Genomic DNA, 71,889 nt, shown 5'->3' with positions numbered 1-71,889 from the left:
ACAAACTAAACAGCAGTGTAGACCTGTAATCACTTCAAGGTTATCTCAAGGCTTAAAAAAGGTAGAAATGTTTGTTCACTTAAGTTCCAGACAGTCACCATCCCTTTCTGATGTCAAGTGTACCAGGCCTCTAAGAGCTTCAGTAGTGTACTCTAATTTCTCTTGGTTGGGACTAGCAATAGGAAATTCTTGCTTTAGTCCTCTTTTGAACCTCCAAGTCCTTTCAGTACATACCACTGGCAGAACATATGCAGCTTGTATTAATCTGTGAAAGGACACGCATGCGTGTTGGCGTACAGCTCTATGCCACAGTTTCTTGAAAGAAGTTTACATACCCTGGATTAGGCCCACTCTTAGTAATGCAACCAAGATTACATTTGTCTGTTTCCTGATGATGCTTTCAGTTTGTTGAGTTGGTCCTAAGAGTCGTGAAAGCGTAGTGCTTCCCTTGACTGCTACCCAAACTCTTCTCTAAGACCTCCTGCTTAAATACGTAGAATAGAGCCAAGATAGCCTTAGGATGAAATGAAAAAGGTTGGGGCTTGATCTGAATTTATAGGGGTGCAAGTTCTCATCTATTTTCATCTTTCATGACATACTTGATACCCCATGAACCTTAAAGAAATTAACCTACTTCTGAATCAAAGCATAAGAAAGACTTTAACATATTAAAACAGTATGAATACAGGAAGCTGAAAGTATAAAAATAAGTCCTCTTACTATAAAGAACTCAACTTAGGCACCCTGCCTCTTTTACCTGACTAAGAAAGTATGTGCATTTCTTCAGAGCATTCTTTCCCCTGCCAAGCACAGCTCAGCATGGATTATAACAGGATAAGGTAATAGGCCACATAACATGCCTAACAGTTGCACTCCACATTACGGTCCATAGCACAGCAGCCTGCAGGAGCACATTGTGTAAAGAGGCAGACATACAAGCAAAGCCAGCCAGGTTCCTGGGAGTGTTTTCCTTAACAAGTCATGGAGGGAAGAGACCTGCTGAATGTGAGATGGAAGTGTGCATAGAACAAACCCAGGCTCAGCTGTGCTCAAAACTAGTTGCAAATAACGAACCTGGTTCAGGAAACCTTAGAGGCTAAGAGGCAGACATTCTATCCTAGCCATGGCAAGGCAGCTGATACCAAAATGCCTGTGTGCAAGGTCTGCTTGTGCTGTTTGTCTCTCCCCTCTTGACTGCTACTGCCTGCAGATAGGTTCTGGTAGGCCCAACAGGGCAACGGTTATTCAAGCTCTCCTACTGCAGACTCTGCAGAGCAACAGCAGTAATGAGCAGAGATGCTAGACAATGGCCTCTTCCTCAGCAATGCACTTGGTACAGTGTCTGAGGCGACAGTTCTACAGACAAAGAAATTAACCTGTAAAGCTAAAGATGCATTACTTCTATCTGACCAGAGAAGAGTGATTCAGGATAATGAGGTGGAACAAACATTGGTCTTCCTTGCCACTGGTCACTCGTGTTCCTGGGAGAATAAAAGAACTGAGGAGTGCTGCTGCTTCTTAGTGGTTTGCTTGTATGTTCTCAAAGACAACTTCACCTGGATGGTGTAAGAGACAGCTATAGGACTCCATGTAAGAAAATACACTACCATCTGCAGGCAAGTTTGAAAACAAAAAAATCTTTAAGCATGGCAGACTACCTAATGCCAGAGGAGTTTCTGCGGAGCTATGTTTGTCCAGGGAACATTCAGAAGCCAGCAGTACATACATACTAACACAGGGCTCCTGTAAACCTCCTATTTGGACCAGATTTTAGACGCTAAAAAAAAAATCAATTTTTTTTTCTACTGTGTTTACAGTAACAGTCTGTTCATAAAGCTAGTGACTGCTACCGTGTTACATTGTTGCTCATATTGATCCTGATCAGTACAAATCCTTACAACTCCAAACATAAGAACAGAATTAAAGAGCAGCACATGCCGTCTCCAACCACTTAACTAAATAGTGCCTTTAAACTCTTCTTAGGACAGTTAAGAATCAGTTATTAAGATGTCACTACTGAAAAATAACTATTGCATTTCTTAAAGTTTAAGAGTAAACAACATTGCCAATATATTATTGCACACAATAAAGGTTTTTGGAACTACAAAGATAAGGGACGGGTAATCTAGAAGACCCAGAATAATGATCCCAGAGCCATTCCAGTCGCTGCTCCAGCAAGCATGCCCAGTGCAAGATCTCCATCGCTGTCACGGTAACGCTCTCGAATGATGACATGGTTTGCAGGGGGTTGGCCATAAGGTCCTAGGTAATAAGAGATTGTTAGGAGGAGGGCAAAAGAAACGTATATCCTAATACCATGCATTGTGATTTCAAAACATGCCCATTCTTTCACTCTCTTCCCTCCATGAAACACTAAGATGATGTCAGCTACAAAGGCAGAATACATCTTTGCTTTGGATTCAGCTTCCACATTTATTTAATAAATCCAGAGGCCTAGCAACACTTCTAGCCTTGTAAGAGTTTAGTATCTGGGAGAAAAGCTCATCACAAATGTATAACTGAACATTGTTCTGCATTTGTATTAGCAAAGAACCTATGAATTAGTCGTATCATTCTATCGGACCTTTAGTGGATTTAATGCAAGAAATGGGTCTAAAAATTGTTTCAATCTTGAAGTTAAGGCAAATAGTGTAGTTCCCCATAAAAAACTCTATGGCAGCTGTTAAGCCAGTGGTTTGTCAAAAGCTGTGTATCAGTTATTTAGAGTAACTGCCTACTATTTCAATTCAGCCTTCACATCCTGGACTGATCTGTTGTGTGATGACAGCCACTACATTTCTTTTCCGATGAAGATTGGCCCACTAGTAAGGAATTAACCTAAGACTCAAGAAACAACCAATTGACCCTTGCTCTGCAAGAGACTTGTACAAGCTCTACCTGTCATGTTTTGTGACTTAGCTCCTACCCTGCAAAGCAAACATAATAGTATTGCTTTCCCTTCCAGACATTTCAGGAAGATTAAGTATTCTTGAAGATATTGTAGTGTTTTTTTTGTAACAGACACTGAAGTAATCCAACTAATAGAAGTGGAAAAGGCGCTCTCTGGCTCTCATTGATACGTGACTAGAAACCTCATGAGAAGGATGTCAATTCGGAGAACGAGCAATAAAACCAAATGTACAGGGGTTAAGTTAGTTGCTGGGGTGAACTTGACCCCTAAGATTTAGTTGCAATAACCCTAGTGAAGGAAAACATCGAAGCTTGGTTACTATGTCCAACCTGTAACTAGTATCTTAACACACTGGACTTGCAAGCTGTTTAGGAGAGCTACTGTTTAATGTTGCATTTCTATCATACAGGTTTCTGAGGCTTGATTTCCAAAGCCTGCTAGTAGTTTAAAAATGGTTCTTGCTGCTTTTCAGCTGTTGAGAACCAACAGAACCCACCTTCCTCTGCATTTGTATATATATGATGTATATCTTAGGCCTTCGCTAACTCATCTGAGGAACGTTTTAAAAGCTTTAGGCTGATGCACCTCCCTTGTAACAAAAAAAGGAAAAACAAATGAAATAACCTGACAAACATCAAATGGAAAAAAAAATCTCCCTCGAAACTGAAAAGAATTCTGAATACAGATTCTTGTTTGCAGAGCCAGATCATAAGCAATTATTAAGTTAAATCAGAAGACTTATATTACCCATACTACTCTAAAGCCCTGATTCTTTAGGACTGAGGCTTTCTATGCAAAGCTAATCCTAAATTAAGGTGACTAAGCTTAAAAGCACACCCTAAAATTTTAGTCTCTTTCCTCTCTTACTGGGATGGAAAGGTATACAAATCTGAATGGAGCAATAGAAGACTTTATAAGGCTGAATATACTGCCTTACAGCAATTCCAGCGTGCAGGGAAGAAACCAGTTCCTACCATGCTTTGGGAATGGATTTACCTTTGAAACTCACATTTAATTCTGAGGTCATAGCTAAACATCAGTGTTGAAATAATTAAGCCAGGTATAAGAGATGAATCAAAAGTTCCATCAATGCCCAATACGGAGTAATGAATCAATCTTGTTCTGGCTTTTCTACCTTTCCTTAGAAAACATGCTCTACTTTAGTTAGAGAGTTTATGAATTAATTCAAATATGTTTGGAACACATTGGGAAGGTTAAATCACTTAATACAAATTTCACAGCACTTGCTTTGTTGTGAAAGGGTAAGGGGTCTTGGTTCCAGTTACAAGTCAGGTTTTCTTCTATCACTCTGCTGTGCAGGAGTGGTGGGTGGTAAAGGACGGTGATTAATAGAATTAAAGCCAGAAAGACTGACTCAAATAGCTTCTCCAGGAAGGTGAAGGATATGGCTGATAGTGATTACCTTGGTATGGATACTGATAGGGAACAGCATAAGCTTGTCCGTTGGAGGCATAGAAGACTTGAGGACCAGTAGGGGGATACACACCACTGTACTGATCGTAGCCGTAGCCATAAACCTGGTGAAATTAAAAATGTCCATTACAGAAGTATTCTTTGCTATATATCCAATCATGTGCTTTTTTCAATTGTCCCTCATTTCTAATGCAGTTAAAGTTTCACTAAAATATCCAGTCTGTACTGCTATAGTCTATCTACTCCCTGGAAAAGATTCAGAACAACTGCTTGAAAAAATAAGTGCTCTTAAGCAGCATTCGCTCTCCTCCCTTTCAGGATGGTGAATGGCAGAGGCAGGGCCTGGATCATCAGGCAGAGCCACAGCAGCCTTACCAGCTTCTCCTCTCTGCTCTCATGCCAACAACAGCTCTCTGGAGAGCTCAGAAGTGTCGGGTAGGCAGCAGTTGATCCCAAGAAACTGCAACCAACTTTGCTCTAGCACACTGCAAGTTAATGTCAGATTCAAGACAAATACTCTGTAGCCATACATTTTGGAAGCAATTTTGCTCTCCAAAAAAGGAGGCCTGCTGCTAGCCTTGATATACCTCCCAGTACCACATGCAGTTCTTAACAACTATTTTTAACAGCAAGGGGCTGGAGCAGAGCACCTATAGTGCAACAAGTAATACTACCCCAAACTATCCCTTTGTGTATTACTGCGCATGAGTCAGAACATCCAGAAACCTGCAGTGCTTCGGTCCCAATGCTGCTCTTTCTCCACTGCAGAAGAACTGTGCATCCAGAAGCTAGAGTTATTGTGTTGCTATGATATCTTGGATACAACAATCCTTATGTGTTAAAATGACATCTCCAGTCATTAAATCCTATTTTTAAAACTCCCAATTTTATATCCTTCCAGTGCTTACACAATGTGAAAGTGTAGTCACAACTCCTTAATGTTAAAAGCTGCATGTCCAGTATTTTTCAAGATTAGCCAAGTAACTTCCACTCTGTCTTTAAGAAGCTTTATTTCCCAAGTTCAGCAAGCAACCATTCCTTTATATACCTCCCAACCAAATCTGCCTCATCCCTTTCAAAGGAAATCCATCTCAAATAGGAGTGACAATAGTAGATTGTTAGTGCCTTACTATCACTTTCCTTTTGTACAAACCTTAAAGCTGGATCTAACTGTGAAACACAGCGCTTTAGGTGCTTGAAAGATGGCCGCTTCTGCTCCTTCACTTATTTCAATGCTTCCCAACTGCAACTCTTACCTCAGGTGATGGTGTGGCATAAGCTGTATAGGGAGGAGGGGCTGAGGAAATGGCTGTCTCATCATACATCACATCAGATCCCACGTAGCCCTAAACATCATGGAAAGGCAGCGGTTATGACCTTCTCCTACAGACAGCTAGTTAGAGTAGTGCAAGGATTAAAACTTAATGACCCCAAAGAACGAGTAACCTTTAGACATGCTGCATGTTAAGAAAACAGTGTGTACCTTATACAGTGCTGCAAAATGAAACTACTTGGAGAACAGACCTGGGAGAACACAAATGCATGATCAACCAGAAGAAGGAGCCATAACTTTTCTTACCTGCATGTGTGTGCACACACATGAATGTGTGCATGCAAGCACACTGACTCCTTCCCTCAGCTTTAGAAATTACTCTTTTTCATCCGCTGTTTTCAGATAGAAAAGCCTTCATAACTAAGCTAGTTGCTTCCTGGCACCTTACAGTGGCATCACCATGTTCTGCAAGAGCAGATAAAGGAAACAAATGCAGTAGCCAGAAGCGGTGCCTGAACATTTTAGCAGAACACTGTCGCAGTTCTTAGCCACCTCTCACTTTCTGGCTGTGAGGAAACTTTAAAAAAAAATGCAATAAGAGGGGTTTAAATGTAGGGATTTGAGCAGCTTAGTTGTTTTTATGGAATTACTTTGTAAATGCCACCTATAATTGGTCCTTTTTGAAGGCAGCTATGAGGCAAAGGTGATAACTTACTTGAATCTATCTACAAGGAGCTCTCAAAGATAATTAAGATTTGTTACAGTAATCTCATATTCTTGCCCCTAATATCAGAAATCTACAGTGATGCTCTTAGTGCCCTATCCCAAGAAAAAAAAACAGCTCCCTTTTTTTAATTTACAAGTGAACGCTTTAATAGCTCAGTAGAGAATGTTCCTGTTGTCTCTTGCACCTGGACTGTAGAAAGACTTTTGAGAGCATACTATGGCCGTATCCCAGGTCAAACTTGTGTTGGAGATTCTGATTGCTTGCAACACACTGTTGAAAGCACTGTATGAAGAGGCAGGTATTTCCACCACCTGGGAAAAAGTCCAGCAAATGCTCACATCTTAGCAATAAATGTATTCTGTTCTGCTACAGAGAACTCTGTACAGACATATGACACACCCCTGCAAACATCTGTAAATGACCTAATTCTCAAAGCTAGGGTGATCACCGTGCTATTCCAGTAAAGTTATGAGGCACTGGTGGGTGCTCGGTATTTTTGAAAGCTGTCAGACACCTACAGATGGGCTCAAACCCAGTTACCCGCTTAGTTCAAATCCTTGTTTGGAGATCTTTAATAGGTTTGGAAAGTGCTAATTTATGACATTACTTGTGCAGAGAGCTACCTGCCCTACTTTCAGTAGCAGGGGTCTGCCTTGGCTGACAAAGGTGATGCACTGACAAGTTTTGAATGCTATCTAACAGGGCTGGCAGCTGAGTATGAGACATGAAAAAAGCAGCTGTTAACTCCTGAAACCAGGAGTCACTGTCTCACATATAAGCAAGATAAAGCCCCTAAAGCTGGAGCAGACAGACTGTGAGTGTTGTGTCTTCTGCGTTAGGACAATTCCTTCACTTCTCATTTAACAACATGAAGCAGCACAGCATAGCTACAGTCAGAGGTAATCATGTCCAGGGTAGTTTTGCTATGACAAGTGTTTGCTTTGGGTATCTACAGATCTAAGTTATATCATATGACAGATGCCTCAGTACAGTGGCAATGTTAATGTGACCCATCAAAAATCGAGATAAGCTTCTCCAAAACCCAGCATTTCCCCATGAAACAGAAACATCTCAGGTTGGTTCACTTTAGCCATCTAAGGAAAGCTAGTACTGAAAAGTATTCTGGAAGGCAGTCTGGAGGAAAAACAAATTAACGATACCCACAAATGGATGGATGTGGTTCCCCAAAGACACAGTTCTCTAGAGAACTCCAAGACTTGCACAGAGGCTTTTATGATTCCTGACCTCTTCACTCTCCACAGCTAGCATGCTGATGCAGAGGTGATATAGTCCTTGGCATGCCTGCGCTCCCCTGCAAGCACCTCTTGCTCCTCTCCTAGTCTCTGCCAAGAAGCTTCCCACAACGTAATGGATCTACATTAACGAACAGCTGCTTTGCAGTAAGCTTCCTTTAGCACTGCACCTGGTAGGCAACAAACACTAGGAGTGGAAAGTGCATTTTTACTGGTTGCAGAAGATCTACTTTTTGCCTACAGCCTCAGTGCCCACTTCCCTTACAGACCAGCTTCCCAAACATTCACTTCCACCCAGAGAAATCATTCCCTCAAAATTATTCACTTCTAGCCAGCATGTATTCGCCTGGACTTGGCTGCAAGGATGACATGTGCTTGTGATCCAGAGGATCATTCTTCTCCCCACTCACAAGCCTTACCATCATGTTCATGACCCTGTTTTTCTCTAGCAGAGAAGGACGGAACATGATTTCAGAAGTAAACTGCTGGACCACACATAACATCAATGTGCTGCTTCTCTATCAGTATGAAGGCTAGGTAGAAAACACTTACCGTGTTTGTTCTGGCATCCTGGAGAGCAATTTTCCATGCCCTGCAAAAAAAACCCCATCCTTTAGTGGAACACTGATAAAAATTAATGCCACTTTCTCTTTTTAGGACTATGAAAAAACCAAGGTTAGCAACTAGAATTATTGCAGGAGCAAAGTTTAAGATACTGCATGTGTCAAAGCCTAATGATACACTAAAATGAATGCACAAAGGTGTTACACCAAGACTGAGAAATAATTGCTTTCTTTGCAGAGCTGAGAAGGAATGAGGAGGAACGTGAGAAGAAACAGATGTGGTTTTGAAGATCCTCACTGCAAGGTAAGCAGGTAATATGCAGCCATGCTCAGATTAAAGAAATAGGAAGAGATGCACCAGGGAAGTTGTATCTCCTACCTGAACAGTTGCATCTGTGTTAACTAGAGAGTGTGGGTCTTGACACTAATACAGTTTGAACAGAAGGTGCATATACTTCACACAGATACTCCCATGCCATATGGCTCAGAACATGCTCGATGCACCACGCATACTTGGCAAACACTGGTGCTAGAAGGTATCTAACTATACATAACAAAGCTCAGTTGAGACTTCACAAACATGGAGTGTTATTCCTGTCGCTACTGATTGGGATGTCCTTGGGCTATGTAAGGTCATGTACTACTTGAAGAATGGAAAAAGTGAAAAACAAATCTGTTCAGCAAGTCTTGCATTAACCATATTAATAACATTCTTTTACTCCTCCTACCCTTTGGTGTTTTCAGTGATTTAACTTGCAGTTAGTTTGCATGAGCTAGACAACTTCTTATAGAAGCTGTATTTTTTGTCATTGAATGCCTGCTTTTACTTGTTTGAAAACTTTCTTAAAATGTGTTTCTGAAAGTCTGAAGGAAGGAAAATAAGTAGGGAGAGAGAAAAAGAAAGATAAAAGAGGAAGAGACAGCAAACAATATTCTCTGGCAGACTTACAGGCAGTCGTCTGCACTCTCTGCACAGAGGTTGACTGTCTTCCCATCACGGCAAACGATCTGCAGTAAACAGTCTCTTTGCTTCCCCTCTGGAGGCTGGAAATCTGAGTGAGAAAAAAGAGACAAGTTATGAAATATCTATAACCAGAATTTCATGATCGTATTTACAAGAACGGAGACAGTTTATGCAAAAGTCTGGACAAAATAAACTAGGGCCAGCTGTAGCTGCTTTCCATGGCATCAGGACCAATTACAGAAGGAAATAACCTGTTCTCACTCTCTAGTGTTCTGAAAGTAACTCACTCTGAACACCATTCCTGAGGAGTGCAAGTGTCTTACAGCAGAACCAATCCATACTTAGCAATAAGTACTCTCCAACACTTGTGTCAGCATCAAGTAGAGTACTAACAAATGCTAGAAGTGAACTTAGATTACTTGAAAAAAATCTGCTGAGGTTTTCCATTTCTAGGCCTGCCTCTCACTCCAGACAGCACTATAATTACACCAGTAACACAAGTTACATCAGGCACACAAGTCTACTGTGAGCATTCCATTCTCACGTGCATGCCTGCCACCTGCATACATGGTATGCTGTCCTCACTACGTTTTAAAAGGAAGTATCAAACCCTAACCTAATCTATCACATGGTGATACCATGTCCTGGATATCTATAAGGGAATTTAGTAGTTTGTTGGGTTGGGTTTTTTTTTGGGGGTGAGGGGGATGGGGGCGGTGGGTTTTTTTAACAACAATGAAGTTGCCCGCTGCTTAGACATGTTTACTTCTGTAGTAGTGTTGTAAATAGTATTATGGGCAGGCACTGAAGTTGTAAAGAATCTCCGAATACACAAATCCTGAAGGTTTCGTTATTACCTCGACATTCACTCCCCACTCTGAGGTTGATGCAATGGATTCGCATGTGTATTTTATCTTCTATATCATGGCGATTTTGATCATCATAGAATATTAAGCGGCCATCAGACCACAGGTCAAACCAGTTCTTCTTCCAACGCCGTAAAATAGTACCTTAAAAATCAGACAGTCACTTTTAAGGGTGCATATTGGGAAGTATTTGTGTCCTAGAGTTCATAAAAAACAAACCAAGAAATCCTTCACAGACATTCTGAGGTGCCAAGCAAAATCCTGTACTACAACATCCCCACTTTAGAACATTACAGAATTGGGTTCCATATTTTATCTAGTATTCAAAGTCACAACTGAGTATATTTTAAGTGCATAACCTGGAGCTTTTGTTCTAACTCACTGCAAGAACAAGCAGAGGGCATGACTAATTGACATTAAGTTAAGGTGTCAGGTAAAGTTTCCAAGTCTCTACTTATACAGCACTAATTACAGAGCAGCATCTGAAGCTGAATGCCAGTCAGACACCTCAGATATGGTATATCCTGTTTCCCACTGGTGTACCCAAAAGGTGACACGGAAATGCTGTCATGACAGGTCATTTTGTGAAGTGTCTTACAGGTAAAAAAAAAAAAAAAAACAAAAAAAAAACAACAAAAACCAACAAACAACCTACAGAGCTAGAGGCTTATTTTAAGAAAGACCTAGTGATTACTAAGTTGCTCTGATGTTTTAAGTTAGACACAGTGGGGAGAAAAGGAGGTAAAAGGCCCATGACTTACTTTGCCGGAGCAGCCATCCGCTCTTCACAAATGCCATTGTTGCTTAATCTAGTGGACAAAAGAGGAAGGTGAGGGAGAGAAAAGCAGTCTTCGATATTTCACAATAATATGTTAGAAAGAAGCATCTCAAGGTATAATACTACTAGTATTCTAGGACTTAACACATGGAACAAATCTGCAACTGTAGCAATCCAACATGACTGTCAGAGACCCCTTTAAAGTTTAACTGGAAAACGCACAAGCTTATAGCTACCACTCTTGCAACATGGGGAAGAGACAGACAAGAGTGACTGCTTCCTGACTCACCACTAGTTCCTTTCAAAGTTGTTCTCTTGACATACGTGTGCTTCCTGTATTCTGCAGTCTCAAGTTACTAAGCACTCTCACTTCTTCCATAGCTCCTTTTTCTGTACTTCCTCTTTTGTTTTTTTTCATTCACTGGCTCAAAAGTCCAGCCAAAACAAAAGCTGAAACAGTTTAATCTTAAACAGGAAGGAGAAAGCTGTATTTACAACTTGTATTTCTTTCAAATCATCACTAGCTCCCTCCAAGATGAATCGAAAGTAGTAAAAATTAAGCCCATAAAGTGAGACTTGCGTTTCTCCTCAACTTTTAAATGAAGCTTGAAATGGCATGGGAAGGACGCTGCATTAAATTCAAGTTATCACACATGACATTAAGCACTCGGCCACTGCACTCTGGTTTATGAGAGATCAAGCATAGGATATATTGGAGGATGAGTTTTTATTTTATAGCATAATGATGTTCTGACTATTGTTCTGAAATGGATTCATAAAAACACAGCTATCTGGATGCAACTGAACTAGAAAAGCAAGAACAGAAGCATTTTAAGCCTCCCTTGAGAAGGCTGCCTCTTTTAGAAATTATTTGTGGAGTTTGTAAGCCAATATGAGAGACGGATACTTAAACCTACCAGATAACATTCTACTTGTAGCAGTGTAAGAAGGGGGGGGGGGGGGGGAGTGGCATAGTAGATTTGATAGACAGAGGAACTCCTCCCAGGCAAGGAATGGGTTTAAAGCTGGGAGGGAGGAAGAGAAGATAGTTTTGTTATCTTCCAGTAAAATATAAAGTTAGTACGCATACATTTATTTTCTGATAGATGTATATATGCCATCTGTTGGATATTACTTGTAGCTGTGTCCTCTTCACGGTACCGGGCAAATACTGTAACACACAAGTAAAGACTATAGCCAGCAGGATTTCATACTGAAGGAATGCCACATCCAGCACAGGCTCGGGTGTGATGGTGAGAACCACCAGCAGGTAAAGTTTAATCTCAAAGATACACCTCTTAGTCTCGGCTTTTGTACCAGCTGACTGGGAAAACAAACATTTAGCTAACAGCCCATTGAAAGGGAGTGTCAAACTCCTAGCCTGCTTCAATCCTGGTAATCAGGTCCTGCTCTGAGGACTAAGCATGCTGCTGTCACCTGTCTACAGAGGGAGAGCTTCAGAAGGAGAGGCCAATTTGTTCTTCCAAAGTAACAAAGCTATACGAAGGACTTGAGCCTCATTCTCCCACCACCCCGGTATATGCTACTCTCCCCCTAGATTCTCTTTTATAAGGAAGCAGTCGTCTTACTCTGTTTTCACAGAAATGGTTCTCTCCAATGGTACTTCCATGTCTTCCAGTTTGCCCGCTAAGGTGAAATCACTGTATATTTCCAGGGGCCTTTTAATAGTTTAAGAGCCAATAAAGAACTTGCATGAACTTCAGTTCTGCTGCAAGTGCTAGAGTAGGTCATTGAATGCTGCTGCCTTTAAACCTACTCTGTTATACAACACCATAGTTAGATTTAACTTAGACACATAAAGGGGAAGAAATGAAGAAGAAAACATTTCTCTTGACAAATTAAGCGGCTTCTCTTCTGTCATTACAGAATGTCTCACAATCAAAGTCTCACTTTACAGAATGTCTCACAGCTATCTAGGGCTACATCAGCAGAAGAGGCTTCAGCAGCTGTACAGCACCTTGCATGTAATCTCAGATGCAACAACTACATTTTCCCAACACAGAATTCAAGTGCCCAAAACTTCAGCTCCAGATAGAGAGCAAGGAATCACACAGAACAATCTGTCAGCACTGAAGTAGGAGGTGCAAAAACAATTAGATATTCTTCTCTGGCCCTTTTTAAGGGCAAGCGCTCACTTGAAGTTCTATGCAGTATTCACAATCAACCCACGTTCTGTTTAAGAGTATTTGCAGAGCTAGAAGATCAGAGCTAGCGAGATCAGTTGCAACTATTATTTGCTTGTTAAACTAGCTCAGTGCAAACCAACATAGCAAATGGGATTTAAACAAAGATAAATCAATTTATCACCAACCTCAATACAAGTTCCTTGGTGACTGAAATCTAAGAGTAGTAGCATCTAAACTGAACACAAGTTAAGAGTAAATGCAGCAAAGGGGTGGGGCTGTTCCTCCCTGCTCCCTAGAACAGCAATTTTCCTTTTTTGCACAAAATATAATGTGGAATATCCAACAGTCTATTCCAGTTCACTTCTTGTTCTCAAACCTGGTTGGCTGGTAGGAAAAGAAAACTTCAAAACAAATCGAGTGTTTCTACCTGCAGCTTGTAATTACTACAGCAATTTTGATTAATGCAGTCAAACTAGCAATGGACCAGATGCTGCAACCCATGTGGATGGAAGGGGCGTAGGCACACAGACCTAACTACAGAGCTGAGCCCCAGGCCGCCAGCTGTGCCCACTGACACCTCGCTGTTACTTTATCCCCAAGACTTCAGGTAGAGAACTATACAAAGCTCAGAGGAGTGTTCAAATGTAACTCTATTTGCCCCCCTCCCCCTTCAAACAGGTTTTCTATTTTTGGAACTTCCTGACTCTGCACTACCTGCGCGCAGGCCTTTTTTCCGTGAAGTTGTGTTTGCTTTAGCCAACACCTCTTCGCTAGTGAGCGAGCGGGTGGATGCTCGGGAAGGGGTGGTCTGGAGAGGCACCATCCCACCTCTTCCCTCTCCCACCGGGGACCGCTCCCCTCGACAGGCGTCCTGGGGCGGGCTGGCGGCGGGCCCGGGCTCGCTCCCCCCACTCCCGCCCCGCCGTGGCGGCAGGCGGCTTGTCCGCAGCTCCGTCTGCCCGAGGCACCGCGGCGGCTCCGCGGCCGCCCGCTCGCTCCCTCCCTCCCCGTCAGCTGCCAGCGGGCAGCGAGCGGCTGGCTGCCCCGAAAGCGCCGTCTCTCGCCATCCGCGTACCCGGCGGCGCTCCGACAGGGCAGCCCCTTCCGGGCCGACAGCTCCGGGCCCGCCGGCCACGGCCTGCTCGGCGGCGGCGGCGCCGCTGACCTTCGCGCGGCCGCCGGGACGGACCGAGCGGGACAGCCGCCCCGAGCCGTGCCCCCGCCGCCCCCCGCCGCCGTGCCCAGCCGGTGGCGGGCCGCCGCGCCTACCTGCCGTCGCCGCTGCCGCCGGCTCCGCTCCGCCCGCGGGCAGCGCCAGCCCCGTCCTGACGTCAGCCCTCCGCGCCGCACCGCCCCGGCGGCCGCCGGGCCCGCGCTCCCCCCGTCGCCGCGGCCGGGGCCTGGCGGGACGCGCCCGGCTTGCCGTGGGACCCCGCGGCGTTTGGTGGGAAGGTGCCTGTCCCTGCTCGCATCCCTCCCTGGGGAAGGTGCGATGCAGGACAGTGACCCCCTTAGTGCCCTCCTTCCCCGAGACGCGCCGCTGCTCCGCGTTCTAAATGCACCCCCTTCTGCGCAGGTTACCACTTGGCACGGCGTCAACCCCGTCACACTGAAGCACTTCGACTTTCTTTTCTTCCTATCTTATTTATGATTAGGAAAGCGACGTTCTCTGATCCCATGCTATGGAACTGCAACGGAGAATGACAGAGGCACTTTGTTCAAGCAGTCACACAAGTGTTCAAGACCAGAAAAGGCCATCTGGGCTCTGACCTCTTACATAACCCAGCCAGAAACCATCTCAGGGATTCTTGCATGACAGCTCTAAACGCTATTTGGGTCAGTGATGTCCACACACTACAAAACCTGAACTGATGGAGAATGTGCTGTCACTAGTTAATTATCTTCAAAATTCAAATTGTGTTTTCCATTTCTAACCCAAAATACATGAGGTAGTTAGAGGTTAAAATGAGGAGAACCTCTTAGGGAGATGTAGTATTTCCCCTCGATGATGGAACTTCCTATTAGAACTTTTCACAGGCTTATCCTGGTAATATAGGAGGGAGTATGACTCCTATCATCACAGTTAGTAAAAAGGAAAAAAATAACATTAATTGGTTGGCCAATCTCTTTTTATTTAAGACTGGATAACGCAGAAATAGTATTCATCATAGTTACAATTTCACACAATCTGTCAACAAGCTCCTAGATTTCCTCTTACCCATCTATTCTCTCTTCTTGAACATAACAGCAGTTCTAACTAGACATTACCTAGAAAGCATGTGATAGTGTAGTTCACGGCTGTAGTGTAGTGCATGCTTTGATATCTCTTTGAAGTGCTATAGAAGTGGTGAAGGCAGAACAGGAGATCATCTACCTGTGAATAGAACTGCAGGTTTCAGAAACAACCAGTAAATGAGATTTGTGTAGATCAAATTCTGCAGCAAACTCATTCCTGTTTATGTAAGAGTCCTTTCTCTGAGGCTGAAACTGTTCACCTTTCATTGCTGAAAAAGTATTTTCAGAAACTTGGATGTATTGGGTAAGAGGTGGAAGGTAAGACGATCTTTAGACTGGGGGAGGGAGCAGTTTTCATCTGGAATGAAAAATACTCCTCTTGAGGTTTTGGGAGCCTCAGCAGATTCTGTCCTTGGCGAGTGGTCACTAGGGGACAGCTGCCTTATTGGTATGTGTCCAGTGTTGGCTGTCTAGGTTCATATACAACTAATTTTCAGATTAGGTTTAAAACCATTATAAAATTCATTGACAACCTGTCTTGGTGTTTCCTGAATGAATTACCTCCATGGGCACAGAACACCAAGATTTTGTTTAGTAGCTTTTTGGGACCATGTCCTATACTATGTTGACCTTGGAAACTCAGTTAGGGCCGTTGTCATGGCAGTTCTGTGCCACACAGGTCCTATCTGAGGGTGCAAAACAGAAGCACAGAGCCAGGAAACACCAGATCTTCAGTCTGCCAGAAACTCAAGCACATACTGGAAACCTATGCAAACATATATTAGGCTTATCATCTCATTAAATTCTAAAATGTTTTGAATTAAATATATTAGGCTCTGCACTTTGAATTAAATATATTAGGCTCTGCACTTGCTGCCGCTACAGACTGGGGGCGGAGTGGCTCGAAAGCTGCCTGGCAGAAAAGGACCTGGGGGTGTTGGTGGACAGCCGGCTGAGCATGAGCCAGCAGTGTGCCCAGGCAGCCAAGAAGGCCAACACCACCCTGGCCTGCATCAGGAATAGTGTGGTGAGCCGGACTAGGGAAGTAATCATCCCCCTGTACTCGGCCCTGGTGAGGCCTCACCTCGAGTACTGCGTTCAGTTTTGGGCCCCTCACTACAAGAAGGACATTGAGGTGTTGGAGCGTGTCCAGAGAAGGGCTACAAAGCTGGTGAAGGGTCTGGAGGACAAACCTTATGAGGAATGACTGAGGGATCTGGGGTTGTTTAGCCTGGAGAAGAGGAGGCTGAGGGGAGACCTTATCACCCTCTACAACTACCTGAAAGGAGGTTTTAGAGAGATGGGAGCTGACCTCTTCTCCCTGGTGACAAGTGATAGGACAAGAGGAAACGGGTTCAAGTTATGTCAGGGCAGGTTTAGATTGGATATTAGGAAGCATTTTTTCACTGAAAGGGTTATTAAACATTGGAATAGGCTGCCCAGAGAGGTGGTGGATTCACCATCCCTGGAGGTGTTTAAGAAAAGGGTAGATGAGGTGCTTAGGGACATGGTTTAGAAGTGGTGGTGTTTTTATCAGGGTAGGTTAATGGTTGGACTTGATGATCTTAAAGGTCCCTTCCAACCTCACTAATTCTATGATTCTATGATTCTATGAAACTTCCATCAGGAAGTTTCTGACTAGCTGTGCTGCAGAGCTGAAGGCCTGAGTCTTAGTACCCTGAGCAAAGGAACTAGAATATTTAGATGAATACTGTTACAAATGTGGATTGTTTTCAAATTGTTTGCCAGTGAAGCGTGGAAGTGAAGGCTTTTGTTGAAATGTTAAAGCCTATTCATAATTGCACCTTCAGTCTGGTCACATTTGAAGTATGGTGTAAGATTCATCCCTCACTAATAACTTAAAAAAATATGTTTGGAATGTTCCAGAGTTACCAACCCCCCCCTTTTTTAATCTCATTCTTGTCCTGAATCAAAGAAAACAAGAAGTTCAACTTCCCAGTTGTAGTTAGAACATACCAGTTAAAATTCAATTGGAAAAATAAATTTCTAAGTGCCTAAGAAATTTAGAAAATTTACTATTTAGAAAAATTGAGCCATATGGTGACTTCTAATTCTTCATCATAACGTAGCTGACATAACGTATCTCTTCGATACATGCTAAATTTTGACTGCCACCAACATAAGCATTTGAATATTCAGTCATTTGAGGGTCTTCATAGATTCTTTATACGCTGCTGAAATTTGAGTTTAAAATTTCCTACTTTGGTTTGTAAAATGTAATTTTACTCTAAGCAGAATACACATTTTCATTAAGGATAAACAAATTATTTTAAACAAAATACATGCTATCATTATTATAACTATAATTAATGCTGTTAATACTATTACAACTATTAGAGTGCTCAACCAGGCTAAAAAAATCATATTAAGAATCATTGCTTACAAGTTAATGAAATGAAAAATATTAAAATCAAGAAAAATATTAATAAACTGACCACGCAACTGTGTTTGCAACAGAAAAATCAGGAGAGCTGCTGCTGGAGAACACCTGAATAAGGAATTTAAAGAACTAGAACTCCACATTTGTTATATGGTTGTTACTGTATTTATTAGTTTTTCAAACCTTAAATATGAAGGTTATGGGCAACTTGAAAGCATTTAGGCATCAGGTGAGAATAGCAGAGGATAGGTCCAAAAATAAAGGAAGCTTGATTTATCATTTGTCAGACTAACCAACTCTGCGGTAGTTTGTACATAGCCTATAAAGTTTCACTGATGAGAGGGAGATGGAAAAGAACATATTTCTAGTTTTCCAGAAGGCTGTATTGTCTTAGCCTCATATATAAAATAGTCCTAAATAGAAAGGTAAATCATAGACTTGGACAAAAGTCTTTATCTAGACTGCTTTAACATACTTGCTTCTCTCCAGCGGAAAAGACTCTTAGCTCCTACCATTCTTGTGGGTAATTGACTGGCACCCAGGATTAAAATACCTTGGCACATCTCACCTGCAAAAATGAATCTGTGTAATCAGCTTTTGTCACATTGTCATGTGTGATGAGTGTCTGCTTAGTGACTGGAGGGGGTTTTTGTGGTGTTGTACGATGGTCCTGAACTGGTCTGTAGTACGCCCGTGGCGCAGGACAGCATTCCCTCTGAAGAACAACAATCTGGACAGGTCTCCTAACAGTCTTACATGTGAGGAGCTGAAGTGAAGGGCCCAGATTTTTCAATCACTTTGGGTTTTGTTCCACTCAAATTTGCAAAACATAACATGTAATTGCAAAACACAGCATATCTGTATAACATACCTGGAAAACAAAGTTTGCTTGCAGACTGCAGAAACGTTCTGCTCCAACTGAATATAGCTAGTAATAAGACCCCAGCATTGCAGACTGTAGCATGTGCTAGCAGCCAGGCCCCCAGGGATCGTGAAAGCATATTGTGCCTGCAGACACACAGGAAGGGCTGTGCCACTCATCTTCCCAGCTCTCATCAGCCTTGGGAGCTGGATTTTGCTAAAGGTGATATAGGCAACAATCTACTGTGTTGACAGAACTGATAAGCATTTTTGGAGCAATTCAAGAACTTAGACATCTATGTCTTAGGAAAATCTGTGGGCTAAGGCTTCAGAGCTGAGAAAAGTCTAAATTGCTTTTGAAAATGGGACTTGACCTTAAGCAGAACAATGCCTGATTAGCTCTAACATACTGACAGCAAGACTGAGAGACTTGCCCAAGTACAAGAGAAGGCTGTGACAGAGGTAGAAGATGGCAAATCCTTTTCTGGCTGGTAGTTTCTGGAGTACTCCACACACCTCAGTATGCTTCTGCAATGAAATGATTTCTTCAAACACTCCGGATGAAACAGTATGGAGAATTATATGCAAATAAGGTGCTGTCTGCAGCTTCCTGGTGCAAGGCCAGGATAGCCCTCCAGGCAGCAGGTTGCAGAGTATACCCAGAACAACAGACAAACAAAAAGTCCAACCAGAAGCTGAGGAACTTTCTGGGTGAGACTGGGATTTCATTGTCAGCTTCTATTGTTCGGATCTAATTAAAAACAAACTGGCAGGAGAAAACCCACGTGCTTATCAGACATCCCTGCAGGTCACGCCACTAGGAAGCCATGTGGCCTGTTTGGCAGGAACAGAGTTTTGGATTTCACTTTTATTTGTAGGCAGTTTTGAAAAGCACAGGATTATCAGGGATGGGCTAGGTCCTTTGCAACTTGCAGAAAAGTTTCTGTCTCATCACAGCCATTCTGAAGAGGAAGAGGAGAAAAACTTGTACAACACATCTCTGTTTTCCACTAATAACTGTGTTTAGGCCTGACAGCCTAAACACACATCAGTGGGAGTGTTTTACCTGAATTATCTGGGCTCTGACTCTCACCTTTACTTTACGTTGGCTGTACTATTATATTAGCATTTAAAGACAGTGCTACATGCACAAAGGAGAGGATTTACACTCGTAGCCAAAAGAAAGACCTGGCAATGGAAGAGGGAGAGATCGAAACAGTAGTTACAGTCCATTCTCATTGAAGGGACTAAAGCACAGGGACAGTAAGACTTAGACACAGTCACTTAAAAAATCTGTGCCAATGTGGTGAAATAGATCTACATCTCCTGTAGCTAAGCCATAGCCCAGTGGCCACCACTATAGAAGCTCCTGATCTATATTCTGGTATATCATTATATTTGAACCTAGGTAAGAAAGCTTCAGTTACATGCTGCTCGTTAGTGAAGATATAGACTTAGGGCAGGATTTGACTTTGGAAGAACTGTTGATGAGGGGGTATCTGTTTTAATTCATTTCATTCTTGAAGCTCACTGGAACCGGTAAGTTAAAAGTCAGTTCCCTCATCTTGCTCTGAAGACCCCAGTCTGTGCTGTCTTCAAATGCATATTGAGCCTACCCTCTTAAATCCAGCCTGCCAAACACTGGAATCAGTGGGAATCACTGTGTCTTCAGAAGGTTTTGCATTAGGCCCCATATTTTTTGCCTTCTCTTCCAGCAGTCAGACATTAAAACCCCTTGTCACAAAGTGGAGGGTGAGTGTCTGTTGTTTCCTGGGAGTTATTGTGCTGTGTACTAGCTACACTGAAACGTGTAGGAAGCATTTGTGTTTGACTACTGCTTTTTATAGGGACAGACTCCAATATCTGCATTTCCCAAAAGCCTCTGCATGCCTTTTGATTAAGCAGCAGGAGCTCTGGCTAAGGGTAGAGCTTCTTGACTGACAGTGTTTTATTTCTACAGCTGAGCTCCGCTATACAGTCCTGAGGTGTTCTGGTTTTCTCCGAGTGAAAATAGAAAATCTGACAGCTGCTTTTCAGAAACAGACCTGAAAGAGGGCCAGCGCATTCTACACACCCAAACCCAGGTACTCTGAATTCTTTGCTGCATAATTTCTGCCAAGCTATATATTCCCACTGAGATCCTCTGACCAAGTTGCAGTACTAGGGCCACCACACAGTGTAGTGCCATTTGTTGTTGCTAAGACAAGCAAGAAGCAAATTATCTCCCATCAGAACATGGAAAAGGCCTCAGAAGTGTCTCTCTTCATCTACCTCTTTGTATTTAGGTCTCCTGAATGATTATTCTCACTTAATTCTCCTTTTCAAACCTCCTGAGACTGGATATTTATCTTGCACATACATGGACACTGAAGCAGAAATGTTTTATTCCTGTGGCCCAAAAGAGGAAGAACAGAGAACGCAACACCTAGCATTGGCATTCGGCTTGCAGAGTTATTAGAAAGAGGTGGGCACACGAGGAAATATGCAGGAAAATCTACTCTAAGCAAAACTATAGATTGCATATCAAACTGAAATGTTCCAGATATGAATTTGACTGGCATACAGAGTAGTTCCCTTCCAGACTGTACCTAGGTTTGCCTCTTGTAGAAAGGTTACAAAGGATGGAATATATGCCTAGGTTGAACTAAGAAACATCCCTTCTCCCTTGCCACTAACATGATAGCACAACAGTGCTACAGGGTCTGGTAGCCTAAACTTTGCTAAAATAATCATACTGGATTTGAGTCAAAGCAGAAATGTTATCTCCTTATGTTTCCTTACTATGTCAGGTCTGGAAGTGTTTGCAGGTTGCTATAAAATGCCATCAAAATTAAAATTGTAAAGATTTCTATTTGAAGCACTGAAGGTATTTCCTCTATATTAATGTGTTGGGCCAGAACTGGAAGAGAGAGCTCTTAATTAAAATGTAGTGAAAAATACTACAGACAATGCCTATTTGTGCAATAGTTGATAAATCTAAAGAGCCTAATGCTCTCCATATTGTATATTATTTGCATATAAAAAAGCTTAAGAGACAATTACTTGACAATTTCTATGTACCTTGCAGAAAGCATTCACCAGAAACCGGTGATGGGGAACAATCAAGTTCCAGGCATGGAGCCAATATGCAACTGATTTTTACAGTGTGTGGATCAATTGCTGAAAACCTCATCTATATGAAAAAGGCTTCCGAGCGTACACTAAAAGCTCTTTACATGATTTGACCCATGATCTAACCACAACCAGAAATGGAAAGTTCCGTTCTTGTTTTTATCACAGTAATTACAGAGGCTTGGGCATCTCTGTGCTCTGTATGTATGCAGATCAAGAGGCATCCCTTGCTCCAGTCACTTATCATCTAACAGACATGGTACAAAAATGGTTAATACAACCCATCTCTGAGACTAACTCACCAGATACAGTGCTGTTTACTTATTTTGAACAGGTTGATAAGTTGGCTCCAAAGCAGCAAGCTGTTTTCCAAAACTATTCAATCAAGAAAAGCAGATAGAGTGATTTCAGAGATAGTGGTTTCACTGTAGTTTTATTGCCAGCTGAGTCTGTATTTCAAGATGCACTGCCTGGTTTGCAATTCTGCAGTAACATTTGGCCAACATCCATGTCTTCAAAGAAATTATTTCAGCCAAAGACATAAGAGTTAAGGCAATATTTCAAACATTCCTTGTTCAAGTGTCACTCGACTCTGAAAAAGCTACAAGCCTTCAGAAAAATGTAAGATCTGTGGGACGTGAATTCTTCCTGCTGTGTTTTGTGTGATAACCTACACAATGGGTTTTGGTCTCAGCCAGGCCCTACTGTAATATAAGTAAGAGAAAAAATTATTGCAGGACAGGCACTTACAAAGTTTAAGGCACATCAAGAGAGTTCATGTTCCCTCAGAATTAGCACAGTTTGAGATCTAGTATTCCTAATTCAGTGTATAAAAAGTGTCTACTTCAGGCATTGCCTTCCCTAGAACTGTTCATATTGATAGGCATCTGTGCTGAATCAAAGCGTTATGCCAGTGCAGTAAAATAAAAATATCCCCAGCCCTCATGTTCAGCAAGGATTGGCTCCTGTCAACTGGCATTTGATACCTCAGAGACTTGGAGCCAACAAGGGATCTCCATATAGAAAATCCAAGTATCCATTTATTCATCTCTCTTCCACAGCATTTACAAGAGACACATCAACATACCATCTATACATCTGCCCACTCAATGTGTGAAAGTTCAGCTTAACTGAGTGTGATTTTGGCTTCAAACTCAATGAGTCAGTGAAGATAATTGTTAATCTGAAGACTTTTCATTTCTGAGTCCCTTCATGATGCCAGCCACTGAGCCACTGTAATGTGCTAATTCCACTCCTGACAGAGCCTAAATGAAGCCAGCCAAGTTATAATGTGTAATAGGATTTCCTGGAAGCTTCCTCAGGCTGTCCCCATTTGTATAGCTAGAAGTTCAGATTTGCCAACTTATTAGGTGCTTAAAGAACCAGTTAGAAATCAATTTTACAAATAATCTAAGGAGATGCATCATCTTGCTTCTGAACTTTCTGAGGCACTTTTCAAATACTTCTAAGGTACCAATTCATCCCATCAAACTTCAGACACTTCATTTAGGTACTGTGACAGTAATGTAGTTGCTTTAGATTTCCTCTATAATCTCCAGAAGACAGAAAGGCCTCTCTAGGGAGTGCTTCCACCCATCTCTTTCAGCCACTCTTTAAGGGTGCCATTATCTCTCTATTGAAACCCTAGAGAAACCCCTTATCTCTCTAGAAACCCTAGAGTGATCCTTCTCCTAATTTAGGTGTCTCAGGGGCCTACTGCTAATTAGAAAAAACAATGGATCTAGGGTTTTTCACTGTATTTTTAAGTATTTTAAAAACATGGCCCAAGATGACTTCTTTCTTGAGAAGCACAGGGGTTCATGCATTCACTCAAAAAGAACATTGGCTTAAACTTAAATGGTGGATCTAACACTCACTATTGCTCACTGGAGGCAGTTGCACTGCATAGGAGTAGTCATTTCTCCAAAGCTTGGATAAAGATCTGTTAGCTCTTTCCTCAGGGAAGAGGGAAGGGCTTAGAAGTCTATATAGTACTCTTATTAATATTGCATTGCCTTGCAATAGCACTGAGCTCTGCCCCATATCTGAATAATGCTTGTCCCATTAAAAAGTGTAGGTACAATAAAAAAATGCTGGAAGAGATTAATATTTATATTACCCTTCAAACGCACATAAGCAGGTGATGACAGCAAGTTCTCTTTCTTTGTTTGAGTCTAGTATGCTTTCCTTTTGCTGAGTTGAAATCCCTAGCACTTGTGCACTGTCATAATCATTCTTGGAAACTTCTGTCTTTGAGGGCTGGCTGCTGTCATTGCCAAGTTGTGCTGCTAATTGACTTGCATGCTTCCCCTTTGTTTTTATCCGTTGAATCTCTGTATGTCATTAATGCTTTCACCTCTCTATGTCATTAGTGCTCTCACCCGCGGCCTTTGTGCTTTGAATTCAACAGCAGATAATGACAGAATGAGCTGTAAATGAGATGACCTACGCAATACCATTTCTTTATGAGACAGTAAAAAGCATCCCCAACAATTTACTTAGGAGTCTGTCAGTTTTCTTTCATGGATCATGTGTGGGAATAAAACACATCATGTCCATATCTAATACAATCATAATAGAAATACAACACAGACATCAGGTTTTGCAAATGGATTTTTTCCCATTTACATCCATGCACTTGCCCTCATCAAAACTTTCCTTGACCTCCTGGGAGCCCTTTGCATTCATTCAAAATGAAGGCAAAAATTATGCCAAATTGAAATAGGACTCCCATTTTGTACTTGTGTCAAAAGACTGCCAGCTAGGGAAGAAGAGGGTATCTGGTTCCTGGTGTCACTCTTTATACCATGAAGCTGAAGAAAAAATCATCACTGCTGTAATTATCTCTGCCAGCCTCAGCTGAGAGGACTGGCAAGGAGTGAGGTACACACTGAAGGGATGGAGACAGTAGCCTAATTATTTTCATGTTAGCGATACACTGAGTGCACTCAGTTTACCAGGGAATAAACAGAGCTTTCAAGGGAATGGGGACAGCTGAGGAGAATACTCTTTTGATTTACATCTTCCAGAACTCTTGTCACATGCATAATTACTATGAAAGCAGCATGTATATGGGAGATGCTTATTGCAGCTGAGAAGACATTACTGGTTCTTTAAAAACTCAGTTTCACAAGAAGAATAGATCCAGTGTAACAAAGCCCATCACGACTCATTTGCACAGAGAAAGGTTCTCGCTCCAGGAGCTGTTATTATGGTGAGATACAGTTGTTATGAGCCAGCAATATGTAAAAAATACCCAACTGCCTATCTAAATAGAAAACTCATGGAAATACAACCCTCAGAGGATATGCCAATATGTGCTTATTGGTAGCTTGTCCATATTTACTTTGCACTTGTTTGAAAGTAATCGTTTAGGGGGATAATTGACTATTTTGTTTCTGTATTTTGGTTCACTTTAAAACCTGTACCCGCTTTAGGCTCTGGTTCATCAAAGCCCAGTGAGGTGCCCTGTGTCTGTAACATCAGGGTAGTTTGCATTCTGTCTTCATCCTACGCCCCTCGGTGTCTACATCAGTTTGTACCCTGGCTGTAGTCTGGAGAGAGCCAGCTGGCTCTCAGGGCATGCAGATGCGGGCACGGGCAGGGAGAGTGCAGCTGGCTGTGGTCATGTGCCTCCAGGAACAGGAGCTGAATTGAAGCATGAACCAAGAACAGTGGCTGTTGCCACTATGTCTGTCATGAGGATCTCACTTTCGAGGGTTTTGTTTTGGTGTTAATCTTTGCTGCTGAAAGCTTCTGCATCGGCAGAGAAAAAAACTGACTCTGAGGTTAGCCAACTGAATTGGGAGGAAAGTGCAGAGGAAATTCCACAGAACTGATCAGACTTGTACCACTAGGTCATGTACCAAGAGGTTGTTTAGATAGGGTGTACCTGGCGTTTTCTGGACGCTTGCAGAAATGCAGTAAGCTCATAATATTCAGAATTATTATCTTCTTCCAGGTTTTTTCGTTTCTTTTTCAAACAATTGAAATTTATTAGAGATGTTTCATAGCTTTGTCCTATGTTTCCTCTAAGGTATGGGTTACATGAGGGAAGAAGGCTGTTAGAAAGAATACCAGACATAATCCAGTTTGGAAGAGCTTTGTATAGTCATTCAGAAACATAAAATAACAGATTCCAAAACAAGCATTGTCTCTATGCCCAAATGCAGACTCTGAAGGGCAAGTCAATACAGAAAGCTTTAAATAGCATATAGTATGCATTCTTATGCGTTACTTATTTTCATTGGATTTATTGTCTTCAATTTCTTAGTAAACTGCTTATAGAAGTTTAATGATGATTGTGAGCCCCACTTCCATCAATATATGGTGCTACAGAATTGTCTTTATTTGCATTATGTTAATGCCTATAAAAAGAAATGTAAGTCTTACCGTTGTGTGATGAGGTTGATCTTTGTAACATTTTTTTGGTGACTAGATGATACTAGGAAAAGATGGTAGATAAGATAGTAGATAGTAGGAAAAGAAAGTGAAATAGGTTAATCTAAAGTTCAGCATCCAACCTTATAATTTTAGAAAGTTGACTTCATAGTAAGAGATCAGCCGTTAAATTCTGTAAGCTACCTACGCTGAACAGTAAAATTTTATTAAAGATGGGCAGGGTTAAGCACCTACCATTAACCCATCAACAAAGCAATTACAATACAGCAAACAAAAAGTCACCTAGTCCAGAGTTCAATTTATGTAAGTCAGGTACTACTGTCAAACCAAGACCAGTTTACAAAATCCAGATACTTCAGAAAAAAAAACTAGCATCAGAAAGTCATGAAAAATTCAAAGTCAAGGTCCCCACAGAAAGCAGCACTTGCTAATAAACACCCTCTGTGTTAAGCTGTGCAAGCTATGAGAGCACCCAACATTTGCAAAGAAGTGTGAAGGATTACATCTTTTTGCAGAAATTTGCTAGAAACAGCAGCATGTACCTAGCCTGAAAAAAGAAAATAAAAGAAAATAATAACAGCATTACATACTCCAGAGGTTTAAAAAAGCATAAAAAATTTTGGTTGATATACAAGCCTTCTTGTTGCTAGTTGCAGACTTGACACATTAGTTATTCACATGAAGCCTCTGGAAAAGCAGTAATGTTCTGTTCTTATCTTGAAAATGTGACATATTTTACTTGGTAGAATGAATTGTATTCTAGGCACTTCTTAGATCCATAGCTGTAGGAAAAGTTCCTGCTTGAGATTTTTAACATATCTGCTAGCAAATTTAGAAATTGAAATGTCAAATTGAAGGCACCATGAAGATTTGAAATAGTCTTAATTTTATGTGGTAGTTTAACACTAAGTATCAGAGAATGCAGTTGAAAACACTGTTTATACCAAGATGAGCGATACAATATTTTTATTTAATTAATGTCTTATTGATCAGTCTCAGTAAAGTGTTGCTCTTTGCTTATTCACTAAACAGAGCCACAGTGCAAAGTAACATATTGTAAATTAAGACATCAACTGAAAACTGTATTTTCCTGTGGTTAGAGTGCTATGAAACATGATTTATTTCATTAAATGTAGCCTAACTTCATCATAAAAATGTTTTCTGGACCTGAACAAATATTTATTTAATGAGGGAGTTAGCCATAATAGGTTTTCACAATTTGCAGCATCAGAATAATGAAAAATATCCCTATTGAATGGCGTTTCAATATATAGTACTTCCCTGGATATTACTCAACAGTAAGAAAAAAGCAATGCAGAATGTGGTGGGGGGGAATATGCTTGCCTGATAAAGGTTGTGTCTAGATCAGATAGCATGAGATTGGTAATTAAAAACGAGGGGGAGGCCACCAAGTTGGTGGGTCAGGCTTTGCACTGAAAAGTGAAATGTATTCAATATTATCCAAACTAGACATAGCTAAACTCCATTTCCCTGTGCTTACATCTTCATGGATGTGGTCAGCCTTGTGGCTAATGTCTAATTAACAATTAAGTAATTGACTCTTGTTGAGATTGGTGTTACAAGAACAGAGGGTTGTTATAAGCAGGGTTTGTCATAGGCAGTCTGTGCATGCCACGAGGCCTGGCAGTATAAGGGAGTAAAGAAAGTTTTAGGTACAGACTTGATAGAGTGAACACAAGGAAGAACTATTTCATTATTTTTACTGAATATCAAGTTCTACTAATTCTAATAAGTTCTGACAGTAGTTCTTGAAGAAACCAGTTCTCCATAGGGCATTATTATTGTCACATAAGTGTCAGCATTTGGCTGGATTACCTGAACTTTTCAAGCAGAATATATTGATAGGCAAATGGAAATCACTGGTGAGCATTATCACAGAGGAGGTGCAAAGAGCACTGAATGTTCACTTTTTCTTTAAAATGTCATGGAAATGTCTGGCAGATAATTATCATTTGCTTTTCTACAATAACTACTCAAGACTTTCATCTCTGCCATTATAAGCACTTGGACTAGGAACTGTCAAGCTGAGTATACTAATCTTAGTGGAAGTTTCTGCTTTAAAGTGCTTTCAATGTGTATTTGAGTGAGACAGGTATCTATCAGAGCATAAGTGTAGAATCATTACCATCTGAAAGGGTCTCAGTGCAGTGGCTCGCTGCTGTTAATTTTAGTCATAGAATCACAGAATTATAGAATGATTTAGGTTGGAAGGGACCCTAAAGATCACCTAGTTCCAACCCCCCTGCACTGTGCAGGGACACCTCCCACTAGACCAGGTTGCTCAAAGCCCCATCCAGCCTGTCCTTGAACACCTCCAGGGATGGGGCATCCACAGCTTCTCTGGGCAACTTGTTCCAGTGTCTCGCCACCCTCAGAGTAAAGAATTTCTTCCTAATATTTAACCCATATCTACCCTCTTTCAGTTTTAAACTGTTACCCTATCACTACACTGCCTGATAGTGTCCTTTCCCATCTCTCCTGTAGGCCCCCTTTAAATACTGGAAGGGCACTGTAAGGTCTCCCTGGAGCCTTCTCTTCTCCAGGCTGAACCCCAGCTCTCTCAGCCCATCCTCACAGGAGAGGTGTTCCAGCCCTGTAATTTGCAACAACTTTAAAAACACTGTGAAAAGTGACAAAGCTGAAGGGCGTTCAGTTGTCAAATAGCACAGCTTTTGGAAAGGAATCTGTCTCCCAAAAGAAGAAAAATAACAAGTTCAGAGTTTTGCAAATGGTATTTCTTTCCATATAACAATAACACTACTTCTTCCAACGAAATAGGTAAGAATTGCAGCTGATGTAAATTGGACTCTGCGTGTCCATATAAAATGAACTGGCTTGTAAGCTGGTGTATATAACAAAAAGAACAAACTTACTGTATAAAAGAAGAAAAAGTAATATCAAATAAATTTAAAGACTCATCCTAAAGTTTCGGTGTACATCCACATGCCTGCAGCTCTTGGCCTGCTGCCCTGCTTTGAATGAAAGACTTTGTGGGACAAGTGGAGCAGGTCATCAGCTTTCACCCCTGAGATGGGAACAGGGATAGAGGTCAAACAGGTGCAATTTTTATTGCATTCAGACTCAGGCTGGAACAAGGATTTTAATCACATCTTTAATGGAACTTCCAGCCTATGGTAACAAGACCTTTTACTCCCTGTCTAGCCTGGGCACATTGAATATGCCGGCTCCGTTTGTGTATGGATACCTGGCGAACACTGGGGATCCAACACAACATTGCCAGGTGTAGCACGTGTGTCTGTTAGCAAACACTCCTGTGGCTCTGAGCATCTGTCTCAAGGGTTTTTTCAGCACCAGAATGATTCCCAGAATACAGACAGATGGTACCATCTGTGTAGTCTTCTAATTTCCAGCTTTAGTGCTTGCTGCAATCTCACTGGGTATATCTTTTATTTAGGAATAACTTGTTCAGTTTATGCTGCCAACCGATTCACATTTAGAATTGGCCTAAAAATTTCCAGGGTCAGTGGTCATCTCCCTGCCTCTTCTGTGGTTCTCAGGAAGCTTGTTTTGATGGAAATGAGTCACATCCTTAGAGCATGCTTCACTCGTTAGATTGTCAAAGCAGAAACACAGATAAGGAAAAAATGTACATGGGGAGAATTACTAGGCCATATACTTAGATGTGACACAAAATCCCTTGAAGCAGACTTAAAAGAGAAAATGTTTAATAGTTACCATTTCAGTAAATAGCATAGGAAAAATAATAAATCATACTGTGCTGTGATTCTTAACAGCATATATATCTATTATCTTAGCCTTCTCGTCATTTGGGTGCAGTTTTAGACCTTTCATAGTAGTTAAAAATATGGAGAAACATACTTTATATTCTTTAAGAGGGGCAATTAGTCTCCTACAGGAGGAATGTCAGATATTGTTTTCCTTTCAATCAGGGCAGTTTCAAGATGAAGCTAAACTGGCTCTTTATTTTCCATCCCAAGTTTCTATGGTAACAGCATATAATCATCATATTTGTAAATAGCAACTACCCATTTAACTTCACAGCCACTTTGAACATTTTTTTGCCACAATTTTAACATCCTTGAAATGTCCAACTCTGTCTTCTTAGAATTTTGCCACCAGTATATGTAACTATTTGGGGATATTGATGACATCTTCAGTGATGTAGTAGCCCTGTAATATGTATGTGTGTAAGTATGTGTGTTAGCGGGGGATGTGTGTACAGGTATACACGCATATATTTATGATCATTGTCTGGCAAGGGCACATCCCATTATAAATCTTCATTTTTCAACTTCTTATAACTTTGCCAAGTTGAGGCCACTCAGGTTGAATGCCATTCAGCCCAATTTACATTCCAGAGATTTCTTTTGTGCTGATAATTTGAAGTTTCAGCTAACTTTTTTCAATTGTAGCCAAAAATGTGGCTGCGGAAAAAAACAACATTTTGCCTTCATGGAGAAGATTCTTACAGCTTTTTTGGCAAGGCCTGGAACAGGGCTGTAGAGAACATGGATGATGCCTTGCTGTCACAGATACAGTTTTTTGCCGTCCTACTAAGAATTAACCCAAATTTGGCCAAATTTTAATCCTCTTAAAAATTTCATCTCTCATATACGCAGTCTTGCCTTCCTAAAATCCATAGCTTGAATTTGCTAATGTTTTTATCTGCATAAAGCACAATTTAGTCCCCGAGAACTCCTACATGCTGACTGGCTGCATGTGTGCAAACCCCAATTGACTGAGTGTGCAACGGTCTACTGCTCCAGGGCAAATGACACTGCATCTCTACCTGCCTTTGCTTGCGTTCAGTGTAGCCTGGGGACAAGAAGTGAAAGCAGAAAAAGAGAGAAAGGGAGAACTCTTCTGTGAGACCTGCACATATAATTAACATTAAACAGGTATCTAAAGGCTTTGCAGAGTAAGGATACAGTGCATGTTTTTAACAAAGCCATTTCCCCGAGTCTCTCAAATCACATCCATTGCAAATTTAGTCTTTTTCCCATTTCCACCCCATCTACCTTACATCCCCAGAACTCTGCCTCATGTGGAATTGTAAATCAAGAATAGAGCTTTTGGGTTTGACCTGAGTAAGTGGTCTGCATTGGAATCTTGTCAGTTGTTTTCCAATAGGAGAAACTGAGAATGAAGTAGGGTATTACTTTGATGAAACCTTCTCCACCCCCCTGTCCGCCCCACACCCCCACCCTCCCCACACCCCAAGAAACATACAAAGATCGATTTCCTTGGGCACAAGAGGAATTAAGCAAAACCAGTTTCTTTACTCATAGTATCTAGTCCCTTGCAGTTAGCAGTTGGCCACACAAATTCATCCTGGCCGTGATCCTAAAGCTACTCCTTACTTCAGTTTAAGCTTTCTCTGGCTCCTCTGTGAAATCCTCTGGTGGTGTAACTGTCCTGGACAGACACACACAATGCTATCAAACCGTATCAGGCTGCCTACTGCTGTGCTTGTTAGTGAAATCACATCACCCACACATCTTGGATTGCTGAGCATTCTTGTATGCAGTCTGGATTTTGAGTGGTGGCACTTAATGTTTCCATGGTCTATTCCATAAAGAAATATGTATTTCCTACATTTATCCTGCATAAAAGACATCTGTTTATACCCATGAATTCTAGAACATAGCCCTCACTCACAATAGCAAATAATTTTTAAGAAAAAGAAAAAATAGCAACAGAAAAATGCTTGCAGGTACACCAAAGTTAGAAAATTACAGTGTGCAAAAATGCATTCAGGTACTGTTAAGAAGAATTACCACCATCAAATGTATTCAAAACATGCTTAAAACTTAGGAATACCAGAAAAATATTTGTGTTTTCTCATTTCTTCCTTCCAGATTCTAGAAAATAATCCTAATTTTTGCAGACAGACTTTTGAACTGAAGCAAGTGCTTTTTGTTGATTTCTGTGGTAGTACTATTACCTAGTTTCCAGTAGGCTGGAACACGGGCAACACAAGCTCATATCTGTCTACAAAAGACTCTGTAGACTCAAGTTCCTCACTGCTTGCTGCTTGATTTAAGTCATTCTTTGTTGTAGTGTCTGGAAAAATAAATAGAATCAGGAATTGATTACTTTAACAATAAATAAGATTAAGTATACTCTTTCACTTTAGTAAAGAACAAATGAAAAAGGGTGCATAAATTAATAGATATTTTTGTTTAGTATATCAAAATGATAACATTTTTTCTTTCCTTCTTCACAACACTGAATTAACGCTACTTCTCTTTCTTCTGCAAAACATTGGCATCAAATAAAAACCAACAGGTCAGTGACAGGGAATACAAATTGGCACCTTTTCTAAGTGCTATTATTCTTACTCTTGATTCTGGCAAATATAGGACAAAATTGAATATAATGCTCTGGGAATTGTAAAATATTCTACTGATACCAGTTTGAATGCTGTTAAACGTTTATCTGTAGCAGCTTACTTATCTTGAAGTTGGGGGGGGTCTAACTAGTTCTATGTAGAATTTTTATTGTTAAATTCTAACAAAAGAATTTCTGTTTTATTTGTAGAGGCTTACGGTGACTTATAGCACTATAAAAACCGAGCAGGTGTTCACTCTGCCAGAACAACTGCTAATGGCCTATGTAGGTCTGGGAAGTCTCTCTCCTCTGCTTTTGAAAGAAACTAAAGGAGATTATTACAGTGCTTTCAACAGTATTAAGCAAAACTATAGCTGATAATTTGCATCATTAAAATAAGTCACAACAGTAACGAACTTTTGCAAAGCCCCACTAAATGCCACAATGCAGTGGTCCATATTGAAAGCTCTTACTAATAGAAGCGTAGGAAATACGTGTTTTCTTATTATTTTCTGTACCTTTGAGCAACTATATACCTAGTCTACAAAAGCTGTCCACATGTTTATCAATAGCACACAGTGGCTTAAAACCTGCCTCCATTTAGTGGCAAAGAAATCTAACCAGGATATTAAGGATTTACCTGGTAGGTTTGTATTTATCTGTGTAATAACAGAGTAGACTTGAGCTGATTTATGAGACCTTGATATTTACATACATTCCAAATCCTGTTTAATTTCATGTCTGCCTTTAATTTTGTAATTCCTAGCTTTCAGATCTTTGTTTGGGATCATTATGAAGTTCCTATATTTTCCTGTCACACATTTTCAATCCCCATCATGATGGAAATAGTATTTTGTCTGGTTATTTAACTATATATATGAGTTACTTTTATGATATTGTGCTTTGGAATTAAGAGCCAAGTTGACTGCCTGTAAAAAAAACATGTATATAATGGAGAAGGATATGCTGCGGCATAGCATACTTTCCTTATGTTAGTTATGGATGGAGTAGGTATGCACTGAGTGGAAATAGTTCTTATGCCCATAAAACAAAATCAAAAGAAATGGTTCTACTGAATAATAAATCTTTCATGTCTGAATTTGAGTTAGATCTGCGCTACAGCTGGTGTCCACATGGACTAATTTTCTCAGGTGCTTTTGTGTACCTAATGAAGATAACTGTGATGGATTTGTCATTATAGAAAAGCACGTGTCCCATACAGAAATCCTCAAGGAATTAAGTTCATACAAAAAGGGAATGTGTCCACTATTGAGAAAGGGAAAGAATCAGGGAAAATAGCATTCTGAAATATTTTAATATGGTTGATGTGTCAGCAGGGTTCTGGCAGATGCCCTTAGAAAAACAGAACACATCTGCACATTTCTTCATCTGCATAACACCTTTTGAATTGTGTTTGTCATCCAAGGTGTTTGATCAAAAAATACACTTTTGAAGACTTTTAATGATGGAATGATAAGGCCTACAGAGATGGTATTTTGATCTTGTGGAAAAAAATAAGCAGCAGCATGAGAAGAGCTTCTGAATGGTGAAGAAAGGGGTAGGAACGGACCAAAAATGAGAAATGCTTGTGAACACTTTTATAGCATTTATCAGTCTTATTGAGGGCAACCAAAACTTCCTAAAGTCTATTTTTCAATCAAAATACCAACTCTTAGGGGTATTTTTAAATTACAGGCTCATTTGAGACTGCTGAAAAATACAGACAAGCTATTAAAATGTATCCTGAATTAACATGACCCTCCACCCTCCACACATCTCCATTGCATGCTCTTACTTGCGTGCCAGTAAGGTTTGCTTCCTTTAGAATGTGTATTATGGGTTTAAAATACACAGACAACACAATTCAAAACCACCAAAAAATACCAAACAAAGCATTAAGAAAAGATAAAATTACTATCCATCTGTTTATATACAAAACTGGAAAACAGTTACCCAGATAAAAATGTCACGCTATTGCAATAGCTTCTAATCGCCACGGGGTGGTGACTATTCAAGTCAGTGATCTGCCTCTTCAGGGTGAACCCGTGGGTAGTGGGGATGCACAGATTTCCAGAGCAGTTCAAGCAATTCCAGATGAGACAGGTGATAGCAGAGGAGATTCTCAGCAGTGCAGAATAGCGGGGGGTGGGGTGCTGGGTGTTTAAAATATTCTGGAATATTCCATAAAATATAAGAATTCATTTTGGAGCAAATATCTCACTGTAGATGGTATCTTTCCCTTTACTAAAAATTGAGTCCCCTCCAAAGATATATTGCAGTGTCTAAGACTACATCTTCTCAAGCAATTTTTTTGTATCTTTAGTGGGGTTACAGCTCTCCCCCCTCTCATCCCCCAGACAAGTCTCTCTCCTCTTACCCAAACAAACCACACTCAGAGGAAAAGTATTGCATTGTAGTGCTGGAGACAGTATTTCTGGGCAACCATTATACTCCTTCCTCTCTAGATATTAATGGTAGCGTTCTTTTTGTAATGTGGCTAGAGTCAATGCACCGAGTCTCCATTTATTATAGTATTCCTCTGCGACTGACCAGCATGATTGATGAATGTCAGTTCACATTTCTGGAAAGTGTATTGCAGTAAGAGGGAGACATCTGAGGATAATTAGAAAAGAGCAAGCTGTCCTACCTGTCATAAATGTCAGCAAGCTGTGAACCAATTTGCAGTTCTGCTGCAGAGAACATTATCACTTCTACATTTTACTACTGAAACTATGACATTGTACAAGAGAAATATCAGAAGGTCTCCAGTTTTATTAGTTTTTAAAAATATATTCCATCTTTTTGTAATTTTTTTCCAACCACATTTGTATTTTACTGGTCGACAAGGGTTGTGCACCATACAACCAATATATAGTTAATGTATGAGAGTAATAATTGCACAAACCAGACAGTGATTGTCTTATATATGCGCTGCCAGTATGTAGAGTTCAGATTATTGCTTTGTTGTCTCTTTGGTATGTGGTATCAGATTTTTGTTTTGACTGGAATGTTTTCTGCCATGGTGTATGGTATAACACCATGAGAGGGTTTAAACTTACAATTTAGGCATAGTTTGCAGAATGCTATCTAGCATAAATAGTAATACCCCTATGGTTTTTAATAATAATGCATGGTGGGACAACAGAAGAAGGTGTTAATTGTGTCGCATATCCCTAAGGAAGGGAAAGTTCAGTGAAACTAGCCACCTGAGTTCAGCAGGTTTCTGAGGTGCCTGGTAACGTCAGGCTAGCCTATGGATGCCAGGCCCATTTGGGCGGGCTGTGTATTGGCCAGGGCTCAACCTGTTGTACTGGAGACCTCTTCAACAAAAAGCTGTTGGATTTAAGGAGTTGTTGGTTTAGGTGTAACATTTGTCTATCCAGACTGGCAGTTTGTTACAGCAGCAAGGCTGCTGCTCGGAGTACCCCTGCAGTGCGCCGTCACCAGCTCTCACCAGAGCTCCGACGATGCTTGGCCATTTGCCTCCTACCCATGGTGGTTTGTTTGGTTTTGGTGCCAGTATCGCTCCCTCCAGCAGCACGCTGGGTTATGTATTCATGTGCAACCTGGGATCAATTAACAATGTATTTGCTCTCACGCTGCCGTCCACTCTTTGGTAGTATTAGTTGCTGTGCCTGTCAAGAACACCTCTGACCGAATGGCGCCGTCTGTACAGACCCTTCCCGACAAACCCTCTCTGTGCAGGCTGCCTCCAGATGCTCGCAGAGTTGTTTCCTGAACAGTTGCTGAACAGTGCGGAGCATTGTCTTGGCTCAGGCCTAGTGCATGCAGCTTCATGTGTCATTTTTGGAAGCGCCAGCAATGGGCATTCTTGTCACTTCAGTCTCTTGCTGCGTGTTCAATAATGTCCACAGTCTCTGGGCAAGATTCCACCTACTGGACGTTGCTATCGTGGCCCGTCTTCGGCAGACTCTTTATCAAAAGGTTAATTCTAGATGAGAAGTCTGAGTGTTTTGTCTGAGGACCAAATTGTGACCTCGACAGGTCTGGTTAGGTGCAGGCGCTGCAAGGTTGGCTTCCACCCATCAGCGGGAGGACAGAGAGCCGGTTAAAAAGCTGACGGACCTGAAGTCCTAAGTTGTGTCCAAGCCTGCCTCACTCATGTGTTTCAGCTGTGCCCCGAGTTCAGTATAGTTCACATTTCTATGAAAGCTTCATGGGATTGCCTGCTCTGAGCAAGCAAAAATTATCGAGAAAGTTAAAATTTTCACGAGGAGTTATTGCATTCGCAGAACAACCGCCCGGGTGCCTACGTAGCTACTGGCGCTCCGGGAGGCGCCCTTTAACCCATCTATCTTTCTCCTCGCAAGTTCCAGCTTAGACAGATCTCCAGCTTCTCCCTCCGCCGCCCGCCTCTCGCCCTACACCGGGGTGCCAGACGGGCGCCGAGGAAGCCCCAGGCACCCTCAGCCCGCTAATGGCGGCAGCGGCGGCGGGTGGTGGCTCCCGCCTGTTTCCGCGCACGTGACCGTGGCTTCCGCCCCCTCGGCTAGGTGCGCGCGCCCCCTCCCCCGCGGAAGTGACGTCGTCCGCTGGGTCGGTGCGCAGTTGTTCGGTGCGGCCGGGAGCGAAGGAGCCGGAGTCGTGCGGCGGCCACTGCCACCCCCCGCCCCGCGCAGGCAGCGCCGCTCGGCCCCGCCCGCCGCCCCGCCCCGCCCCGCCGCCGCCGCCGCCTCCCGCACCCGCGTACGGCCGGACGCACGCACACAGGCAGCGAGACAGCCAGCGACGGCCGGGCCGCCACCACGAAGCGCCGCAGCCCGGTGAGTGCGAAGCGCCCAGGCCCGCCGCGGGTGGCGCCGGCTTCCGGAGCCGCTCCTTCCTCCCCGCCGCGCCGGGCCCGTTATGCAAGGGAACCCGGGCCCGGCGCCCCCGCCGCGGCCTGCGCCGCCGGCCTCCCTGGCTGGCCCTGCCGCTTGGCGATTCTCCCTCAGCCATCCGGGCGACCCCTTCTCCGGCGGCGGGGCCGGCCCGGCGCAGGGGCGGGGGGCGGGCCCCAGCGGCGGCGCGGGCAGCGCTGCGGGTGATGCCGGAGAGAGCGCCGCGGGCCGGCGGGCAGCTGCGCGCCGCTCTCCGCCAGGCGGGGCCGCGAGTAACCTTCAGCGGCGCTCGGGGGCCTGGCGGGCTCTCGGTAACAGGTGTCTGCGGTGGCCTTTGCACGGCGGCAGGTGATGGGCTTATGGAGGAGGGAGCCGGTGACCGACCGCCCCGCGGCACCGGGGTAGGCAGGGCCCGCGGCCGCCCCCTGGGACTCGGCCCCTTCTGCTTTCTGCCGCTGCCGGGAGCTCAGGTTACCTCTGTGGAGTAGGTTGTTTCTGAATACGCGGGGCTTCTTAAATGCTGCTTTATTGCTGAGGACTGTGCAGTTGATAACTTCATAAAATTCGGTGTCGTGTCACAAGGGGGTCGGTTGGATTTTCAAATAAATAGTATCAGCAAGCTTCAGCTGCGTGTGGCTTACACGTTGAATTTGCCCCGCTAGCTTTATATCTGTGAGCTGCAAGAAGGAATAAAATTTTAGTCGTCTGTAGCTTCTAGCAAGAGTTGTGAGGCAAAACCAAAAAAGGGCTGATGTAAACTGTGCTTTCAGGGTTTTTCTAGAACTTTTGGAACCAAACCATAAACACTGGCCAAATGACGAAATCTTTGCTCTGAGAAACGTAAAAAGTTAGCTTTTAAGTAAGAGGTGCTATACAGCATTTAGCATGAGAAGAGCTGGCTTTAATTTTTCTCAAATGTTCAGTAAGTAGCGTACCTGTTACCTAATTTGACTAGACTTTCTGTCTGCTTTAATGTGATTTTACTGTAAGATGTATAATTGTTAGTGTCATAAAACTTCCATGCTTGTATAATGCACGCTTCCTAACCTGTACTTTTTGTGGTGGTAATTACGCACTTTAACTTTCTGGTTAAATAGTAGGAGGAATTAAGAGGCTTTTGGAGATTCTATCTCAATTTGGGACCTGTGACAATTCCATCTTATTTCAAAAGGGAATGTGGAGAGTAAACTGAAAGTGAACTTTGTGGAAAAAATGCTTTATAGGATAAAAATTTGCCAAGAAGCAGAGCTTAACCAAAAAGTTGTGAATACGATTTCCTCATGTAGTGAAGTTTTATTCTTCCAGTTTTGTTTTTTGTTTTTTTTTTTTCTGTTTCTCATTGTTGATTAACTTCCCCTAAATTTGGCAATAGACAGGCTTCTAAGACTCTTACCATGAGGAAGGGATGATTTTGCTGCATTACTCCTCTTCTTTGAGATAAGAATATACATGATCTCAGAGTTATGCAGAAGATGCAAGGATTTGAGCTGAACAACTTTTATCCCCTTGTGCAGTAGCAACAACAGAAATTGTAGGCTTCAAGAAATGCTGGGCCGTTTGTTTAATCTAGCCATAGGTAGTGTTTTTTTTTTAAGAAAAAAGGTTGTGGTAATGTTCTGGGTTTTTTGAAGAATAGAATAATGCCAATAGTGTACAAATGAAGTTGGTTCATGAGCAGAATCTTAGTATGAAATTTTTAGTATGTTTTCTTTTTGTAAATGACATATAGAACTAATTCTGAGTGTTGAATATATAGCCATATTGTCTCTGTCCTTACTGATACTGGGTACAAGTTGTATTGGTGTTAATGTGTGTGTATTTCAAATCTGTTATTCAACAAAAAAACCCATAACAACAAACCTCTAGTAGAATAGGCTTACAGACGAGAACTGTATTCATTAGAAAGGATTAAAGAGTCTAAACTGCTCTATTCCTTTGTAGTCTGAAAAAAAATTGTATGCACATAAAACAGAAGGGTGATTGCAGGCATCTCATTCTTTTTCTTTTATAATAAGAACATCTTGTAACTCAAGCAGGGAAGGAAGACTCGCATGTGAAGGATGTTTCCAGCTTTGTATTTTGCTTTATGTGTGAATTTTGGGCAAAGTTGTTAATTGTCCTTTTCTAGGCTGTGGTTCTACAACCTCAGTCTGTACTGCCACTATCCAGTGCTGCTCCCTTCCTTGCATTGGAACTGGTGCTGTCTTATCCATTTGGTGATGTCTCAGCTCTTTCAAGCTGGTAGGAAGAAAACATAGGAGCCCTCTGCACAAGAAACTCCAGCAAAACCCAGAATTATGCCAACCGACTTAGCTGGTGTAACTTACTGAGGGGTTAGTGTGCCAGTGGTGTCCCAGTGCAGGCAGTGGGGTCGCTTGCCAGAAACGTGGCAGTTCTGTGTAAGCATTGACTTCAGCTGGCTTCAGTCATGGACTACCATAAACCCCATGCCCTGTTTTGAACAGGGGTAGTGCTTGCTTCCTGGTAAAAGTCGGTGACCTTTTTGAGGTCTTGGGTGAATGGAAGAAATGAAGCACATACTACCTGCAAATACCAATGCAGCGTGGGAAGTGTTGTTTTAGACTTCATGAGGTCTTGAATGCTTGCTGATATGAGCCCCCTTTTTTTTAAACTAATTGTGACAAAAGTGCCTGTTACTTGGCCTAGGATTTTCATCGAAGGGCCTCTTTTGGTGGCTGAAGTTTTAGCAGAACATAATGCAACTGAGACTTTAATTATTGTTAATTATTTGAACAGCAGAAGTCTTCTGAACTATTTTCTTCGTTATTTAGCTGTGGAAGTGACTTTCTCTACATTGCAAACTACCAGACTTTTAGGAATTGCATTTTACTTCTGTTAAGCTTTGACTGGAAATCCAATGGGTAAAATGTAGAACGTTACTGAGATGGTAATTAACATTGCTCTAGTATTGTATGTAAGTGGAAACTGGGTCATTTGTACAGTTTCATGGCGAACAGCATTCTAAAAGTATTCCAGGATGTATCAATGTTAAATGCTGTAACGACTTAATGTGAATCTGCTTAAGTTCCAAGTACAAAAACATTAGTGGACCACAATAGTGTGCTTTAGGCAAGGTACGTGTTTAAGAGACATTCTTCCCCAGCTCTTGTGATAGAATTGTCATAAAATGAGCACAAAGTGGCATTCAGTAGATCTTGTTCTGATAGTGTTTCTGCACAACTCTGAAAATAAATAGCAAGAAAATATCTGTTACAAAAGAGTGTGCAGTTTGTTTTACAGTATTTGCATTGATCTGTGGTTTTTTGCATGTATCTCTGTAAAATGATTTTTAAAAGCAGCATTTCCTAGAAACATGCTCATTTTGAGTGTAGCAGGAAAAGTGATGTGCAAAAGCGTATCTGATTCAAAGTGCTAGCTCTTCAGCATTAGCAGCAGTTGGCCTTTGTGCTCAGCTTCCTGAAACGTGGATTTAAGAGGAGGATGATTGTCCTGGTATCTGTCCCAAGATGAGATTTAACAGGCTTGATGAAAACTGGGTTTGATTGTTTGGCTTTGGCAAGAATGGAAGGTGAAGCATTTACACTTCCTAAGCATGCTAGCATAGTCTTTAATCAGAGCATCTTTAATAAGTCTGATTACCTTCATTTCAGCTGAAAGAATTAGTTGGCTGTAATTTATATACAGTTGACTCTGTGAAATTTATATACAGATGATGCTCGGTAGACACTTATTTACATGTACATTAACATGAGAATGCTTTGGAGGGGATGCCAACAAAAAGGTTGAAAGCCATGATTCTTCGGGTTTGCTTTATACTAGCTTCCCTAGCGTTTGATGTGGACTCCGAGCATTACAGGGAAGTGGACTGCAAGGTTCCATATTTCAATATAACAGATGCCCTTCCAAGTAAAATTATGGTAAGAGTGGGATGATTGCAACCACTGGGTAATACTGTATAATTATACTTACACATGTTGGGTCCTTCAGAGAAGGCCTGAAAATAATTATTTTTAATTAAAGTGATCTGAAGTTTTTGTAATGCAGACAAAACTGTAAGTGCTTTCTGTAGGCTGGTGGATCTGTACTTGCATTTCAGTGGTGAAAGCTAGAGTGTGAAAGCAGAAGTGGTGAAAGTACATACCTGTTTAACCAAAGTTGAATTAATGTGTGTGTGTATACCCACACGAATTTTGAAGTATGGATGCATTTGAAATGGAAGTTGACATTGTTTCCAGTAAGAGGCAGCTTGCAGGCTCCCAGTGCCGTAGTTTTTTTTTCCCCTTACTTAAGTGGAATTCCTTTCTCTTAATCTGCACTTCCTTTGAGATCAAGTCTGAGTTGTCTGACCTTTTCTATTCATTTTCTGTAACTTTTCAGCTTTGTATGGCTTCTGTTTAAGTCATCCCCCAGAATGTATGTCCTTGTGTTCTTCTGCAGTCATTGACTACTACTATTTCTAATAATTGGTGGGGGTTTTCAATGTATTTTACCCAGATAGTCACAGAATGCTCTTGCTGGTTTTCTAGTCCTCTTTTTCTTCTCATTGCTGTTCAGAATGGTGAGAGGGTTAGGGGGTCGTCTTTCCTCCTGATTGCTGTAGAGACTGCAAAGAGGAGCAGCGTATTTGTAGGGATATGAGGGTGTGGGAGAGTGCTGTTCATATTTGAGTGGAAGGGTATATCCACCTCCCTTAAGACTTTTACCCGTCAACTCGGAAATGCTGATACTGAAGTGAAGCTTGAACCTCTTAGGGGTTTTGTCAGTTTCGAGACAGTGTGACAAAATCATCATTGAAAGAGGAGTGGATAAGGAAATGCAGGGAGATAGATACTGACTGAAAACTGAAGAGATTGAAAATGTTCAAGTAAATGATAGTCTTTATTTAGAAAGGAGGGTGCACAGGAGAAAGTATGGGGTGAAAATTAACAGTCTTGTTACAGTAAAATATCAGTCCAGCAAAATATGCCTGTTTGGTTCTGGCACAGCAGAGTTAATGCTATTAAAACTCCACAGGGCTTCAGTGGAAAATAATGCTTTGTACTTGAAGACAACTAGTTTGTTACAGAACATTTCCAAAGAGATTTGTGTCAAACTGCATTTTTGATGTTGGTCATGTGATTAAAACATGATGCTCTGGGGAACTTTCTTCATACTAAGCAATGTAAATGGCAGATTGCTTAGTTTGTTGTTTTGTTTTTGTTTTTGTTTTTTTTTTTTTTTCAACTAATTCTTACTGGATTCTGCTGTCTTGATATGTAATCAAGTATGAAGCTGGAAAAAATAAAAGATTCTATTTAAGATAGTATTATTGCTAAGTGTGGGTGGGAAGGTACAAGAAACTGGTGAATCTTGTAACTTACATTAAGTTTGAGTGTTTTGTGAACCTGATGATAGACTTTCTGCAGCATTTATTTTCTGATTTCCTCATTTTGCACAAATGTTTCTTTTACTTCTATTGTGTACTAGGTGCTGCTAAAACTCTTGGCGCAGACCTTACTTTAGTGTTGCTTTAAAAAGCAAACTACACTTTATACAGTCACTTAACATAGGTTTATCAGTGCAGCTATACTGATAAACTTAGCTCGGATTCCTTACATAATGTATTCTGTAACTAAAGTAGTGCATACGTCATTATCACTCTTTCTTGCTTCATAAACTCTCTTTACAAAATTCTGTTAAACTGTGTTAAACTGCTCAACACACTGTTTAAGGCAGCGTCTCAAGATGTAGAAGAGGAACTGAGTCCAGTATCAGATATTATGAGTTAATAAGAAAGTCTGGTTTCATAGTGCGCCCTCCTGTCTTGCTGTTGGAGGCTATTTGTAGTGAATAAATAGGCACTTGCAGGAAAAGAAATTGTAAATGTGTAAATATGCAGAAAATCAGATGATTGAAGATACTGGGGTTAAAATACAGGATTTTTTTTTTCTAAAATATTAGAAAGGAAGTTGCAAACAGTACTCTTGTAAGAGGCACGTGGTGGGCTTGCTTGTGTGTTTTGCAGCAGTGACATATTCCTAATACATAGGCGTACTAGAAAAATTTGAGAAGCATCTTCAATGTCATTTTGTTTTCCTTGGTGTTTGTGTACACGATCCTTTTTAAAACTGGGGATTTGGTTTTGTTCCTACCAGTGATACTAGCTATAGGTGCCTTTTTAGTGTGTGAGTACATTGTTGAGAAATGACTGGACCCAACTGTCGGCTTGTCATAGGCTCTGAAGAATTTAGCAGCAAGTAAACAAATAAATAAATGTGAGCTAGCTGTCTAATACAGAAAGTCTTCTACCACTTACTTCTGCAATACTTGGGATATTGATGGTGGATGAACTTAGTGCTGGTAAAGGACTGGAATCCCAGGTTTGAAATGCCAGTAATAATAGACTGTAAGTATTTGCATCTCTTGGCTAGATGCTTCAAGGAAGAAGTGAGAAGAAACCAAGATTGATAGATAGTAGGTAGGTGATAAGTGATTGGTAGATGATAGATGACATGGGGGAAGAAGTCCAACACACGTGAACATCTGCAGTGGGTTATGGATTTACTTGCCATGGAGAAGCTCTTAGGGATGGAACTATTTTGAAGGCGTGCTTTGCAACAGGGAATATTTCAGTCCTGAGACATTCTGCATTCTGTAGCTGAGTGACTGTTGTGATGCTTTGAAACTTACTTCTGCAGTGACTCTCTTGCTTGTAGCTACAGTTTTAATGTTGATGAGTAGTGGAATTGCTGCATTTTCTTCTGTCACTTTTTCCCCTTTCCAGTTCCATTTTAATTTCCCTAAAGCTTTCCGTATACTTGGGTAAATATTTTTTCTTTTTTTTTCCTCCCGATTCAGTTACTGAAACCATGAATCCTGTGTATAGCCCTGGATCTTCTGGGGTTCCCTATGCAAATGCCAAAGGAATTGGTTATCCAGGTAAGTAATTTTTTTTTTTTTTAATGAGTTTCAGTTACACTGGTCTTTGTAATCAAGAAGGAATAGTCACTTACGAAGGGCTTCATGTATGATAATCTGTTTTGGGATTTGGGTGGGGTTTTTTAAATTTAAAAAGTGACATTTCAAGACTCATGTTAGCTGTTCTGTTTTATTTCTAACTTCAGTATCTCTTCCAAAGCAGCTTATTTTAGGAGCTCTAATAATTACGCCCTGCAAGCAGAGGAGTCAGTCTATTTCTGCTGCTACTTGACTGGTGCTGTTAACCTTTCTATCCTCTAATTCTTGTTCATGCTATCAGTTTTATGACTGCCTGAAGCATAGCATCAAACATGATACCAAGAACATGGCCAAAATGTTTTTAAAACAGAAATTAAATGTATTTCTTGCTTTCTCTGCTTCTCATTTGGCTTTGAGTTTCTCACCAGGTTCCCCCCCCCCCCCCCCCCCATCGCCTACTGTGTGTGTGAGCAGGCTTCATTTCTGATGTCTATTCATTTTCTAAACAGATTTATATTAACCAGAGTTTTCATTTGTACTCATAACCATTTACACATTGCATTGAAGCTCTTGTTTATACTAATCTAAGTGATATCTTGATTCACTTAGGAAAATACACTATTGTAGATTCATAAATAGCAGTTTAAACAACATTACAACTTCTAATCTTTTATTCTTGTGTTATACATATTAGGCTACATATTGAATTCTGTAAGTACTGTATATTTGCCAGTCTTCACTTGGTTGTAAATTAACATAACTAAAATATATGGAATTAAAGTAGAATTGTTATAGAAGTGCCTTGGTTGTCATGCCACAACTTGATCACTCAATTCTCCTTTACAGCAGTCAGTCAGTTTGTGCAACTGTGACCCTTAAATTCAGCTTAGTCAATGAGGCTGACAGTGTTACCTGGTACAGATACTTTGCTGAGCTGCCTGGTTCAGGCTTAAAGATTGTGGGATGAATGCAAAACACGTTCTCTAAAACAAAAAGTAGACTTGCATTTTAGGATTTTTTTTAAAGAAGTGTTGCATGACTAAGTCTCCCTTATTTGCCCCTCCTAATTTAAAAGCTACAGATTCTTCATGCAGAATCATTGAATTTACATAGGTTACATGGTAACAGAAAGTAATGAATATATCGCTAGGTGGAATGTATTATTTAAAGGCATTGTGTTTCTAAAGCTGTTGCATATTTAATAGCTGTTTATATTATACTACACCTATTTGAGGTTTTGGATGGGTTTACAGTAACAAGGAATCAATATCCAAATGTTCTCACATGGATGAAAGTTCTGTGTAGAAGTTAAAACTGCTGCGTGTTGCAGTTATATTTTTCACAACTTGTTTCTTGAGCAGCTTAGAGTGCTCTACTGTGGAGGTAAACCTGTGAAGAAAGAAGAGAGGACTGAAAATATACAACATAAATGATGTTGCAGATGTGTATTTGGTTTGAGTAAGGTGTAAAGCTGTGCTAAAGCTTTTCTCTATCAGCTTGTGAATTTGAAAACTTAAGAGCTATTTACACTCTGAAAAGTTATTATGAATTGGATAAGTTATTTTTACCTTTGATTTTTAAGCCTAATGCTTTTCTTAGTCTTATCCATGCTGACTACCTAATAGTAGTGCCAAGTATATGTCACCTGATATATTTACAGAGTGCTTTACAAAACAAGGTTAACATATATAGTCCTGAGCTGAGGAATTTTTATTATTAGGAGTAATTGCTAATGACTCTGGGGTTTATAGTGAAATAGAAACCCTTCAAATTTAAATAGCAGTTTAAAACTAGCAGTTTTAAGCCTGACAGTGAAGATGCAAATAGTAATTCCCTTTTACCTGGAGAAGTTGAAATCTTTATATGTTGATAACAAAATATGGTAGTACCTCTGTCTGTAAATACAGACGTTACTCAGTTTTACAGTTTGGAATATTGTAAATAAGTTCCTGGAAAAATTAAAAGCTATGACTAATTCAGAAATTTTGCTTGTTACAATCTAAACAAACTTTGTACCTTTCAAGTAACTGTAGGTTTTGCTAATGCTGTTTTTTGCCTTATGTTGGAGTCTAGTGTATTGCAATGTTAGTTCAGCCATAGTGGTTCTTGTATTCTGGTGTAGAAGTGTTTACCTATCATTTTGCGGATACCACAGTGAATCACTTGTTACTGTTAACTGTCATAGTGCGTGCCTGAAACTGGTGAGCTTCTTTGATACCTGAGTGTAATAACAAATCTGTGTCAAACGCAATGAGCGTTTTGGACTGTGTAAGGTTGCTTTGCGCTCTCTACTTAGGATATCTCTGGTCTGGAGTGTCAGAGTTACTCCTGACTTCTAGAATTTATTTCTGTGAAAAAGTCCCTTTTCTTCAGATAAATATTTTATGTACATCAGGTCTTAAAACTGGGCGGGTGGGGGGAAGGGGGTGTGTGTGTTTGAAGTTTGAATAGTTGCATAAAACTTTGTTGTCCAACTAACTAAAGAGTTACTTGGCCAACTTCGAGATTTGCTGAAGCAGGGAATGTAAGGGAGAATGGCACTTGTGATTCCTTAGCTGTTCCCTTCATCTAGTGTTCAGCATCAGGTGGCTTGGGAAAGAGGAGCCCAATGTTTTAGTTGAAGAGGTGTGATTGAAGGCTATCTTTTAGCTTATTTCAGTTAAAAGATGTGCAGCAAGAATCTTAGAGAGTAAAGTCTGGTTGGACTGTGCAATCAGTCTAGGAAATAACTTTGACATATTCTTTCTTTTAGCTGGCTTCCCAATGGGCTATGCAGCGGCTGCTCCTGCCTATTCCCCTAATATGTATCCTGGAGCAAATCCTACCTTCCAAACAGGTATGTGTAATAGGTATATCAAAGCAGTAACCTGAAGTTTGGACGCTGTTAGAACCAAGAATGAGGAAAAGCTGAAGGGGCTTACAATAACGCTTACACTGTGGGATAAGTTTTACATTACTTTGAACATGACTGATAAATCAAAATGAGTATAATCTTCTCTTAAGTCATACTGCTTTCACTTTCAGAGAAGGGAAAAGCTGACTTTTTTAGCTGTTGTTTCTACGTTTCCAGCTGATACTAGAGGATTGTATTGCTTTTCCCTTCATTGCTTCCTTGGTGATTCTGCTTGCTTTGCATCCTATGAGTTTTTGCCAGACTTCTGTGTCTTCTTCTGCTGTCTTCAGAATTCTTTCTTTTCATCCTTTTCTTAAATCATATTTTTTTAAGTTCAGCTTGCTCCCTTCGTTCTGCCCTTAAAATTGTCTTGCACAAACTAATTGTCTGGGAAGCCTGGTTGCTGGCTAAAAATGTTTTTTCCATAGTGGGTACTGTGAGAGGATTTGGGTAGCTGCACTTGAATGCTTGTCATCTAAGAGAAAGGGAATGTGGTGAGCCTAGGAAAAGGGAGATGGAAAAACAGACTCAAGAAACCAAATCACTCGCCTAAATTGTTTTCATGTAGTTCTGCTTTCAGTAATAGAAGATGGTTTTGATGTGCTAATGCTTGAAACAAAGCAGAAACTGGTATCACTTAATTTCCACTTAAACCAGGAACATACATCTGATAAAACAGTATTCTCCCTGTGGTTATTTTGCATACTAAGGAATTCCTTACGTAGATCTGGGCCATCTTCAGGAGCTCTCTCACTTGCACGTATTATGCCAGTTTTTCAGAGATACATGCGGCACAACCAAATTTGTCCCTGAGTGCCCTTGTGTAACTTATGGGGGTAGGAAAGGGTGCTGCTTGAAACTGGGAAGCTTACGGTGTGGGCAGCCTGCTTAGCAGTATTGAAGTTCAATGTTTGTAATGTATGGCATTTCGTTAACTACCAGGAGACTCTTAAAAAGATGTGGTAGCAGTAACTGAGGCAAGAGAGAGTAAGTTGTCTAAAATGTTTGCCTGTTGAATGTGTTATAAGTATGTAGCTGTATAGCTCTCCTTGGAACTGTGGAGTGTTCTAGTTGGCACAACCTGTGTCTCTGTTCAGTTTGCTTCTTAGAGGCATAGTGAGTGCAGAACTGATTTTTGGCTTGTCTTCAGTCTTGAATTTAAGGTAGGGAAATGAATGGATGTTATAAGTTCTGGTAATTAAAAAAAAAAAAAAGAAAATTATCCTTTGGATAGGGTATTGCCTCTGTGCAAGTATCATATCTAGGGCTACCAGCTTGCATTTGCACTGGATTTCTTAAGAACGTTTTTAAGAGTGATGTTCAAGGGAGAGAAGTTCCCATCAGGGTATAACTCTTACATGGGAATCAAAACTCTATGTGGACTTTTAGTATCAGCTTGTATTACTTACTGATAGGCCCTTCAGTTTCACAGTTGAGATTACCTTAGTGAAGTGTCTCTGCCTTCTATACTGTGTTGTATATATCAGGGTTCCTGCAGCTGTGCTGAGGAGTAGCTGTAGTTTTTGATTCTTGGATCCAGATAACTGAAAGGTAGTTCCAGTCTTATTACTGGTTGCAGTTTGCAAATCCTACTGCAGGAAGATGAACTAAGCTGCATGTAATCAATTTATCAAATCACAAGACTGACGTAAGAAACTTTTTCCTTTTGCGTGAAAAGAAATAAAGACATATAGAAGTCGTATACCCTCTTCAAATGTCCTTAATTTTTTTTAAAGCTAGTACTATTAGAGTCTTTATAAGCTTTTATTTCAGAACTAAGAATAGCTTTAACTTTTAGCTACTCTTTAAGCTGTGAATTAAAGTTCAAAATGTCCAGGTCTTCTGATTCGGGCAGATAACAACTTGAAGTACTTTGTCCTAACAGCTGGGGTTTATTTTTTGTATTAACTTTTCTGATGCAACTGCTTGGTTTTACAATCAAAGCTTTTGTAAATTCACATTGCGCACCAGTATTTGAATGTGCCATGCCACCGCTGTTGAGAAAGGGTACCTTTTTACAGGGATCTTAAATTTCTGTGCTTTTGAATAACCATGTGGTTTACTTTTAAGGTCTTTGCTCCCTGTAAGAGAGAAAAAGAAATTAAATGGGAAGGCAGAATACCTTTTGTACAGATGTACCACTTTGCAAGAATGAAAACTAAATTGCCTGTGCAGCTGTATCAGTGGATTTCTAGAATGAGAGTGGGCTTGACTGAGGACATAGTTGTAGTTCAGTCGTGATGCTTCATGTTCAGTATTCTGTAGCAGAGTTTTTCAACACAAATAGCTCTCTGTAGTAGAAGTAGAAGTTACTTCCTCAGTGTGCTCTATTCATCAAATAATTAGGATCTCTAAACACAAGAGTTCAGAGTAAGTGCTGTGGTAGCTTTCTTTAGTGTCTCTAAAGGTGATTAAAGTCTATTTAAAAAAAAAAAAAAACCAACCAAACAAGTAAACCTATTTCTCTGTTAACAAGTTTAAGTTTGAAGGGTGGCTTGAAATTGGACAGAAACTCAGACTTCTGCAAAAAGAATGAAGCTCGTCTGTCATCATGCTGTCTGCACAGACTGATTTTTCACAACACAAATGTCAGTGTTCTCTCTGCTATATGGTTTCAGATCTGTTCTCTGTATCGAAGTCAGCACATTCTAGACAGTTTTTAAAGTCAACCTAATCTCTATTCTGGTAGTCTCATTTTTAATATAATTACCAAGTGTTTTTTCTTCCTTATGTTGCTGCAGCACTAGCCTGTACAATTCTAACTAAATAGAAATTGTATCTGTGGGTGTTGCACCTCCTACTGTGGTGGGCCTGCATAAGACCCAACATCTTTTCAGCATAGCACAGGCTAGGGCCTTGATGCTTTCTCCAGAGTAGGTCATGCCTGTTTTTTACTACCCTAAATGTCATTACTGGTGGTTGCTGCTGCTAAGGTGTTTGTATTCCCACTTTGACCATTAAGCTGTCGTATAATTGTGGGAGTGTAGCGTGCAGCAGCAATGGTGCTTTTCATAGATCTCCTCCATGCCTCATCAAGCCCTTGTTCTGTTATTCTGAGACCTTGTCTGATGAGGGTTGGAGAAATTACTGAAGAACTGTCTTTATGCAGGGTCTGAGCAAGCATCTACTTATCTCTGTAAAAATTGAGCATTTCCCACCATTTTCAAGGCAGACTGATTTTAGGGGTCTTCTAACAGGAATGCAAAACTTCTTTCTGATGGCACCTGGAGTCTTATTGTAATGTATAAAAATAATTCTGAAGTGATGATTAAGGGTACATCTATGTATGTAATAAACAAAAAGGAGATTTGAAGATACTAAAGTGACTTCGAAGTCTAATTTGCACTTGCAATGAACTCTACAGTGCTTGTCTTTCAAAGGTATGGCCATTCATATTTATTTTAGCCAGTTCAGAAAATGCCAGAAAACAAATATGAATAAATGTAGGTTGAAGTAGAGGTTGCAGGTTGTGTTTCTGTTCTCTGAAAAGCCATTTTGAGCTCTTTACATGATTCTGACTTTTGAATTTGTTATACTTGTGTTGTATCATCTTCTACAGAAGGTAATGGCAAGTTAGTTAACAGTTACTATGTTTTGCCAGTACAGTTTAGGGTGTGTTGAGAACTGGGCCGATAGTAATGTGTCACATCCTCCTATGTAGGAATGCTGCCTAATATGCAAAATCCAAGTATTTAATGGTATTACTACAAAAATCCCAAACTTTTTTATCCCATGTCCATATATTTGAAAAGCAAATTGTGTCAACTAAGCATGAAAAGTTAACTGCATTTTTGCACAATCAAGAATACTTTTCAGACGGTTATCAATATTATGTAAAGGATAGAACTTGTGCTTAGATACTGTGACTGGCCTACTAGGTACTCACATGAAGATTAAAGAATTTGGAAATTAAGAAAATTGTTACCTCTGACTGACACTTGTTTTCCATGTCTTTAATGCCGACTTACCTTTGTTTCAGGTTACACACCAGGCACCCCTTATAAAGTATCTTGTTCACCCACTAGTGGTGCGGTGCCACCATATTCTTCGTCACCGAATCCCTATCAGACTGCTGTGTACCCAGTTCGAAGTGCCTATCCACAGCAGAATCCATATGCACAGGTAAATGAACAAACCCAAAAAACTGTGTTTCTTTATTTTGTAATATCTGCTTGAACTCTTAACTTTATATCACATTTATTTCTTCATGGATGGAGAGAATTTTTAGCTGACTCCAGTAAGAATTCTTAATACAGTAATTTTCAGAGTGCACTTCTACATTCTTTCTCGCATGACAGCTACTCTGCACTTAGTCATAATGTGTTTAGTCTTTGAAGAGACACTAGATTCACTAGTTTTAAAAAGGCATGCTGGATGCTGTAACTACTGCATCCTGATTTCATTTTGTCACAAATTGTCATAAACTCGCATTAATTTTTTTTTTTTTAGGAAGCCTCTATTGTGATTCACTGAGTTACCAAGTCTCATACTGGGCAAATTGTTGAAAACTGTTAGAAAGCATAGAATTAAGCCACTTCAGTAAAAATGATATTTTGGGGAAAAGTTGACCCTCTTTTTGCATAGAGGAAACTTGCCTGGCATGTACGCAGTAGTTGAAAAAAATTAGTAAGTACGTAACAAGGTTTATCTAATCTGCTTAGTGTGCTTAGATGTCTCAAACGCCTTAGGTTCTTTGACTAAAAGCAGCTGAATAAAAAGCTGTGAAAGAATTGGAGAAGTTCTGGCATAGATTAATATATGAAAAGATATCAAATGAAGGGAATGAATGACGACAGACCCCTTGCTGAATGTGCAGTCAACATTGGAGTTCTATAAAGGTCACCGCTTTTGAATGTTATCTTAAGTGCCTTAAAAGGAGGCTAGATGTTAAAAAGTTCACCAATGAAATGCAATTGGAATAATTGAAACAAGTGTCTTGGCTTCTGCTCTGTAAATACATTGCGTCTTTAGAATAATGCTTTTATTTTATGATACGTTCATGAAAGAAGACATCATTTATCTTCCCCACCAGATATACTGTAATTACTTAATTTACTTTTATTCTCTAACAGCAAGGCACTTATTACACACAGCCTTTATATGCAGCACCACCCCACGTAATTCACCACACCACAGTTGTGCAGCCTAACGGCATGCCAGCAACTATGTATCCTGCTCCGATTCCGCCACCAAGAGGGAACGGTGTGACCATGGGGATGGTGGCTGGGACTACTATGGCAATGTCAGCAGGTATGTGAACTTAAAACCCTTATGCTTTCTTGAAGCTCTCCTTTCAGGTTGAGACAGAACACAGTCGCATTAAAAAATGCGATGCCAGAGGTGTACTTGGGTCCAGCTAGATGAGGTGGCGTACTTGTTTAGTGGTATTTGACCATCTCTAAGGATGGAGATATCACATTCTCTTTTCAGAGATTAGTATTAGGGTAGAATAGTTCTTTATATCTGTATGGAATTTCACTTGCTCTTGCATTCTTTGCTTCTCATCGTTGTCAGAAGTCTCACTTCTTCGCAATACATTTCTCTATGCCTAGTTGAAAACAGCAACCTCTTCAGGCTGAGGAAAATGCAGCGCTCTCAACCCACCCCTCATATCGCTCTCAACCCACCCCTCATATCGCTCTCAACCCACCCCTCATATCGCTCTCAACCCACCCCTCATATCGCTCTCAACCCACCCCTCATATCGCTCTCAACCCACCCCTCATATCGCTCTCAACCCACCCCTCATATCGCTCTCAACCCACCCCTCATATCGCTCTCAACCCACCCCTCATATCGCTGACCTTCTTTGTTGTGATACATTTTGTGCTTGCACTGCCTGCAGGTCTTCTGTGCGTTATGCAATGGATATGGATGTCTGCCTCCTACCACAATACTCATTTAGTGGTAGTGTTTTGGAGAAAATGTTATTTAACCAGTATCTAGACTCATCTGTGAGTGTTTACTGAGGGGCTGTTATGCTTTGTTACTCAGTGGGGATGGAAGAAATGTCCACGTTAACTCAAAGGACACTCAGTTCAGTAATCAAAAAAAAAAAAAAAGAGCCACAAACTTGTTTTCAGATTCTGTTTTTTATCGTCAGATTTATCATTTAATTTGAGGAATCTCAAAACTAGAGAACTTGGTGTCACAAACCGAGCTAACATTGGAGTTCTGTACATGGGCAAGCTTATCCACGGTGTTTGTTACTGTTTCTACAAAGCACTGTAGAGCAATACTGTTAAGATCCTGCTATCTCAACCTGTTTGTTTCTGAAGCCCCTTAGTCTGTAAAAACCTATGTAGAATAATGCAAACAAGAACTAATTTATTCTGATTTATCAGTCAAGTTATCTGTACCATCAAATATTATGGCATGTAAAGCCTGCTGTGGGAAAAAGTTTTGGAGTGAATAATGCTTATGTTGCAGGGTTTCTGCTAGAGCTATTTTTGAGTAATAAGTGTCTTTGTGTGCATTGGACTAAATGTCAAAACGATCCTCTTGCATAAATGTTTGAAGGAAGATTGAGGCTGGAATGCAAAATGATACTGGTAATTTTAAATCTGAAGATGACCAAGCTGTAATTGTTTTTAAAATTAATTTTTTTCCTCCTTTATTTTTTTGTACTAGAGCTTGTGCTTACTAAAAGAAATGTTCTCTTCATCCTAGGTACTTTGTTGACAACTCATTCCCCAACTCCAGTAGCCCCTCATCCAGTTACTATGCCCACATATCGGGCTCCAGGAACACCAACCTATAGTTATGTGCCCCCACAGTGGTGATCATCCTGGCGGTCAGTGTAAGTTACCAATTTAGATTGAAAGCAGTTAATCTTTCTTATCAATGACAGCATTGCAGGTTGTTTTGGGGAGACATTTCAGAAGGTAAGCAGTCTGGGGTACTTCTACAGTATTCTAATTGTGTAAGAATGCACAAAAATTATTGCTTATGTAGTAGTTGTACCCTGCAAGGAGAGAAGCCTAGTGGGACTTCTTCAGTGGTCTGTGTCTTCAGAAACCATGAAACATTTTTATGGTTCATGATTGTTTAATATGAAAGAATGAGCCTTATTAAAATACATCAGGGACTAAATGTATTCAGTATTTTGGATTCATTGGTAATTGCTGAATTCAGCGGTATTGTGATTTGTGAATGAAGTGATGTGTGTAACTTCATCGTTTTATTTTTGATTGGCTAAATATGTTGGCAAGGTAAGTGCTTTGACTTGCTCTGAGGGTGAATCTTTCTCACAAGCTGCTGAAACAAATACACGACCTTGAGTTAATTTCATACATTCACTCTATTTTGGGTCTCAGTTTGTGTTTCTTGCAGTCAGCATGGAAAGACTGTTTCTATTGCGGACAAAAATTTAGATCGTGGCTTACAAGAAAAGGAGTTTAATTTTGAAATCTGCTATAAGGTGGGATGGATTTTTGGGGGCATAATGTGTGGCAAACTGACAAAGCCTAATGTTTTTGGGATCCTCACTTCTACATAAATTGAGAACAGCTTCATTTGAAATAAGGACTTCTGTCAGATCAACTGAACTAGAAATTTTCACTTTTAGTCCATTTAGTTTGTGACAAAGTTAAATTTATTTTAACTTTCTTTGGATTCCTGTTTCAGCAGTTAGGGGTCCAGAGTTCTGTGATTACAGGTGACTGTATTCCCTTTCAGTTAGTAAAGCAACAACCATTTCTCATTTTGCTGTGATGCTACGCATCAGTCTGCAGATCTGAAGTGTTGCACATACAATATTACATCCAAGAATGTCATATTACATGAGTATAAAAAGTGAGAGTTTTGCTGTGACTAAACTCGTGACTGCTGATAATTATATTTAGCATAAAATACCTTCTTAATGTTGCCCCTTCTACTTAAGACAAAACTACTAGTGATGACGGAAAGCTGGACTGGATATGACAGGAGAAAATTGATGTAGTGAATTCTTAACTGAGAGGCCTATAGATTCCAGTTGACTGGATAGGTGTGAGGGTAGCATTATGTAATACTTAACATCTGTTGTGTGTGCATATCAATATGGTGCATGCAGTGTTAGAATGTTCTGCCACACTCATAGTATTTCACATAATTAAGAATATTTCCTACTTCTCCCCCCTCCCCCAATGTAGGTTTGAAGATGGGAGATATGCAATCAAGAAATTGAGGTTTAAAAGTTGGTGCTGAAGCCCTCATGCCTCCAACCAGGACTTTTCTTCTGAATGCTTTCAACACTTGGCTAAACACTACTAATTCCTGATCACTGAAGATTTTCCAGTGCTGCATATCTTACATCTTGGAACTCCAGCAGTTAGTCTTAAAGCAAATCCTGTTTTGTGGACTGTCTTGCAATTTTTTAGCTAATTATAATGATAAAAAGGGAGTATAAATTTATTCTGATCCATATCTAGTTGAATGCATGTTAAAACACAAAAACAAAGCTTGCTCAATCTACCTGCAGTGACTGATGCAAAAACCATCATATGCAAATCCAAAGGAACCGAAAAGTATTTTACAACTTGTATCACTAATGCACTGTTGTAATGTATGCAGGGTCTTAAAAGGTAGAATCATGAAAGTGAGTTTCTTTATAGAATACCATAATATACATTAGATAAGTGCTTCAGCCTTTTTCAGGTTGATGGAGTTGCCAGTTTAAAAGGGGCATATTTTTATTTAAGTGATGTATTCTTTTCAAATTCAACTACTAAATTGGAGTGACTGGAAAATGAGTCAGACGAGCTGTAGAAATCCCGCACACAATTAGTTTACTTCATACCTTTTCATTTTCATTATATGGATTCAGTGTTAATACAGATGTTCTTAAGGATCAGAATGAAATGACAAAGGTAATGCTGTGTGTGCCAGTAAATAAAGCAAACTTCCTTGAGGCATAACTGGCTGTTAGGAATAGTAGGAGGTGACATCACCTGCGTAATGAATTGCATGTCCTGGGGAGATGTATATCCAGTACTATCTTTCATTGATGCAAGAAGTGTCAAAGTGAGACTGCCACACAGACTGATAGAAAAACACTTTCTTTTAGTTCTCAGTACATGAAATCTGTGCTGTTTTTCCTAAAGAATGTTGTAGTCAGTTGAAAATGTATGTGCAGTTGATCCAGCTTACTTTCCTGAAACTTAAGAAATGCTAGGGCTTTCTATAACAAACAGGAGGAGTTCAGCTGCATGTTATTCTGAGGAAAGCTTGTGTGCCTGATGAGTATGTTAAAGGGGAACAAATCATTTTAACACAGTTTCCTTATTAGCTACTTGCAGTGTGGACTATGGATATGCTGTAGTAGGGCTGCCAGAATATAAAGGTTTCAAATAGCTGTTCTCTTTTTTTTCTTTGAAAATACTTGTAATTGAAGTAGGAGCCATTTGTTGGTTACAGCATCTTGATGTGTTTTCATAGTATTTTCTTTTTTTACTTCCTAAATTGCACTTGGAAGCACATAAAATAAGACTGACTGCAGATTAGCATTTCATTGCAATGAGTCACTTCTGATATTCTTTCTTGCAACTTCAATTTTTAAAAAGTACCTCAAAGCAAATGCTGTAGGGATAAAGGGCTAGCCTTATAACCCATTTGTATACCAAAATTGTTACAGGGGAGATTTTAAATTTTTAAATTTGAATATTGCACATAAAATCGAGGTTTTTCTTAAACCTGCTTGACTTACGATTCCAGAAAGATGCAATTTTCTTTTTTTTTGGATACATTCTGCCTGCAATAAATTATTCAGTAAATGGTTATAAAATGATGTTCCCTTTTAAGCGTTTACACAGAGGTATATCAGGCTGTATTGTTCCTGTAGGTTAATTTCCATTCAGAAGCAATTTTTTTAAGTTGTATATCTAGTTTCGCTTTGTTTTGGGGTGTTCTGCTCCTATACAGATTTGACAGCTACTTCAGGGTAGCATCAGTGCTGATTTAATGCTGCCATTCCAGTACTCTGCCCTGGTGGGAGGCTTACGTACCTTCATAACCCGTTCGTGGTTAGAGCCTTCAGTAACTTTGTTTTTTTACAGTAAGCACTCTCCATATTTTGTACTTCCTTTTTCTTTTTTTTTTTTTTGTTTAATAAAGTTTAGGTTTATTTTGCATGAATCACTGTCAGTGGACAGCCCCCTTATTTCTAATGCCTCGAACGTAACTATGTTGGAATAATTACTTCAAACCTTACTCATGAGCACTTACTGCAGCTTAGGAATTTCCATATGTTTTTATATGGAGCAGAAAATTACCCCAGACAAACTTATTTGAATCTGTATTGCTTTGTTCAAGTCTGTTTAACAATTCCATTTGTGTAGTAGATTTGCAGCTTTGATTAGTCAGGTGTGCCAGAGAGTACAGTGAACATTAATACAGGCCATTTGTCCGTTTTAGCTAGTAGAGAGTGACGTTTTGTTGTCTTAGCATGATTTTAACAAAGAGTTGAGGTATGAAACAGTGCTGTATTGGGGAGAAGCTATAAAGAACAAGCTGAAAGCTTTGCTGTCTCCTGTCTCATCACCCAATAAACTAAAGCCTTGGAAATCATAGGAGAGAACTTTCATGAATGCTGCAATAGATAAATAGTTAAGGAATGAATATAACTTCCTATATATTTGCTCTAACTTCAGATTCCTAAATGTCATCTTGGAATTGGTCTCTGTGTGATATTCCATAACATTTAGGCAGTCTCACTTACTTGAGCACTTTTTTATTCTAAGTTGCATTATGGGATTCATCCACGAGGGGGAAACTGTACCTTTTTTAAAAGGTACTACACCTTCCAGGTTTGATCGATTATAATCTACTGGGAGTGTGGAGCAATGTCTCCAGTAGTTGATATGGAAAGTAACCAAAAGCACAGTGCAGGGGGACGGGGGGAATATGTGTATATATAACTATCTTAATGGTATTTTGTTGCAAATAGTAGAAAGCATGGATATGAAACTGCGGCGGGGGAAACTGTACATCATTAAATAGGCGTTTACACACTGAGGATCCTATGAAACATTCTCTCCTGCTTTTTATATAACATTCCCTATTTAGAATTCCTTTATAAATAAATGCGCAGTATGTGTTTGCACTAGAGCTCCTCAGCAAATGAAAAGAGCTAGTGCAGTAGAGACATTTCAGATCAAGCTTCTCTTTAAAAAAAAAAAAAAAACCAACAAAAAAAACCAACCAAAACTTTTATGGCAGCTTTATATGATTAAAAAAACGTACTACATTAAACCCAGAACTGAAAATAAGTGTTGCAGCAATAACAAAGAGAAGTCCAAGAAAGATTTTTTTTTTTTTTTTAATTCAAATTTCAGGTGTTGAGTTTAGATAAAGTATTTTTTAAAAACTGAGGTATTCCCTATTGTCAGTAACAACTGATGAAAATGTCTTTTAAATGTAGCAGCAGCAAAAGGAAAATGGCTAATAATTGGCAGTAAAAACGTGTAGCCCTAGTCAGTGGCGTGGTGGTTAAGGAAACACTAGGAAGGAGAACGGAGAACCTACTACTAGATCTTGCTTATGCTTGTTGTAACCATCTCCTGTGACATGCAGGAATGCCATTCAAGAAAGCTTCTTTTTGAGTGTACTATGCAAGTTCAGTGCTTAGATGCAGTGGTAGAGGAAAAAAAATCCTTTGTTTTAGTTGAAGTCCTTCCTTGTATTTCTTCATCCACTGAAAAAAAACCCTGAAAACAGACCACCACCACCACCCATAAGTACCACCATGTCTTAGTGTTGTCTGAGAATAGTTCATGGTACAGAGTTGTATACCAGGGTACTCAACATTGACTACTTTTCACGGAGCATTCTGGCTTCACTGCTACTTGGGTAGTAAGGCCGCTTAAGGTATCACAGTATCACATCTGAGCAAGTGATGGTCAGAATTGACTTGGAATCACTCCCCAGTATTATACACCGTTCGTTTGGGTTTAGATCATACTTTTGCTTGAATAGGTAAGCACAGTGATCCGATACCACCACTTAACTCTTGGCTTAAACTCATGCCAGGGAGTAGTAAATACCATGTATGTGAAACCTCCCATCTTAGGAACGTGAACAATAGCAATGCTTCAGCTGGAACTTGTGGGAAGGAGGACAGATGCTGTGGTGGTTGAATGGTAATTTGCAGTTGTCCAGGATGCGGTTTGTGCAGTACTCAGTAGGAAATAGGCACGGTCCATGTCCGGCCTTCTCCAGCAGGTGTCACTGGCCGACCTTAGCCTGTGCAGAGGGTCACATTCATCCTCACGTCGAAGTGTTTGTGAACGCCTGTTCAAAAGATATAAAGATTTAAACTCGGATTGTTCTCATTAATAAGTGTCAGCTTTCTAATCCTATATTTTATCAACTCTAAGCTTCTTGCAGTGACCCTCAGATTTGACGAGGTAGAATGCCAATTAACAGGAACAACTGTGGCAAGGTCAGGATAGTTTTGTGCATCGAGCCTCGCCAAGAATCAAGTTCATTCTGAGATCTCCTCTGAAGTGGTGAGGACTTTTCAGCAGGCTGCGTACACCTCTGGTTGGGAGGTGTTGAGAGAAAATAAGGTGCGTTTGGTAGACAGAAGAGAGGGAAGAGGAACAGTGCTTATCTGGGGACAAGGAAACCTTTTCTTGTATGGGTTGAATATAACACTGAAACACCTGAATTCCACGGGTAGTAAGGGTCCATTTGTGATTTAAAAATAATTTAAACAATTTATGGGCTCTGAAGTTTCAACATCAAGAAAGCGAACATGACTTTTGTAAACTGTTGTGACTTTTGGGCACTTAGCAGGCAAACTGGGAAAGCTTTTTAGCTGGCTGCTGTACAGACTTGTTTTAAGTAGAATGGATTTGTTAGTGTTTTGTTTTGTTTTGTTTTTTTTTTTAATTGTAATGCTATTATTGGCTGCCCTCATGTCTAAGATTTGAAAAAGTGAGTGCATGCAATGGAAGTACAAGAGGCCCCAGTAATAGTTTTCCATGTTTGTTATGAAATAGACACAGGTTTCCTTTTTATGACTTTTTTTAAAACTGTCTTACGAACAGTTGTATTGGTACTTTTTTTAAGTTTAGGTCAATGTTGTCTTCCAGAATAAGTTTTAAGGCATCACTCACTCCTGCATTGAACTATTGCATCAACACAAAGAGTGGAGATTCCATTCTGAGCCAGTTCAATTGTGAAAATTCATACTTTTTTATTTTTTATGCAATTCAATGAGTAGATGAGCTCAGATTAAAATTCTTAAAAGCACGTTTATTGTAACAAGAATTGTTATGTATTAATACTTCAGTTTTCAATAAAGATTGACTTGTGTTGCTTATTGTGGTTCTTTTCTACTATCTTATCCTTTTAGAAGAGATTCTGTTGGTGGATAGCAGTATGGTATGTTGAAACTCTAAGCTGATGAAATCTGGTGATTGATCAAAGCAAAGCAAAACATTTAAATTGGTTAAGTGACTTTTCTCAATAAGGTTTCTTAAAGGCTAACAAAACGCAGTAGCAAAGGCTGCCCAATGGGGAATAAGCTGCCCTGCCTGAGAGTATGGTAAAGATAGTGCAACCCTTCCTCATTCCCTTTTGAGGCGTTTCCTGGATTTCCTGGGGTTTGAGTTTTTTATTATTTTATAGCTTAAAACAAAGGAAATGGAACAGATGTAAAATTTCGCAATGCTTTAGCATTTACTTGATAACCAAATCGATGCTGTTTCAGTGGTGACAGGCCTCGAGCAGAAAGCTGTTATAAATCAGTGTCTGGAGTGTTCTCCAGGAGGAAAAGAATTGAGTAGGTGTGAGGTGTGGGCAATTATCCTATTTCTTCAGAGTGTGGGTGGCTGTACGTGACACTAATGTTAAAATGCAAGTATGTATATTTGGGGGGGCACAGGACTGTACTGCTTGAACTAACCAGCTAATTTAATTTATTGTAGGTCTCCAAAAATAACAGTAACTTACCCGGTAACATTCCTGTGAAAAGCAACGCATGCGGAAGAGGAAGGTACAATGTCAATAACTGCATCGAACAGCAGAAATAACATTTGTTTTTTGAGATTATTGCTACAGATTTTTTTGTGTTGTTCCATCTAGTTGTTCAGCTTCTAAAATAGTAGCCGAGCACTAGGAATCCCTGGACAGATGTTTTTCAGTGTGTTTTACGTCAAGCTGATTGTTGGTCAGTTATCCTGGGATCACTTTTAGAGGGAGGTAGGTTTGGGGTTTGTTTTTGTGGATCATTGGAGCTGATGAAAATTCATAATCCCTAACCAGTGGGTTGCTGGAATCTGAGAGGATATAAAGGGGAAATACTGTTCTTTCAGAATGACGCTGATCATTCTTGGCTTAGAGGGATTCTTGTATAGCTGTTTTATGGTGGTCTATTGTTGTGAAGAATTACTTTGTACTGTATCTGACACTCATAAGAACGTGATACTGAACTTCTAAGTCTTTTAAGTGTGTTAAATGTATCCGTGGAACAAAAATGGTGCATCAGTAATGGTTTGATTTTTTTCCCTCTTCCCAGATTCATTTTGCAATGATGTTGTGGTGCGTATTACTCTCCCACTTACCTGCTGATGAGTGGCTGTTAGTTACTTGCTGTGAAGGTTAGTTGTATTGATAAGAATTCCCCTCATTTTAGAGGCAGCTTTAAACACTGGATAACAGCCAGAGCCTCTTCCAGAAAAGTAACTGCTCAGTTAGCGATTGTCAGAAATAAGGCAAGAAGTTTCGAGTTTCGGGTTTTTCTGTAACTAATTATGGACAAAAAGAAAGCTTGCTCTTTCTAACATTTTGCTTTAAATTTTAAGCTCCATCACTTGCTGTAGATAAATTCGACTAACAGAAATAGTTTTGTTGGTGACCCCCTCTGGAATGAGGAGTAATGTACTTATTATTTAGCTGGGAATATTCCTTTGTAGGAAATGTCAGTCATAGTGCTGGGGTAAAAGGTGTTGCTGCATTACATGGCTAAGATGTCCGACTTGTGTGGGGGAAGCTAAATGCTTTCCTAGATTTTATTTCAAAAGCTATCAGGCTATTAGCTCTCCTGTCTCAATCATCCAGAATAGAATGTGGCCCATGTGATGACTTAAAAAAAAAAAAAAAAAAAAAAAAAAAAAAGTGCAGCAGTAGGAGGTCTTTGGTAGCTACAGGAAGTTGTATTGTCTGTGTTACGGGAAGAATGGCAGACTTACAAGGAAGGCTCTTGAGCCTCATGGGTGCAAGTGACCCACAGCTAGAGACCTTGGTGGACTAAAAGATACTTCAAACACAAACTTGACAGAGAACTTGGCACCGAGCAGCCCAAATGTCACCTTAAATTAGTGCAGCTGGACCTTCATTTTTGGACTATATTAATCTGGTTTTTAGTATTTTACAGTAGCTTGTTCTTTTCTGGGCAAGAAGGGTAAAATACGTGGACAAATTGATGCTTCAAAAAGGAGGTGGGGAACACCCTTTCCACAGTTTTGCTTTTACTAGCCTTATTGTAAGAATTGTGATCATGTGAACTCCAGGGTTGAGATCAAATGCTGTACCCTCTTTCAATGCATGAATGTTAAGATGGCTGAAGCTGGAGGGAAGGTTTTTCTTGATGGTGTGATTTAGATAGCAAGTGTATTATTTCAGGCTGTCAGAGGTCAAAGAAAAAAAATATCATCAAGCCGAGGTAAGGCAGGCTGCTGCTTCTAAGAAAAGGGGAAGAAGCAGGTGTGGAAAGATTGAAGGAACTCTTAAAGCAGAATACTGTTACATAGCTGTGTTTGATTATGGCAGTTATAAAGACTAACTTTGTATACTCAGTAGTGAATGTTTTATAGGAGGATTACAGAATTAGACAAGAGTAAAGTTGATAGCTTGTTTATTTCCCATCTCACAAATGTATATGTAAACAGTCACACACAAAGGTACACAAATCTGGGTTAAGTATCACAGGTATTTCATTTGCACAGGCTGTAAAACAGGGAGCTGCTTTGGTAGCAAAGTTGTGCAAAAGAAGAGCTTGCTACGTGCAGAGAAGACTGGCATAGTTGCAGGGAGGAAAATGACAGAAGTGTTACGCAAAAAGAACAAGCAGCCTGTATTTTTCCTAAAACCACCAGCATGGCTAAAGCCCTGGGATTTTAGTAGCATAGCTTGTTGTTAAGGTAGCATGTGGGAGACATGGTGAGAAATTAAGTGTGGTGTGAGGTGTTAATCCCGAGGCAGGGCAAGCTGTGATTGCTGCGTGGCTGGGAAGGAGCGCTGTTTGGCCTCTCACGAGCCTGAAGCTATGTGGCTGTGAAATCCAGGTTGCTGCTGTTCTCAAGCACGCAGTAGGCCATCCTCCGATACCCCACCCTGGTCTCTGTGTAGCACTCGGCAGAAAAATGCAGGGGTGCATTCTGGCTTCTGATGTGTCCTATTTTTGACTGTCTTGCACTAGCTTAGCTCTGAAATGAGTTGTGTCGATATCTCTGCTACTTCAGAGATTCCCTCCCCTGCACTATCAAACTAAATGAACAACACACTACCTTCAGTGGGTTAAAATAATCTGAAAACATTTCAGATTTTTTCAGTTAATTTCTATGCATTGTCAAAGCTCTTCTTTAACCCGTTACTTACCTGAAGACCTGATCCTATAGCTTTGCTTATGCTGGGAGCTCTGGAGACAGGGACTTTCTACTGGTGGGCTGGTCCAGGACATTGTAGTTGAGACCTTATAATTGTACCGATGTGGCACTGCTGCTTGTCACTAGCAGTGGCAAGTCCTGCTAACTTCAGTAGAAAACTTGAGTAGCAGCAGGTACAGGCTGAGGCTTCAGCAGTTGAATGAAGTGTGAACAGCTCCATTCTTAAAGCTTTAGGAATTATTGTACTACCATATTTGCTGTCCAAACAGGTATTGCAATACCATAACCCTCATTAGTAGGTACATGGTGAAACTTGGCATGAGAATTGAAAACACTTGAAGTAATAATAGTAAAATAAGAAACTAGCGCTTGCTGGAAGCTGTACTGCCTCACAGATGCTGACAAAGTTCTTAAGCAGTGGTACAATACTTGTTCAAAAGACATATTTAAAAATCAGTGGCAAGATTGATATATTTAATTCTGCTGTTACGTGAAGATATGCTTCCGCTATAGTAAATCTGGAGGAGCACAGCCTGATATTTTGATGTATATTGCAAAAGATGAAAGGCCTTTTTATTAAGAAAAGTTAATTTCTGTCATCCCAAGAAATATAGCATTTTCAGTCTGAGGCTGAGATTCTGTTGGAATGTCTGTTACTTGTAGATGCCTCAATGTTAAGTTGTCCCGATCAACGACAGGGAGGCCTGGCTTTCTGATGTTTTCAGGAGGCTGTTTGGACACCCAGATGCAGGCAGTCTGCGCATCGTGGGCTTCTGGATGACAGACTGACGCGCTGGTTTTGCGGAGCGGTGTCCTGGACAGCTGGCATTACCCGCAGTATTTAACAGCGAGACGATGGGCTAGGCCAGACAGAAACAGGGTCCCTCCCCACCCTACAGCCCACTGTTCTTCAGGTAACGGACAAAACAGAAAAGATATTACAGGCTGCTTCATGGGGACTTGTAGTTCCATGGGAATTGATCTATTTGTAATTTTGATTTAGTACAAAGACAGTTTGTATTGCTTTTGAGGCTATCAAAACTTGAAGCATAGGCATTTTTCTAGTGTATACACCCACCTTTTCTGACTCAGTTATTCCAAAGTAATAGTTCAAAAGAGAGATGATTTTTTTTTTTTTCTGTCGGAGCAGAAACTAGATTATTTAGCAGCCACTGGTTCTGTCCATTTTACTGGTAGCTTCAGCAAATCATTCTTCTAATTGGTTCACATGCTTTACATGAGTCTTTGTCTTGTCCAAGTGAAATCTGGACAGATTAAGAAAAAAGGCTGGTTTTCACCAGAAGCTTCCTAAACATATAGCTACAAAAGGAGAGGAAGAGAGAGAGCCAAACCCCTCAAAACAAATAAAACCCAAACCACTGGATCAAGTCATGTATCTCAATGCAGAAGTGTTTTTATGAGTAGCTAGGTGGATTCTGCCCTGAAATCTGGAATGATTGGTGCTGTTCAGACTCATCTCAGGAGCTTCAGTTTGTTTTGCATGAAAATGTACATTTCTGGCCATGTAGAAGGTTCCTCTCCAGAGGAGTGGATACGGAAGTCTCGCGTCTCTGCTTATTCATGCTTCAAATGGACTCTTTTGAATCTGGTAAGAGTGTGTTGTCCATTAAGCTCGGAAAGCTTGACAGAAGCTGTACTTGACCTGTTTGTTTGTTGTTCGTATGCCAGAAACCCCCTTTATTACGAGTTTAGGTGATGACATTGTGAATCTACATAATGTGTACATCAACGCTTTCTGTCTTACACATGCTGATACTCCCTGATACTTTTAATTGACAGTACAATGTGAGTAACTCCATTCAAAATGCAGATGCCAGGGTGAAGAGGAGGGAACTTCAGTGTGGGTTAGTCTGTTACCACTAACACAAGTACATTTTACTATTTAATCAGTAACTTAAGAGAGGAGATGACTTTTGACCGTCTAATCATTTAAAATCAATGGAGGTTACACATGATCTGATACAGTTTGTTCAGGAAATAATAGGTTTTGTGGTTAGAGAATCAGGAAGTAGTGCTGGGTGGGAAAACAAAGGATGGCATTTCTTGATGAAATCTTCTTCAGGTTTACAAAAAGTGGTCTATTGCCATGCCGGTGCACGGGTAGGTACATTGAGCAAAGTGAATTTGATCCTTACCTGTTGTATCAATGTCACTGCTGTAACTCCACCTACTGCGTTACAAGGTTTCCACCTCGTTCAGCGTGCTTGGCTTTTATACCTGATTTCAGTCTTGCATAGGGGATCGGATCCTAGCTCCAAATGTTTCTTGCAAGACTAGAATCCCAACTGAAGACACTCCTTAGGAAGAGTACCGATAGGCAGTCAAGTAGAGAATGGATTTCTCTCTACCAGAAATAAATAACTTTTCATTGACTGGCATACTGTTTGGCCAGAGAAGTCTGAAGTCTGTTTTGGCACTTAGAAGGATTTCTATGAAAAGGTTCTCTCTCTAAATAATTTCTGTGAACTGGTCAGATATGAAGTAAGTTCTGGAAGAGGTGGTAAATATCTGATAATTTAAACAACTTGATGCATATTTACTGTTCAGAGTATTGCTAAGCAGGTAATTAATAGTAGCCAATCCTTATGTATGTTTTAGTGGGGGGATGGCAGGGGCGTGGGTTTTTTGTTGTTTGTTTTTGTTTTGTTTTTAATTGCCCTTCAAAGCTGCTGCATGTTGGGGTCCTGCACCACTGTCACCCCCATGTCATTCCGTAGAATAGTTCAGGATTTGTACTGGGCTAACTTCAAGGCAGATGTAAAGGTGAGTGTATAAAGCAACATACAAATTAAAACCAGATAAGAAGTTTCAGCAAGGGAAACTTTAAATAGATGTAAGGACTTTTTTTTTCATAACAGGGACAGTGAGGTATTGAACAGAGACCCAGAGAGGTTTTTGGGGAAATCTCCAACCTTGAGCACACTTAGATAGTAACTGGATGAGACCATGAGCCACCTGATGCAGCTTCACAGTTGGTCTTGATTTGGCAGGGGGGGAGTGTTAGGGGGGATTGTTCCAAGGTCCCTTCCAGCCTTGGTTCACTGGTTCGATCCAGCATTCTTCCATCACTTACAAAGCTGGTAAGCTCAGAAAATCAATCACTTTTGTGCCAACAGATTTTCTTCCTGGCCAATCAAAACAAACACACCATGGATAAGGAAAGGAGGGTGCAGACACTTAGGGTAAACACAAATGTGACAATTGCCTTCTGTTACTGAGGGGTGCTGGCTGCAGCTGCCTGACCTGGTTTGGGCTGTGGCATTGCAGCAAGGGTGATTGAGCCCTGTGGATGCTGCCATGTCCCAGTGGAGTGTTGCTTTGCTCAGCATGAGTGCAGCAGTGCTGCTTGGGCTTAAGCTTATGCCTGAGAGACGAGTCGGGCAGCAAGCCCACAGGTTGGTCCCCTGAAAGGGGTGGGGGGTGGGGGGGTGTGCACTTGTACACGCAAAGGCTTAAGCTGCTTAGAGGGCTGAAAGTTGTTGCAAAAGGGCGTTGTGCTAATATTGATGTAGCTGTGGGAAAGGGGGCTGCAGGGAAAGCCCCCAGCATTGAGGAACACCATTTGCCATGTCTGGATTAGCTCAGTAGAGCTTCTGACCTCCTTCCGCCAGGGGGTCAGGGGCAGACTGTGTGGCTGCAGCATGTGGGATTTAGCAGAGGCTGTACTGTGGCCAGGCAGAGCTTATTAACATTTAGATCTGGTTTTGGGGAGATGTCCAAACCCATGTAATGCTCAGGGCATGCAGAGCACTCGTAACCTGGCATGGCTCTGGGACTCACTGTTAATTTTGGTACTTGGCAAGAAGAAAGTAGTGGAGCCTGATCTCAGTGGCTCCTTACAGAGTCTAATTTTTTTTTTTTTTAATTTTTTTTTCAGTTAGCCCAGAGACTCAGCTTTCAAAAGATCTTATTGGCTGCTACAGCTCAGGCTGCCGCTTAGCCAGGGCTCATGGTGGGGGTGTGGGTTGAAAGGACAAGAGGGTGAGGACAAGGCAATGCTGAGCCCTGTAAGGCTGACAATGGAGACATAATGTGCAAATGGGGGCTTAGGTTTTGGGGTGCTTTTTTTTTTGGTTGTTGTTTTCCCCTTCCCAGTTTTAATGAAACACACCTGTTTGTGTGCTGTTTGAAGGCCATGTCTGCAATGTCCCACTGGCTTCTTTTCCCAACTGCTGCATGCCATTAGAGAGGCATTTTTTGATAGGTGACAGACTAGACCTGTAACCATTTGTGCTGGTTCAGGGCACTCTGAGGCAGTCAGACCGCCTTTCAAGGCCCCACTGACAGGTTGGTTAAGCCCCACATTTCTCTGTTGCATAGGGGTGACATGGGGGTGGGGAGAGCTAAACCTTCCATGGGTAGACATCTCTTGTGCTTCTGCATAAGAGGGAAGTTTGGGGGGTTTTGGTCACCATTCTCTGTAGGACCACATTGAATGGTGATGTCACTTCTGGTTCTGCCTCGAAGTGTATGGAGTTGTGTCTTTTTCCAGGAAGAAGGGCAGGGGAGCAGGCTGCAGGCTGTGCAGGCCCCAGGAGGAGAGGCTGGGTTCTCTTTCAAGTATGTTTCTTACTTCTTGGTGCTTGCTGTTTCTCTTTAATTCCGTATTGCTCAAAGTGGGCTTGAGCAGCCCATGCAGTGCTTTTGATGTTTTCTAGACGTGTTTTCCGTTCGCGTAACTCTCAGGAATTTGGGAGCTGGTGACTTGCAAATTTGATCAGTGTTCTAAGTGCCCAGCACATCTCTGGTACAGCCTCTGCTTCACCAGTCTTCCATCTGAAGGATGGCAGTTCTGAGGGTAACCTTCTAGTGTGGTGTCTACTGATCAGCAGTCACTTTTTAAGCTGCAAGAGCAGAATCTCTACAGTGATTTGAAGAGAAACAGGTTCACACAGATAGACATGTTGGAGACAAACACAGGCTGAGTCACTTTTACAAGTTTCTTTATGAAATTAAATGTTGCCCCTGGTCTGGGGGGAAGATATAGTGCAAGAATGACTTGGTACATGCTACTGAATTCAGATATCCCTGGATGACCAGACTGTGGTCAGCTACAGCATCAACAAACACTGATTTCTGAGCTCTGCAGACAGTTGGTGCTCACTCACACTAGCATCATGTTGGAATGAGCAGTTTTCTTCCTTCCAATGTCACAGGATGTCTCCTAAGCTAGGGAATTCAGTCAGTATGGCTTCTAACTCTCACTACGGTAAGGCAAATCTTTCCTTTTCCTATCCAAGGTTTAAATTAATTCTTCTTGGCCACAGTTTGAAAATTGGGTACTAAAAGTGAGGTTCTTAATACCAAATCTAGACATTTTAAAGTGGCTTTCCATTTTTTTAAAGGTGTCAAAAACCTGTAGTAGTACTACCCCTTGAATTGAGGGTCTGTGGGAGTTTGCATAATAATCATGGTTTTAGTCTTTCAGAGTTGAACTGTAGACTCTGACTTCTGGGAGCTAGGTTTGCAAATATTGACCTTTCTTATTTAAAAAAACAAACAAACAAAAATACAGAGAAACAAAAAACCCAATAGACAAAACAGGCATCAAGTTAACAACATCTGACAAGAACAATTACGGACTTACAAAATACACGGTTCTGATTTTTACCATAAATAAACACATTACAAACAATGAGTATTTTCATTGGCCAGGAAATATGGCAGAATGATGGAGAGACAAGAATCAAAGGAATTGAGTATGGTATTAATTAGGCACATTTTTCTCTAACTTAGGTAACTCAAACCCACTAGAGAGATTCTTGAATTTTACTCATGCTGCAGGTTGATTGGCACAGTTTAATGTACTATAATAGTTCATCAGTGGTGTCAAACTAAAGGAAAGGAAAAGGTCACAGTGCAGTACTCACTGTTGTCTTGTCTGAGTGCCTGCAAAGGCCAACTGAATTAGTTAGACGTGTGTAGGAGGATCATGTCTTTGAGAAACGTGGGGAGTGGGGGTGGGCAGAGTAGAAGGGTTTATCCCTCCATGGAAAAATGTATCATGTCAGTGACTCTGAACTGTTGTTCTGAGCACATCAGTGGACACGGAGCCAGCAGGTGTATCAGCTGCCATCCCTGCTCTGACAGCTGCCAGACAGCAGTAGTGTTCTCAGCGGGAAGGAACGAGTCAAAAGTGCAGCTGACAAGCAAAATCTCTTCAGATGAAACATGTCCGGCTCCCTCCTGTGATCTCGTCCTGGAAGTTTGCCTCTTGGGCGCTGTGCAAGGCTGGCTCGATGGGACTGGCACAGATGGACACGTGTGCAAGCTCACATGCAGTGTCTCACCTCAGAGCCAGCGCAGTTGGTCTGCAAAATAAATAGGGAAGGCAGGAGCACATGTGCCATCCTCTGTAAACAAAGGATTAGAAGAACCTGGGCTCCACTTCCCAGGACTGACAGGTAAAGTGCTTTCTCAGAAGGGGTTCAGGCACAAACACGGGGCTGCCCTTATTTCCGGAAGGGTGTCAGCCTGCTGATGTTCTGCCAGAAGTTCGAGGGCTTGCGCTTGGGCTCTGCCAGCATGAAGACTTGCTGCTGAGGGAGCGTAGTAGGCAGGGTGGGATGCTTCTGACGCATCAGAAAGTCATAGTATGGCCTGGTGACAGCTGTGATGAGGAGGAGATGGGAAGCGCGTTAGTGGAGCACAGCTCCCTTCCCCATCCCTTGCCCAGTCCCTGTTAAAGCTGCAGGGGAGTGAATTGGGTTTGTGTTAGTATTGCCCTTAGTTTCAGCACTGCTTTTTAGGATTAGAGTTGATGCTGTAGAAGTCCCAGAAGTACGATGAATAACTGACAGGTGTTCTGTCAACAGGGCTAAATAGCTGTAGCTCATCATTTGTGACAAATTAACTGGTGCCTTTTGAGGTTTTGAGAGAAGAAGCCGATGTGTGTGGGCTTCTGTTGCCTGTTACAACATCCTGCACTGGATTTCTGAGTCATACTGGTGAGTGCCTAGCCTGCAGACAGGGCTGACTTGTGGGGTCTCCTGTAGTGCTTTGCCTCTAGGACTTTGCTCTGCAGAGAGCTCTGGCCTCCTTCCAGACTTCCCTCTGTTTGCAGCCAAATCTTGCGTCTGACTTTTATTTTGAAATTTAGCCAAGCTTTCTTACTGGACACTTGGGTAGCATTTCATTGCTGGCTGGTAACACCAGCCTCACTCTGGGTCCAGAGGAAGACAAGTGACATCTCTTCCTCTGGATATAGAGGGGTGGTGGCATCACAAAATGGGGTGGCAGGAACCTTCGGCTGACAGTGCTGCGGGCACATGAACTTTCTGTTGCTTGAGTTCACGCTCCCCTGGCTGCTGCTAAATCTTCCTTGTCTCTTAAAGGTTTAACGAACAGCTCTATCAATGAATGTGGTACCTACCCATGGCATTCTGCCAAAATCAAAGGTTTCGACTCATCTTCCACAGGCACAGTGCCCAGGCAGGAACAGTCCCTGCTGCTGTGGTCTTTATGACCCTCTTTGCATCGTGGGGATTAGTACAACACTTAATCTTGTCTTTTCACAGACGGAATGCTATACTGCTTGGGGACCCTGGCGTCTAGGGTGAGGCTGGGAACTAGCCTTTGAACAGAAGTTGCCAGCTTGTACATAACTGTGGTTTCTGGCACAGAGCTCAGCAACTGGGTGCAAAGCAGCTCTCCTGTAGTTAGGAATAGTTTCCTGAGTCCAGCTGTCTTCTCAGTCTACCAGGAGCTATATTGCAGATTGTCACATCTGAGCTCACCATCCGGCCTTCTCAAGAGTTTGTTAATGCCACTTCAGTGAAGCTCTTCCCTTACAGTAAATACAGAACCACCCACTACCCCCAGTTCTAGCACATTTGTATGTTCAGGTGTGACTTACCCTTAGGCTTCCCAGTATGGTGCTGCTTGCTGGCATTCAGCATGGCCTGCTTTTTCTGCACCTCTGTGATTGAAAAACCTTGAAGATAAAATAGAGCTTGTCAGCAGGAAGTCATCACTTTGTACCTCATGGGAAGACACTGGTATAGACAGTAAGGGATGCCCCAGGTGAGAAGTACTCCCAAAGCTGGAAGGGGCACAGAGTGCTCCCTCCAGCCTGTGCTGCGCTGCACAATTCTTGCTACCTCTCGTGCAAGGTTTACTGCCTGCCCACCCCCCTCATGCTTTGCTGGGTGGAGAAGCCAGTCCACACCAGTTACTGTTCAAATCTCATTAGATCACACAAGTCTGAATTAAGCAGGATTTGGACAAAACAATGAAAACCCTCTCTTACAATGACAACCCTTGACTGAACATGTTTTGTATAGATCTTGCCAAGTTGGGCACTCACACTGTACTGCAAAATAATGGAAGCTGCATGCAATGTATTGACTATTTTGTCAGCCCTGTCTGAA

At 41.0% G+C, this 71,889-nt stretch overlaps 3 protein-coding genes across 3 annotated transcripts in view; 1 reads left to right on the top strand and 2 right to left on the bottom strand.

The window, feature by feature from the left end:
* Nucleotides 1-1,457: 1,457 nt before the first annotated feature.
* On the bottom strand, nucleotides 1,458-14,213 carry PLEKHB2 (pleckstrin homology domain containing B2). Its single transcript, XM_082487257.1, has 8 exons — nucleotides 14,186-14,213; nucleotides 10,753-10,800; nucleotides 9,983-10,135; nucleotides 9,111-9,213; nucleotides 8,151-8,190; nucleotides 5,602-5,691; nucleotides 4,335-4,449; nucleotides 1,458-2,262 (listed from the first exon to the last, which is right to left on the bottom strand). Exons 2-8 carry the CDS (start codon nucleotides 10,787-10,789, stop codon nucleotides 2,126-2,128), a joined length of 675 nt encoding a protein of 224 aa, XP_082343383.1. The 5' UTR covers nucleotides 10,790-10,800; nucleotides 14,186-14,213; the 3' UTR covers nucleotides 1,458-2,125.
* A 29,716-nt stretch (nucleotides 14,214-43,929) lies between these two features.
* Nucleotides 43,930-60,213, top strand: FAM168B (family with sequence similarity 168 member B; the record flags this gene model as incomplete). The annotated part of the gene is made up of 6 exons (XM_082487479.1): nucleotides 43,930-43,999; nucleotides 46,770-46,853; nucleotides 50,890-51,032; nucleotides 51,983-52,160; nucleotides 53,580-53,709; nucleotides 55,043-60,213. 5 exons carry the CDS (start codon nucleotides 43,930-43,932, stop codon nucleotides 53,690-53,692), a joined length of 588 nt encoding a protein of 195 aa, XP_082343605.1. The 3' UTR covers nucleotides 53,693-53,709; nucleotides 55,043-60,213.
* A 9,759-nt stretch (nucleotides 60,214-69,972) lies between these two features.
* ARHGEF4 (Rho guanine nucleotide exchange factor 4) overlaps nucleotides 69,973-71,889 on the bottom strand; it is a gene marked incomplete at its 3' end in the record, with an annotated part of 11,039 nt that continues 9,122 nt past the window's right edge. The window contains exons 8-9 of the mRNA XM_082487069.1: nucleotides 71,376-71,453; nucleotides 69,973-70,130 (exon numbers count right to left, since the gene is read on the bottom strand). Of these exons, the coding sequence (XP_082343195.1) occupies nucleotides 69,973-70,130; nucleotides 71,376-71,453 (236 nt within the window). The remainder of the gene's footprint in view (nucleotides 70,131-71,375; nucleotides 71,454-71,889) is intronic.

This window comes from Vanellus vanellus (assembly GCF_965231255.1).
Source record: "Vanellus vanellus genome assembly, chromosome: 8".
NCBI lineage: Eukaryota > Metazoa > Chordata > Aves > Charadriiformes > Charadriidae > Vanellus > Vanellus vanellus.
The sequence above is the reverse complement of the archived record's forward strand: the minus strand, read 5'-3'. Positions and strand labels throughout refer to the sequence as shown.

Excerpts from the sequence above, each read along its gene's own strand:
- PLEKHB2 (XM_082487257.1), bottom strand. The coding sequence starts at position 10,789 with ATGGCATTTGTGAAGAGCGGATGGCTGCTCCGGCAAA. Across the intron at positions 10,136-10,752 it reads CGGATGGCTGCTCCGGCAAA|GTACTATTTTACGGCGTTGG; the intron begins GTAAGTCATGGG and ends CTGATTTTTAAG. Across the intron at positions 2,263-4,334 it reads CTATCAGTATCCATACCAAG|GACCTTATGGCCAACCCCCT; the intron begins GTAATCACTATC and ends CTTATTACCTAG.